Genomic DNA, 72,089 nt, shown 5'->3' on the forward strand with positions numbered 1-72,089 from the left:
GACCGGCTGTACCAACTTTCAAACCACCCTTGAAGTGCCTCCCGATCTCGTTGTCTTGTTTCTAATCTTTCTCTAAGTTTGGACATGGAATCCTTTATTACACCGGAGTGATCTATGTAAAAACAACATTCTTCTTTTAGTGCAGCACATAATCCACCATCCTTGAGGAATAGGAGATCTAAGCCCCGCTTATTTTGTAGTACCACCTTGGATAAAAAGGTCAGCGACTCCTCCAATTTTGTGATTGATTGCTCTACTGCTCTTAGATCTTCATTTACAGCTGCCCGTAACCCCTCGATATACTGAGGAGTCTGAACGAGCGCGGCCGTCCCTGTTCCTACTCCGGCCGCTACCCCCAGACCTAGCAGGACGGCTAAAGTGAGCGAGACCGGTTCCCTCTTCTGTCTATGGGGTCGTAGGTCGAACTCAGCCTCGAAAGAGCCTGCCTCATGGTAGATAACTCTGGGCACCAGCTGTACGAGGACACAGTAGTCTTTGGCGGTGTTGAACACCGATGAGGAAACACATGGGGTCAGCCCTGTACTGCAGGCCCACCATCCGCCTACGGCGGGGACCAGATAGTAGTTGGTAGTTGTTTGGGGGCTTCCTATGGTCCGATTGCACAGATGCTTACGGTTTGTAGGAACTGTACCTAAGCAAGTGCCATGCCCAGAGACTTCTGTAAGGGTAAGTTTACTGTTCGACCCCCAGCTACAGGAGTCATGGGAGGTGGTATTGTTAAAGGTCCCTGAGAAAGCAATCCCCTCGTAATAGGGAGGGCTTGACACTAGACATAACCAGCAAGACTCAGTCAGGTTAGGGTTGGAAGCATTGAGAGCGCTGAAAGCTCCCTGTATCAGATTAAGGAGTCTCTGCCCTGTGCTCGGTATCTCGGGTGTATTTACTAGGCCGGGGACCGAGGCAGCAGGAGGCCCCGGTGGGCGGCGGCTGCAGCCCGCAGTCCGGGGACTGGGGAGGCCAGTAACTGGGTTGAGCCGAGCTGTATTATCGGGCCTATTTGTTGTGACTCGGGGAACGGGCGGTCTGATATGGGCGGTTGGTGATCATCGTTCAGATAGTACTAGGTTAGGCCCTACCTGGACGGCGGTCGGGGTTTCAACCTTAAGCTTGATAGAGAAGGTAAATCCATTGTCATAACCTGACATATAGAAACGTACTCCCCAAGTTCTCCCTCTAATCCATTCCTGCGATTTCCTTCCTTTCTCCGTGAAGGAGATGTTTAGAGGATTGCACCACCCTTGATTGTTACAGTTGGTGGCCGTAAGATTTTTCTGTACCTTTATCAGATTCCACGAGGAGGTGGGATGCCAATAAGTATTTCCAGTAGTTTCACAGCCCCATTCTGCACAATAATAATGGTCTATTTCTCCACACCTCCTTGCCTCATTCCTTGACCTCCCATCCCGGGGGCAGACATAGAAAGGAGTCTGGCTTAAAGTGTCACGGGAGCGTGGGTAGCTACAGCCTGGGTCATACCCCTCGACAAGGCGGTATTCTGCTCCCCCAAAAGGCCTGTCTGAGGGTACCCAAGGGTTGCGGGCCTCCTCGGAGGTCACGGTGGGGATATCCCAATTGTCTAATCCAGCTACTAAGGCGCAAATGTCTGAGGTTAAGGACGGCCACCAGGCCCAAAGGGGGTTCTCCTTGGTGGTGCTCCATATTATATCTCCAGTCTGGGAGAGGACCTGCCATGTTAGTCGTTGGGGGGCATGAGGGTTAGGACTACTTATCGGCGGGAGGTGCGTCAACAGGAGCAGGAACACGGTGAATGCGGAGCTTGAGGGGGTTGTCCATTTTCTCCACTTTCCACGCTGGGTCTGGTGGTGGCGCGGGCTTGACATGTGAAGCGTGGATCCAGGCGGCGATGCCATCGACCTTCACTGCAGTCGGTGTTGTGAGCAGCACTATGTATGGTCCTTTCCACCTCGGTTCCAAGTTGGCCGCACGGTGGCGCCAAATGTACACCGAGTCTCCGACCTGGAACTGATGAGGTACTTGCAGGTCTCCAGGCTTGTATGCCTCAGCCAACCGGTACCACACTTCCCTTTGCACAGTCTCAAGGGCTTTTAATCTGGTGTACAGAGATTGAGAGGAGTAAGATTCTGGGGAAGGGAGGTGCTGGATGGTAATGAGTGGGGGGTGAGTCCCATAAAGAATTTCAAAAGGAGTTAGCTTGAGGGAGCCAGGGGTATTGCGTACCCGAAACAAAGCAAAGGGAAGGAGGACTGTCCAGTCTGTTATGCCAGTCTCTAAGGATAATTTAGTCATGACCTCTTTTAAAGTTCTATTCATTCTCTCTACCTGTCCTGAGCTTTGGGGCCTATAAGCACAATGTAATTTCCAATCAAGCCCCAGGATTTTGGCCAGTCCCTGACTTACCTGGGCAACAAACGCAGGGCCGTTGTCTGACCCGATTACCTTGGGCACCCCGAATCTCGGGAAGATGTCTTCTAGTATTTTCTTGGCCACCACCTGAGCAGTCTCCCTCTTGGTAGGGAAGGCTTCAACCCATCCTGAAAATGTATCTATGAATACCAATAAGTATCTGTATCCATACCTGGCTGGCTTTACCTCAGTGAAGTCTACCTCCCAGTAACTCCCAGGGCGGTCTCCTCGGAGCCGCTTGCCCTGAGATAGCTTGCTGGGCTGGGCGTTCACCATCTGGCAAGGCTTACATTCCTTTACAGTTGTATCTGCGAGCTCCCCTAGTTTCATGATATAATACGGTGAAGACTGGACTATAGTTTTTAAATGTTTTGGGCCCAGATGAGTTAGCTTATGAAGGTGTCTAAGAAAAATGATAGCCTGCTTTTCAGGGAGGATTCTTTTTCCTTCTGTAGTTTCCCGGATCCCCTCTGGAGTCTCCAGGCGAAATCCTAATCTGTCCATTCTCTCAAGGTCTGATTCTGAATATTCAAAGTTCCTGATAGAGGGATATACCGCATCCTCAGGGTGAGACCCCAGTTTTTCCCCAGACAAAGATAGGATGTTGAGTCCCTGAGCCACCCGCTTGGCTTCTCTGTCAGCCCTTTGGTTCCCTCCGGCAACCCTGGACCCTCTTTTCTGATGTCCAGGACAGTGAATAATGGCCACTTTTTTAGGAAGGTGAACGGCCTCTAACAGGCTTAGAATTTCTTCTTTATTTTTGATTTCCTTCCCTGCTGAGGTTAGTAGCCCCCGCCTCCGGTAGATGGCCCCGTGGACATGGGCAGTAGCAAAGGCATACCTGCTATCAGTGTAGATGTTAATCTTCTTCCCTTCTGCCAATCGCAGAGCCTGAGTCAGAGCTAGTAACTCGGCCTTCTGAGCCGACGTCCCTTCGGGTAGGCTGCTTGCCCAGATAATTTGCTCATCATCCACTACCGCCGCCCTGGCCACCCTTTTACCTTCTATTATGTAGCTGCTTCCATCAGTGAACCAGGTCAGCTGAGCGTCTGGCAAGGGCTTGTCTTGGAGGTCCCTTCGGTTCCCCGTTTCTTCTGCCAGTATCTCTTGACAGGTATGCAGCACACTCTCCTGGGTGGACGTGTCAGGTAGTAGGGTAGCTGGGTTGAGGATGGCAGGCGGCCCGAACTGGATCCTGTCTTCATTCAGTAGGAGACTCTGGTAGTGTGTCATGCGGGCGTTGGACAGCCACCGATCAGGGGGCTGTCTGATGATGCTCTCCAAGGAGTGGGGGGCAATGACCGTTAGCTTCTGTCCCATAGTTAATTTGTCAGCATCTTTCACTAATACTGCCACTGCCGCCAAGGACCTCAGACAGGCAGGCCAACCACTAGCAACGGGATCTAGCTTCTTGGAGAGGTAGGCTACCGGCCTCTTTCATGGCCCTAGAGGCTGGGTCAGCACCCCTCGGGCTACTCCCCTTCTCTCGTCCACAAATAGGACGAAGGGCTTTGCTACGTCCGGCAATGCCAGGGCCGGGGCTGACAGTAATGCCTTCTTGATGTCATCAAAGGCTTGCTGTTGGCCGTTACCCCACTCAAACGGGGCACCTTCTCTAGTCAGAGGATAGAGGGGAGCTGCCAGGGTAGCGAACCCGGGGATCCACAAGCGGCAAAACCCTGCCGTCCCTAAAAATTCTCGCACCTGGCGGGGTGAGCGAGGGACGGGTATCTGAGTCACAGTTTGTTTTCTGGCCTCCGTTAGCCATCTCTGCCCCCCTTTGAGGGCGTACCCCAGGTACGTTACCTCCTTTTGGCAGATCTGGGCCTTCTTAGTGGAGGCCCGATATCCTAAACGGGCAAGTTCTTCTAGCAGTAGTCCCGTGCCTCGTTGGCACTCTTCCTCTGTGGCCCCGGCCAGTAGTAAGTCATCTACATACTGCAGAAGTGTTACCTGGGGATGGCTGGCACGGAAGTGGGCTAAATCTTGGTGAAGAGCTTCATCGAAGAGGGTCGGAGAATTCTTGAACCCCTGGGGTAACCGGGTCCAAGTCAGTTGTCCTGTAGTCCCAGAGTCAGGGTCCCTCCACTGGAATGCAAAGATGTTCTGGCTGGAAGGGTGTAGTTGTAGGCAGAAGAAAGCGTCCTTTAAATCCAAGACAGTATACCAAATATGATCTGGGGGGAGAGAGCTCAACAAGCTGTAAGGGTTAGGTACAGTGGGGTGGATGTCCTGTACCCACTTGTTCACTTCCCTTAAGTCCTGTACTGGGCGATAGTCTCCTGTGCCAGGCTTCTTAACAGGTAACAGAGGAGTGTTCCATGGCGACTGACACTTCACTAGGATGCCCTGCTGAAGGAGGCGCTGGATATGGGGCCTAATTCCTTCCCGGGCCTCCTTAGTCATGGGGTATTGGCGTACAGCCACAGGAGTTGAAGTGGCCTTCAGCTCTATGACTACGGGCGGCCTTTCTGCAGCTAGTCCTGTTCCAGCTGTCTCGGCCCACACTCCCGGATACCTGTTCAACCAGTCATTTATGTGACTTTTCTCTGCTCCCTGTTCCTCAAAAAGTCTGTGTTCATCATCTAGGCGTATGGTCAGGGTGGTAGTCATTCTCTTGCTTTGGGTCACCTCCGGGCCATCAGGGGTGAAGGTAATCTGGGCTCCCATTTTGGTTAGGAGATCTCTCCCAAGTAGGGGTGCAGGGCACTCGGGGATGACTAGAAACGAGTGGGTTACCCGTCCCGTTCCTAAGTCTACCGTTCTTCGGGTAGTCCCTGAGTACTGTTGGTGCCCTGTGGCTCCTATGACCCACGATTTCCTGTGGGAGAATGGTCCAGACGGTTCGAGTAGGACCGAGTGTTGAGCCCCAGTGTCTACTAGGAACTCAACTGGCTTCCCCTCCACCTTTAGTGTTACCCTAGGCTCGGGGAGGGGTTCCGAGCCCCGTCCCCGCTAGTCTTCTTCTTCCTCCAGAGCTAACACTTTCTTGGAGGACCCGTTCTTCTTCTTCTTAGGGCACTCTCTAGCCCAGTGACCTTTTTCTTTGCAGTAGGCACACTGGTCTTTGTCTAATGGGGTGCGGTTGCCCAGGTTACCTGACTTTTTAGCCCTGCCCTGGGTTTGTTCCTGGCCTCACTCACCTACTACTGCGGCCAAAATCCGTGTCAGGTTCTTCTCCTGCCTGCGATCCCTTTTGCTTTCTCTTTCTTCTCTTTCCTTTGTTCTTTTTCCTCCTCAGTTTCCCTCTTATGATATACTTTCTCTGCCTCCTTAACTAAATCCTGCAGGGTATAGTCTTGTAACCCTTCTATTCTCTGCAACTTTCTTTTAATATCTATTGCTGACTGCCCTAAGAAAGCCATGGCCACGGAAGCCCTTTGCCCCTCAGAGGTAGGGTCAAACGGGGTGTAGCGCCTGAAAGCTTCCATTAAGCGTTCAAGAAATACTGACGGGGGTTCCATGGCCCCCTGGATAACCTCTCTTACCTTAGCCAAATTAGTGGGGCGTCTTGCTGCCCCACGGAGGCCTGCCACTAGAGTCTGGCGTTAGACTGTCAGTCGCTCCCTACCTTCTGCCGTTTTGAAATCCCAGTCAGATCTGGAGAGGGGGAAGGCAATCTCGATGATGTTGGGGAGCTGGGTGGGTCGTCCATCTGCTCCTGGTACATTCTTCCTTGCCTCCAATAAAATCCTCTCCCTCTCCTCAGTTGTGAAAAGGGTCTGTAGTAGCTGCTGGCAATCATGCCAGGTGGGCTGATGAGAGAACATCAAAGACTCCACCAGCCCGGTTAAACGCTGGGGGTCCTCTGAAAAGGGAGGATGATTAGTCTTCCAATTATACAGATCTGCGGAGGAAAAAGGCCAGTACTGGAGGGGCTGAAGAGGAGCCGGTCCACCATCCAACTCCGCCGGCGGGGGCCCGTAAGCCCTCAGGGGGAGGGCGACGGTGGTGTCGGGAGTCATTCCGCGGCGGATCCTGGTGCCCTGCGCAGACCCCGGCAGAGACTCGTTAGGGGGAGCAGAGGGGGCAGCTGCAGGAGCCGGCGGTGCTTCTGGCTCTTCCCGACCCCCTACAGGAACCGGGGCAGGAGGATACGGGGGAGGTGAGTCAAGGAGAAGGAGGTCAGACTGGATTTCTGGATAAATCTTCTTGGGGGGGTCTGAGTGACTGGATTTCTCCCCAGAACTGGGAGATTGGACGGCTAGAACTTGAGTGGCCAGCCAGGGCTTGGGTTTTACAACCCAAGGTTGAACCCAGGGGGGTGGATTTTGCACCAGGTCCTGCCAGACCACGATGTAGGGCTGCTGATCCGGATGGGCTCCAGGTTCCTTCTGAAAAACAATCTCCTTAACAGCAAAAATAACAGATAGGTCAAAGGTTCCTTCTGTTGGCCATCCTATATTAAAAGCAGGCCATTCTGAGGAGCCGAAGGTCCGCCATGGACCTTTCTTGATCTCAACTGATAGGTCGCGACCTCTTCCCTTAACTTCAGTCCAATGGTCTAAGGTCAGACTAAGAGGGGTTGTCACAGTCTGTCCCATCGTCAGTTCGTACGTCGTCAGAAACACAAATAACAAAAATATTACAGACACGAGGACCCACTTACTCCACCTTGTCCGCCACAAACACCCAACAGAATCAGATGGGCGCGATTTTGACAATCTCTGATCCAACAGTAGAACCCGATCAGCGCCCTTACAGTAGGAGACTACCAGGAGTCCCTGGCTCTCCTCCACCCTTGGGGTGTCCCCCAGGGCTGCAACCTGTGGCCCTCCAGGCACGTCTACCAACCACTGTTCGGCCACTCTCACGAGTCGCCGAACAGCTGCAAAACCGAAAGCGCGCATACAGGACCAGACTCACTAGCAAAACACAAGACACTCGGGGTACCCCTTCTTACCTCCAAGGTCGACTCCGCGGATGAGGGGGGGGTCGTCAGATCCTGGACGGGCCCCCCAAAATGTAAGACCCCCAGAGGGAGACCCTTACTCTATCCCACGGATCGACGGCAACCCCAATCATCCGGGAGCAGAGGAGTCGAACCCCGAGCAGAAAGTCTTACAAGTATATATAGGCAAAAACCATACATCGGGGGGTTACACATGTGAGGGGGGAAGAGAGGACAAAGTCGCCAGGAAATTCCAACAGGGCTCGTTAATAACATGTTTAATGACAGGGCCTAAGTTTTCAGTTAACAGTCCCATCCGGTAATCTCATGTCCTGCTTTTCTTATCTGTCAGAGTACTATTTGCTCTGTCTGCTCTTAGCTCGGGGCTGTTTCCTGGGACAGGTTTAAGGGTCTTGTTCCCATCACTGGCGAAGGGGGAAGACCTTGGAGATTTAAGATAAAACGGACAGCTGTAAAAAAAAACTTTACTCTTTCAGTTAGGGTTTGCTTTTTATCCTGAAGCTCCATTTTCTATTGTTGCTTTTTAATCTCTGGAGTTAAGAAGTTCAGGATTTGCCCAGATAAGATAAAGTAAACAAAATTCTTTACCTTTCAATAGTTGTCTTGGGATTTTAATATTTCAGCTTCAGAAATAAAGTAGCAATATTGAGTGCTTCTTTAAAAAAATACACTATGTTAAAATACCAAAATAATTTGTTTCTGGAAATCTGCCTGTATTAATCTGGGTTCACCAGAGAAACAGATACAATAAGAGCTATACATGTCTCTATATATGTTGAGAGAGACAAAGAAAGAGAGTGATTTTAAGTAATTGGCTTACATGATTGTGGAGGTTGGCAAGTCCAAAATCTTCAGGGTGGGCTGAAAGGCTGGAGACTTAGGGAAGAGTTCATGTTGCAGTTCTAAGCCATAGGCCATCTGATAGTGGAATCCCTCTTATTCTGGGGAGGTCAGTCTTTTTCTCCTAAGGCCATCAACTGATTGGATGAGGCCCACCCTCAAATTATGAAGGGCAATCTGCTTAACTCAAAGTCTACTGCTTTAAATGTTAAATTCATCTACAAAATACCTTCACAGTATTTTTAGAATAATGTTTGACCAAATAACTGGGTACCAGGGCCTAGACAAATTGACACATGAAATTAATCATCATATTGCTCCAATCCTTTATAATCCTGTTAAGTATTTTATTCCTTTTATTCTCAAATATTCGTATGATTTCTTCTATTTTGAGCCCTGTGCATTTATTCACCATTTTATTCCTATTCTTAAATCTTCCTGTTCCTTCAGAGTATTTCACATATCAATTACTTCCACCCTTAAATTAGTTGAAAAGTAAAATTAAATACTTTTCTCCCTCACCCCCTATAGTTGAAACATAGCTATTCAGTGAATTGTGTTTCAAGAATGCTGAGGTTAAGATCATAGCAATGAAAAACAATGAATGAGGAATCATTCTTTTCATCTGACAATGCAAATAAATGATTCACAGGCTAAAGCTCACACCACACATTACCACACACCACTAGACAGGGGAACGATTCAGAAATTTATTTGGTATGTAATTTCAATGTTTTCCCCATTCCAAGAGTTTCATTTGAGTGTGTTGCATTGGTTTAGATGTTTGAGGGTCTTTTTAAAACTATAATACATAGAAAATAAAAGATGTTCATCCCAGTCTGAGTCTGAAGGCCTGATAAATAGGAGAGCCAATGGTGTAGTTCTAGTACAAAGGCTGGCAGGCTTGAGACTCAAGAAGAACCAATATTTCAGTTTGAGTCTGAAAGTCAGGAACAAGCCAGTGTCCTGGGTTGAAGGTCACAGGAAGAACTCCCTTTTACTCAATGGAGGATCAACCTTTTAGTTGTATGCAGCCTTCAACTGATTAGATGAGGCACAGTGCATTCAGGAGGTCAGTCTGCTTTACTCAGTTAAATGTTTACCAATTTAAATGTCAATCTCATCCAAATATCCTCATATAAACACCCAGACTAATGTTTAACCAAATGTCTAGACACCCTGTTGCCCAGGCAAACTGACACATAAAATTAACCATGACAGTATCATAGCTCTACTAAACTAAATGAACACAGACAATAGTGCAGTGAAGGCCTGGGGTGGTGGGAGCAAATGAAGAGGAGCAAAGGAGGGAAAATGGGGGACATCTGTAATACTCTCAAGGATAAAAATAAATTTTAAAAAAGAAAAAAGAATGAAGATACACATAAACATATTAGGATGAAAAAGGAAACTTAAGTATACACTGAGTGGCCAGATTATTATGATCTCTGAATGTATAATAATCTGGCCACTCAGTATATATATATTAGAGGCCCGGTGCATGAATTCATGCATGGGTGGAGTCCAGCCAGCCTGGCCAGGGGAAGGGGACATGGGCGGTTGGCCAGCCTACCTGCTGGTCGAAATCCTGATCGAGGGGACAATTTGACTTCTATTATATAGGATATACACTGAGTGGCCAGATAATTATGCGTTCAAGGATCATAATAATCTGGCCACTCAGTGTAGATGCAGTGGAGATATTAACAGTAAGCATATATTATAATTGTTTTAATAAAGTCTTACAAATTTGGGAAAAAAAAGAGCATATGACCTCAACAATAGATGGATGCATATGAAATTCACAAAATGTCAATATTAAATGGCAGCTTCGACTCCAAATGGGGTATATAAAATAGGATATACATATGATTCATATATACATAAAAATTTTTATATGATTTTAAGTATAATTTACTTATCCGTAATTATTTAAGGACTAGTGGCCCAATGCATGAAATTCGTGCATGGGGGGCGGGGGATGTCCCTCAGCCCAGCCTGCACCGTCTCTAATCTGGGACCCCTTGAGGGATGTCCAAATGCCCGTTTAGGCCCAATCCCGGTTGGCTCCCAACTGCTCACTCCCAACTGTTCGCCTGCCTGCCTTCCTGATTGTCCCTAACAGCTTCTGCCTGTCAGCCTGATCACCCCCTAACCACTCCCCTGCCAACCTGATTGATGCCTAACTGCTCCCCTGCCAGCCTGTTTGCCCCTAACTGCCCTCCCCTGCCAGCCTGTTTGCCCCTAACTGCCCTCCCCTGCAGACCTGGTCACCCCTAACTGCCCTCTCCTGCAGGCCTGGTCCCCCCCAACTGCCCTTCCCTGCAGTGCAGGCACGGTCGCCCCCAACTTCTCTCCTCTGCCAGCCTGGTGACCCCTAACTGCTCTCCTCTGCAGGCTTGATCGCCCCAACTGCCCTCCCTTGCAGGCCTGGTCCCTCCCAACTGCCCTCCCCTGCTGGCCTGATTGCCCACAACTGCCCTCCCTTGCAGGCCTGGTTCCTCCCAACTTCCCTCCCCTGCTAGCCATCTTGTGGTGGCCATCTTGTGTCCACATGAGGGCAGTCATCTTTGACCACATGGGGGCAGCCATCTTGTGTGTTGGAGTGACAGTCAATTGCATATTATTCTTTTATTAGATAGGATTAGATAGAATAGAGGCCTGGTGCATAGGTGGGGGCCAGCTGGTTTGACCTAACAGGTGTCCCAGATCATGGTGGGGGTTCACTTTGGGGTATGGGGCTGCCTGGGAGAGGAGCCTGTGGTGGTTTGCAGGCCGGCCACATCCCCTGGTGACCCAAGCGGAGGCCCTGTTATCTGGGATTTATTTATCTTCTATAATTGAAACTTTGTAGCCTTAAGTGGAGGCCAAGGCTGGCCAGGGCTGCAGAAGCTTGGCTTCCTCCATCTCCAGGGGCAACCCTAGCCTCCTGCTCTCTCCAGCTCTGTGGCTGCCGCCATTTTTGTTGGGATTTATTTATCTTCTATAATTGAAACTTTGTAGCATTGAGTGGAGGCCTGGGCTGGCAAGAGCAGGCGGAAAGCTTGGCTTCCTCCATTGCTGGGGAAACCCAAGCCTTCCTCCTGCTCTCTCTGTGGCTGCAGCCATCTTGGTTGGGTTTATTTGCATATTTGCTCCTGATTGGCTGGTGGGCGTGGCTGGTGGGCATGGCTGGTAGTGTAGTGGAGGTATGGTCAATTTGCATATTAGCAGATAGGATATGTTAGAAACCTTATCTCTCAAAAAATGTTAAGCCATATATATGATTGGAAACTGGAATGGTGCTTTGAGTATTTATAAATTGGTAGCAATATTATATAAACCTCTATGAAAGCAATGACAATAATTAATGTCTTCATTATCCATATATTGTAAGCATAATGATTAATATTCTTAGTATTAGTGGATATGATCCATTAATAAAAATTTATCATAGCTGGCCCAAAATTTAGTAAAAGTTGGTCAAACTTTCATTTACTTTCTAATTTGCATCACTGGAATACTATGGGTATGTGGTTGAGCTGGGTGTAATGAACCACTTCAAAGAGGGCCTGAGGTCAGCTCCATTGGTATTCCAAGGGTATTTTTATTTTTACAGAGAGGAAGGGAGAGGGATAGAGAGTTAGAAACATCAATGAGAGAGAATCATTGATCGGATGCCTCCTGCACACCCCCTACTGGGGATGTGCCTGTAACCAATGTACATGACCAGAATCGAACCTCAGACCCTTCAGTCCACAGGCCGATGCTCTATCCACTGAGCCAAACCGGTTATGGCTCCAAGGGTATTTTTACTAATAAAGGTGATGGACACTGAAAAGTCATATCATTATTAATAAAAGAGTCAAGACCAGGCTTCTATATTTATAGGTATAAAATAGCATTTTCAGCACCTAGCTTCAGATTAAGCTATATTAACTCATTTATTTTAAATTATGGGAAAATCCCTTTTGTGAGGACTTTGAGGACTTTAAGTGGTATGGCAATAATGACAGAATAATACATTTAGTCTGTATACATTTAAAATTGTTTGGGAGTAAAAATACAACCTATCCTATATAAAAAATGCCTAATATGCAAAATTTCCCCTCTACTGGGAGGTCGACCTCTTGCTATGACATGTGCTGACCACCAGGGGGCAACACGGAACATGGAGGGTGTTGGCAATGCGGTGCTGGCAGCAAGCGGCAGTGGATGCGCTGCCGGCCCTGATGGGACCCGATGAGAGTGGGACTGTGGCTGCATGGTGGAGCAGGTGAGTGGGCGGCACCAGGCCAAGGCGGGTACGATCACCCTGCAGACCGTGACATGGGGGCACCTGGCTCCATCTGGCTTCCAGGTGCTGAGGGAGGTGGGTGGTGGGCCAATGACTCAGGCTGAGGGGGGCGCATGGGGGCCCCCAGGCCCAGGTGCTACCCAGGGCCCAGAAGTCAGCTGGGACCTGCACTTCCACAACAGATGCTGCACTTTGATCGCTGGCCAGACCTAGGAACTGCACCCGTTCATTAATTTCATGCACCAGGCCTCTAGCTAAATCAGAAAAAAATTAATGATGAAATTTGAATATTTGCCATAGAGAAGTATTATATTAAATACTTATATAACTCCCTAAGATTATTAAGTTCTACCAACAGTTGTCATATTTGGGATATAAATTTTAATATTAGAGTGTCAGGAAAATGTATCTTATTATGCCTTTTATTTTTAACTAGAGGCCCGGTGCACGAATTCATGCACAGGTGGGGTCCAGCCGGCCTGCCCTGATTGGGGCCAATTGGGGCCAGGCCGGCCAGGGAGAGGGGATGTGGGAGGTTGGCCAGCCGGCCCCGCCCCTGATTGGGGTGTAGCAGGGCGATTGGGGCTTGGGTCGGCCAGGGGGAGGGACTGCAGGAGGTCGGCCAGCCGGTCCTGCCCCTGATCAGGCTGGTTGGCTGGCCCCAGCACACATCATAGTGACTGGTCGTTCCAGTCATTCCAGTAGTTCCAATTACTTGGCATATATATATATATATATATATATATATATATATATATACATATATATATATATATATATATATATATGAATGCTATCTTAGATTGACAAGATCAAAAATATCCAGATAAAGGTAAATAAATTTTAAATATTAATTTATATTTAAAATATTCTAATATTTCAATTTATAATTTTATACTTTTTTCTTATTACTCTGAGTGGCCAGATTATTATGATCTCTGAATGCATAATAATCTGGCCACTCAGTGTGTATATATATATGAGGCCCAGTGCATGAATTTATGCATGGGTGGGGTTCGGCCAGCCTGGCCAGGGGGAGGGGACATGGGTGGTTGGCTGGTCTGTCGGCTGGTCAAGCTCCTGATCAAGGGGACAATTTGCATATTAGCCTTTTATTATATAGGATATACACTGAGTGGCCAGATTATTATGCATTCAGAGATTGTAATCTGGCCACTTAGTGTATATGTGGATGTATATATTTATGAGTGTATATGTGTATTACATGTGCAGTTGAGCACATATGTGCGTTACATGTGTGTGTGTAGGTGTAACATTCAGCAAACTCTTATATCCAAAATGATGACATGTGTGTTTATGTATGCATGTGTATTACAAATGTACATGAACAGTGGTATGTGTATGTGTATCATTAGATGAAACATGTATAAAAATGTTGTGTCCATTAAGCATTAATTAACATCTTACAGTAAATGTTGCTGGTAAAACATGTTTAATTAACATGTTTAATTAAAGTCTAGATATAAATGTTTAACTGTGATAAGACCTTTGACAGCCATGGCTGAGATTGCCCACACTATTTTATTTATTTATTTGTTATTGTTGGTTTAAAATGAAAATTTTATTTGCTCAGTATACCAAATAGGATGCAAGCACTATTATGACAAATATACAGAAATACTCAGGTCAAAGTAAAACAGTAATTTAGTTTAAATGAAGGGAAATCTCTTTATATGTTATGACAACCTACTTCCAAGAAGAATCTTTTCTTTAGTTAATTGTGCATTTCAATAAAATAAAGAGTAATGGATTAAGTGGAAGTTACTGTGTAAATTTTTCTTAAAAATAAAACTCCAACTCTATTAATCCATGCCAGTTAAACACTATAATTGTTAAATAAGAGCAAAAGGAGATGAAGGAGTTCGTTATATTTTTTGTTTGAACAGTGCAGAGGAAAATGGTCTCTTACAATAAACAGGCAAACTGTTAAGACTGATCTAGAACTGTACTAAATTTCAGTCTCAGTGCTGTCATTTTGCTACCAGGTAAATGCTCATTAGTATAGCACATTTTGTTCCATGATATAGTTTAATGCTAAGACAGATCCCAATTTGTTACAGATACACATAGATTGCCATTGCTTGTTTTGTGTGTGTGTGTGTGTGTGTGTGTATATATATATATATATATATATATATATATATATATATATATATATATATATTTAAAAAGGCAGTATACATCCGCATACAAAGGCAGGTTTTCCCAGGAGGAATTTATAGGAAGCAGTCTGGGGTGTGCCAGGTAGCAAGAGGCTCTGCAGGAGGGAGTGCTGAGTCAGACTGAAGGAAGTAATACTTTAAAGTGTCATCTAATTCCATAATAGCCGCCTGGTTCCCACAAGATAATAGTAATTGAGTGCACTGAAAATGAAAACCACATTCCGATCATGACCCCAGTTGTATCCCTCCATTACAAGTTGGTGAGTGCGAGAAACCTGTGTGAGACCATTGGCATGATTAAAAAAAATAGATCTGTAAAATATTTCCAAACATTGGCATTTCCATACATTCGTAGGCATTCATCTTAAAAGCCATATGCGTGGGTAATTTGCCGGCTTTCGTGGTTCCCTCTCAGTATTGTAATGCTGGATAAGGCATCTTGAATTGCTACAAGAAGAGTCAAGTCTCCACTGAATAATAACCTCCGTCTACATAGTGGCTCATGAACATAGTTTATGTCTGGTGATTTTCCTCCAATTCTAAAGAGTTCCGTAAGATCATGGAATTGATCATGCACATCTCCACAGGTGGTAACAGGACAAAGAACCTCTTGCACGTTTGAATCTTTTGTTAACATTTCCTCAGCCTTTTCGCACAGCGTCCGCTCTTGAATCTCCTTCACCTGTTCACACTCATTCACTGCTCAACCAACTCGTCAGCTCCCTGGTAAACACCCGGTCCTCCATGGCAACCGATCCCCATCCCTGCAGCGGCTCTCCCCCCTTACTTTTCCTCTCTCCCCTCCCCTTCTACCGCCCCCCTCCCAGCCACACACACACACACACACACACACATACACACACACACACACACACACACACACACACACATGCCATAGCTGCAGGAGCCCTTGAGCCACCCCTCCCCACCGCCAGTCCCACGCCCTGCCCAAGATCAGCGGACAACCTGGGAGCAGGGCGTCCAGGAAACCCCCCTGAACTCGCCCACAGGCACCGGTATCGCTGAAGGGGTGGGGAGTGTGGGGCCCTCTCCTGCCCCACGATGGCCACCACCGCCCGCAGCCTCCTGCTGGTGGGCCTCTCCCGGGTTCCTCCCACTTCTCTCTGTGTTTTTCTTTCCATACCAAATGAAATCCACTACAGTTGTGTTATCCTTCACCAATTGTCATTAGTCCGTAGTTATGTCATAGTCAAGAGAAAAAAAAAGGGGGGGGGGGATTGTAAATGAGAAGTCCCAGAAGAAAAAACCAGATTCCACTTTTTGTTATAAATTGGGGAAAAGGTGTCTTATGTGAATGGGTTGCTGGTTTTGTGATGCTTGGTTATTAAAGAATTACATTGGAAATAATATGCAAAATGATGAGGACTTTATAAAGGTATATGATGTGTACAATGAAAGGTTTATATCATAAGCAGTATTTTTAAAGAAAACTTTATTCTAACTACATAGAATTTAGAAATCTTAAACAACAAAGAATGTCAGAAACGAAAATGCAAAGATCAAATAGAAATTATAAAACAAGAAACAAAATTGTTCCAAAATCTCAACGTTCGTAATCTATGAGTGTAATGCTAAGCTAATAAAAGCATTAATAGATTAACTAATAAAAATGCTAATAAGTTGTGGCAGTGATGTTTTTAGTTTTTCATTTGTGTGTGAGTTATTTTTAAAGCCAATCAAATTTACTTAAGTACATATTAAATTACTTTTAATAATTCATAGCTTAGATTAATGGTCTTTATTGTTTCCAAATACCTTCACCTGGCTATGTCAAACTTTAATTATGATTTAAGTAACAGTGGACTGATTAATTCAATCAGAATATAGTAATTATAGTATCCAATTCTAGCAGATGCAATGTCAAGGAGACAAATTCATAAGAATTATATTTAAACTAGACCAGTGCACTCAGTGGGGGAGGGTGTCCCTCAGCCTGGCCTGTGACCTCTCGTAGTCTGGCTCCCTGGGGGATCAGGCCTAATGATCCCCCAGGGAGGGATGTCTGCCTCAGAGCAAAGGGCAGTCCTGTTTACTACATAGTAAAAAAGCTCAATTTGCCTAATTTTGGAATTCCTCTCCTATAACGCAGTCAGACATCCCTCTGGCAGCCTGGGAGCCCTCGGGGATGTCCGACTAATGGCTTAGGGGAGCGGGCCTAAGCCGTAGTTGGACATCCTTAGCACTGCTTAGGAGATGGGAGAGGCTCCCGCCACCGCTGCTGTGCTTGCAGCCCATCATCCTGACTTGTGACTGAGTGGAGCTCCCCCTGTGGGAGCACACTGACCACCATGGGGCAGCTCCTGTGTTGAGCGTCTGACCCCTGGTGGTCAGTGTGTGTCATAGTGACCAGTCGTTCCGCAGTTAGAGTCAATTTGCATATTACCCTTTTATTATATAGGGTCATCTGTATTCAAAAACACTACTTTAGGAAATATAATTCTATCAAAATTCATTAAGAGCAGTTGTAGAATCAATTAAATAAATGCAGTTAAACTCAAAAGATATAAATCAAATTTACTCTGAAAGACAGGTAACACAGGCAAATGTCCTGATGTGATTTTGGGTGCTTAGGGTTTGGCTGCTTTGAAAGCTGAATGAGACCTGTTGTGATTCTGGATCCGTGAGACCTCACAGCTTAACCCTCCTATTCCTTTGAGACCCAAAGATCCAGGGGATCATCTTGATGCTCTAGGGCAGTGGTCGGCAAACCGCGGCTCGCAAGCCACATGTGGCTCTTTGGCCCTTGAGTGTGGCTCTTCCACAAAATACCATGTGCGGGCGTGCATGTACAGTGCGATTGAAACTTCGTGGCCCATGCACAGAAGTTGGTTTTCGGCCTGGGCGAGTCTATTTTGGAGACGTGGTGTTAGAACACTCAAGGGGCCAAAGAGCCGCATGTGGCTTGTGAGCCGCGGTTTGCCGACCACTGCTCTAGGGCCTGTGTTCAGGGCTGTGTGGGAAAGAACAGAGCCAAAGGGCCACTACAGAAAAGATGGAATTTAAACTCTACTTCAGTCATTTATGTTTGTTGCGACCATTTTCTTTTCTTGGCCCATTGAGATTTTTCTCAGTCAATAGAGCTGCCAAAAAAAACAAACAAAACCAACACACACACACACACACACACACACACACACACATGCAAGCAAAGCAACAACAAACCCCTCTAAAGCCTTTTCTCTCATGGGAGTTCAGTTTTAATAAAATAAAAAAAAGTGAATTTTTCTAATTCTTTTCAAGGTCTTGTATTTCATACCATCTTTCCCAGAAACTTTACATAGCAATAAGCCTTGAAAATAGAGGTAATGTCTGCCTCAGAACAAAAGGGCAGTCCTGTTTACTACACAGTAAAAAAGCTCAATTTGCCTAATTTTGGAATTCCTCTCCTATAACGCAAGTTACCATTTGGGCAGGCATCAATCTGGGCTCATCCTCATCACTCCAGTGGCACTTGAGGGGCAGGGGAAAGTAACACAAACATGCCCATGCTCACGCTGTTTGCTTTACCATCTATACTAAAAAGAGAGAAATATGATAATTGACCGTCACTCTGGAACACACACAGCCAGTCAGGAGGGGATATATGCAAATTAGCAGGACAAAGATGGCGGTGGCCACAGACTCAGCCAGAGTGGGAGAGAGGCTTGGGTCTTCCCTGGTGACAGAGGAAGCCAAGCTTCCCGCCTACCTGGGCTGGCTGCCGAAGGAGAGGCCTGTGGGTGGCAGCCACAGAGCAGGCTTGAGCGTGTGGGAGGCTTGGGTCCCCATGCCAGCCACGAAGGAAGGGGCCTGCAAATGGCCCTCAGCCCCATACCCAGGCTGGCCATGCCCCCCCCCAGAGAGAACCCTCACCCCATGGGGGCGTGGCTGGCCTGCAAACTGCCCCAGCCCCTTGCCCAGGCCAGCACTGTCCCCAGTGGGGACCTCCCACCCCAATGGGGGCATGGCTGGCCTGTAAACCACCACAGACCCCTTGCCCAGGCCGCCCCACCCCCCAAGGGAACCCCTACCCTGATCCAGGAAACCCTTCAGAGCAAACCAGCCGGCCCCCACCCATGCACCAGGCCTCTATCTATACTAATAAAAGGGTAATATGCTAATTAGACTGGGAGACCTTCCAGAAGACCTTTTGGACGTTCTTTTTGACAAAGCCATGGTGGCAGTGCTGAGGTAGAGGCGGTTAAGGGCCAAGAGGGGAGGGCAGTTGTGGGTGATCAGGCCGGTGGGGGGAGGCAGTTGGGGGTGAGCAAGCCAGCAGGCAGTGTGGTTAGGGGCAATCAGGCAGGCAGGCAGGTGAGCAGTTAGAAGCCAGCAGTCCCAGATTGAGAGAGGGATGTCTGACTGCCGGTTTAGGCCTGGGCCTAAACCGGCAGTCAGACATCCCCCAAGAGGTCCCAGATTGGAGAGGGTGCAGGCTGGGCTGAGGGACCACCTCCCGCCCCCCTGTGCACAAATTTTGTGCACCGGGCCACTAGTCTACACTAATAAAAGGATAATATGCTAATTAGCCTGGACATCTTCCAGACATCCTTCTGGACAAAGCCATGGTGGCAGTGGCCGAGGCAGAGGCGGTTAGGGGTAATCAGGCCGGCAGTGGGGAGAAGTTAGGGGGCGATCAGGCCGGCAGGGGAGGGCAGTTAGGGGGCAATTAGGCCAGCAGGGAAGCAGTTAGGGAGTGATCAGGCCAGTAGGCAGAGGCAGTTAGGGGCAATCAGGCAGGCATGCAGGTGAGGGTTAGGAGCCAGCGGTCCCAGATTGCGAGAGGGATGTCCCGGATTGGAGAGGTTGCAGGCCAGGCTGAGGGACCCCCTCCATGCACGAATTTCATGCACTGGGCCTCTAGTACATAAATAAAATCCTTTGTCTCTGATCTAGGAATCTCATGTCTTCTCCCAACATCCATGGCAGCTAACTTGTCAGCTTGCAAGTAAGGTATAATATCAAGACTTTTACAGTTCTCAACATTGAACTAAATTTGCTTACAGTTCTTGACATTAAATTAAATTAGGGAAGCTCCTGGTGTGGTGGTCATGTTTGTCTCTTGGTCTGAAAGGGTGCTGATTACATAAGGTATTCAATTCAGTTTCAACAATTTTTGCACTTATTTGTGTGTTTTTCCTCTATAACTGTTTTACTTCTATAAAATTTCTACTTAAAAATTTTAAAAACCAGCAGAGGTCAGAGGTAGTGATTAGAATATGTCAGATTGCCAAATCAATAAAATATATTTGGAACTAATTATTTATAACTCAGATAAAAAGAAAAAATAATTGAACATTATTAGCCAAAAGATAAGGGAAATGGAAGAGAGATCCAAGAGTTGCTTCACATATTTTGTCCAGTTATAATTTTTTTAATATTTAAGTGCTAGTCTGGTATAACGTTTTTCATCATGACTTTAGCAATGTTTTTAGTTTTTTGTGTGTGTGTTTTTCTATACATTTAAGAATATCCAATAAGATATGTACCAGGATATTTTAGTTATATATTTATTACTAAAAAGTGGACCTGCCTTAAATTTTATTTCCTGGAGCCCGGCCATCATGGCTCAGTGGTTGAGTGTCTACCTAGGAACCAGGAGGTCATAGTTTGATTCCTGCTTGGGGCATATGTTCCCGTTTGCTGGCTCTGTCCCCAGAGTGAGGCATACAGTAGGCAGCTGATCAATGATTCTCTCTCATTATTGATGTTTCTATCTCTCCCTCTTCCTTCCTCTCTGAAATCAATAAAATTACATTAAAAAATTTTATTTTCTAACATTTTAATTTGTTTATAACAGATAGAAATTGGTCAACCATAGCACAAATCTAGTCTGCTGTTATGCTCTAGTTGGCTTTCACAATTTAAAAAAATTTGCTTTTAAGATTTAAAAATTAGATGTTTCCACATAGAAACTGGGCTTATTTCTTCTCTTGAAAACTTTGGAAAATAGACAACTATTATATGGCAGCGATAGAGCTATCAGGTATCTGATTTAGAGAAAGCAGGTGTTAATTAGCTTGCTGCAGTTGTCTATCTGGTCTTTACTAGTATAATCTATTTGATCCCTTGGTATTTGAGAAGCTATCATTTCATATTTATGGTTCTGCAATGTATAAATGAAGTTATTTTTGTATGTTTTATAACATTTCACCTTAATTTTTAAGAATAAATTTCCAGTTAACTTCCGGAGTTTATCAGGCTAACAATTATATAATCTAGCCCTAGCCGGTTTTGCTCAGTGGATAGAGCATTAGCCTGTGGTCTGAAGGGTCCTAGGTTTTATTCCTGTCAAGGGCACATGCCCGGGGTTGCGGGCTCCATCCCCAGTAGGGGATGTGCAGGAGGCAGCTGGTCAATGATTCTCTTTTATCATTGATGTTTCTATATCTCTTTCCCTCTCCCTTCCTCTCTGAAATCAATAAAAATATATTTTAAAAATTATATAATCTATGAATATTTATTATTTTGCTTCTTTTAATTTGTTTAGATTTGATAGCATTAAAATGGTTTTTAACAGGGAAAATCAAGAGTTTATGCTTATATTTCCAATTTGAAGCTTGGATTGCAGGATTCTTAACATTTTTAATTTTATACTTGAGTTAAATTTTGTTATGTAAGAAAGTTTTATTTCTAAATATATTAGTTATATATTTGCTTTATCCTTTATTAAACTCAAATTATTTTTTAAAAAACAATATCAATATAACTGTGAAAAATGCCAAGTAGAGATTAAAATATCATTATAGTTCTTTTTTGTTCTTATATTTCTACATGGATATATAGTTAAAACACAGACTAAAGTTACTTAATGCAATTATTATATATACATGGTTAATAACCTGATAGTTAAGCTTGTTTTTGATTTGGGGGGATTACTTTTTTTATAAATTATTACTATTGAATTATGCAAATAATTTTCATGGTTCCAGTTAAAACTATACCAAGATACATTCATTAAAATCTAATTTCTATCCTGAGTTTTCCACACTATCTTTCCTCTCACCAAAAGGTAGCCATTTGGTTTAAGTTAATGAATAATAACATTAAATACATTAATTTTAGCTTTTATTTTTAATTAAGATGATATATATAAATTTACATTTACATGTATGTGTGCAAATATATCTTCTGGTAATATCATTTTTAAGGTGTCCCAGGATCACAAATTCTAATACAGTGAATATAACATGGTCCTTACAGACAAAGAAAAATATAGTTATGGTGTTTCCATAGGACTTTGTACCCACCTTCATGATAAAATTCAACTATCAGATTGTAATTTTTGTTTAGTTTCTACCTCTTCACCTATACTGTAAGCAATGATAGGCAGGAATGGAATCTTACTCAAACCTGTCACCTCAGAATTTAGCAAAGTGTTAGGTGCCTAGTATGTGGTCTTAGGTTGCTTGCAGATAAAGTGATTCCCATGGAATGTTTACCCTGATTAACTTCAGAATAGGCCCAATTTAAAGATCAATCCCTAGAACTTGGTTTTTGAACCTGCACCTTGATTTCTAGCACAGAATTTTCAGTTCCTATTATCTCAATTTCAGCATAAACTTTCTGTAAACTGGTAATGTTTCCTTTCTCACTTACCATTTTTACTCTCTGGGTTGGGTGGTGAAACCCTCCCTGTTGCTGCATAAAATAGAACTTTCCAAATGAGTGACTAGCTTCTACCACACTTAACTACTGTGGGGCAATGTGGGTTCATAAAGGCTAAGTGGATCACAGCTTTACAAATCACTTAGGGGATCTTGTGAAAATGCAGATTCTTATGTAGTAAGTAAAGCCTGAGATTCTACATTTCTAAGAACTGCCAGCGGAGGACCATGCTACTGATTTGAAGGCCATCCTTTGAGTAGCAAGGTATTAGATGACTCATTTTATACACACAATCATCCATTCCTTAAAGTAAACATTATTTCATTCTACCATGTGCCAAACACCGAGCTAAGAAGCTAAAGAGCAATGTGACATAATTCTTGCCCATGAGAAGCCCCAGTCTAGTGTGGCAGCAAACACAATAACAAATAAGTGCTATAAATGATATGACCATTCACAAAATGAGAAGACTAGCCTTAGACTGGGAGAAAATATTTGCAAAAGACATATTTGATAAAAGATTGCTATCCAAATTAGACAAAGAAATCTTAAAATTCAATTACATGAAAACAACTGGATTAAAATGTAGGCCAAAGAACTTAACAGATACCTCACTAAGAAGATACACAGGTGGCCAATAAACAGATGAAAAGATGTCAACATCATATATCATTAGGAAATTGCAAATTAAGACAACAGGAAACCACTACACATATCAGAATGGACAGAATTCGGAACACTGTCACCATCAGTTGCTGGTGAGGCTGTGGAGTAGCAGGAACCCTCATTTACTGCTGATGGGAAATAACATGGTGCAGCACTTTGGAAGGCGGTCTGACAGTTTCTTACAAAACTAAGCATATTGTCCTCATATGATCCAACAATCACCTTCCTTGGTACTTGCCTGAGTTGACACTGATGTCTGTACAAAAAACTGGACACAGATGATTATAGCAGCTTTATTCACAATTGTCAACATTAGGAAACAACCAAGGATATGAAAACTGTGGCACATCCAGACAGTGGAATACTATTCAGTGCTAAAAAGAATTTTAAAAGGCTACATACAGTATGATTTTCCAACTATATGACATTCTGGAAAAGACAAAAACGTGGAGACAGGGAAAGGATCAGTATTTGCCAGGTGTTTGAGGTGAGGGAAGGATGAGTAATAGGTGGAACACAGAAGACTTTTAGGGGAGTGAAACTTTCTGTACATTATTATAATAAAGGATACATGTCACTATACATTTGTCAAAACCTAGCAGGCTGGAAGAGGTTAATGGGGAAAAAAGGAGCACCTATGCAATACTTTCAACAATAAAGAAAAAAATAAAAGAATACAGCAAGGGTACATCTTAATGTAAACTATGGACTCACTGATTGTAACAAATGTACCACTCTGGCACAGGATGTTGATGACAGGGGAGGCTGTGCATGTGTGGGGGCAGGGAGTATATGGAAATTCTATGTACTTCCTCTTCAGCTTTGCTGAACCTAAAACAGCTCTTTTAAAAAATGTGTATGTGCTTTTATAGATTGATAGATATGATCAATCTAGAGAATCAATTCTGGGACCTAGAAAGGCTTCATTGATGGGCAAAAAACATTAATATGCTTTTTTAAAAACAGTGTTTGAGTGTAAGGACAGGCAGTTGTCTGGACAGCCAATCCAACTCTTGAAGGAAATGCACCAGCAAGTACCCCCCCTCTCTGGCAATTAGGACCATCTCCACAATTAATTAATTAAGCGCTAATGGGAGAGAATGAGCAACTGAGCAACAGGGGTCCCTTTCTGAGGCTCTTCTTGCTCTTCCCTTCAAAGTCTTTTATTGGGACCTTTACTGTAGATAGGGTCCTGCATCACCAGCACCTTGCCCTCGTCCCATGTCCCTGCCAGACTAGCCGCTCTGCACTGAGAAACCCATATCAAAATTATCTGGGGTGTCCTGGCGGGTGGCTCAGTTGGTTGAAGCATCGCCTCATATAACAAAGGGTTATGAGTTCTATTCAGGGCACATACCTGGGTTGCTGGTTTGATCCCCCCCCCCCTCTCTCTCTCTCTCTCTCTCTCTCTGGGGGGTAGGGGAGGGGAAGACAAGTGATAGATGTCTCTCTCTCTCTCTCTCTCTCTCTCTCTCTCTCTCCCTTTCCACCACCCTTCTCCCTTCCACTCTCTCTAAAAATCAATGGAAAAAACATCCTCAATCCACAGGTGAGGATTAACAAAATCAATAAAAACATATCCTAAGGTGAGGATTAAAAAAAAATTATCTGCCCTTATCGGTTTGGCTCAGTGGATAGAGCGTCGGCCTGTGGACTGAAAGGTCCCAGGTTCGATTCTGGTCAAGAGCATGTACCTTGGTTACGGGCACATCCCCAGTAGGAGGTGTGCAGGAGGCAGCTGCTCGATGTTTCTCTCTCATCGATGTTTCTAACTCTCTATCCCTCTCCCTTCCTCTCTGTAAAAAAAAAAAAAATCAATAAAATATATTTTTTAAAAAATTATCTGGGGTGATTTTTAATGTGAGGATTCTAGAGCCATATGCTGAATCTCCTGAAGCAGAATTTCTTAGTGCTGGGAATTGGTCATCTGCAGTTTAGCAAGTTATTCAAGTTGTTTTTATGTGCCATAAGATTTGAGAATCACTCAAAGTTCATGTCCATGCACTTTTTGGTACAAAAATCAACATTATATTTATTCCAAATAAGTTTTAATAACTTTACCTTCTTATTGGGAATAGTCAACAATCTTAAAATCATGAAAAATCGTTAAATTATCTATATATTCTTTTTCTCATATTTCATTAATGAAATAAGCCATGTAAGTAATACTGAAATAAATTTATTTACAAAATACATGTATAACTCTGACACCTTTTATTAAGAAGGAATAAAAACATAAATGATTTGTGATTTTGGCAGCATCATACAAATATAAGTATAAATCATTAACAGAGGTGAAATCATTATCAACATTACTATAAGACATGTTAAGAATATTGTTAACTGCCCTAGCCAGTTTGGTTCAGTGGAAAGAGCGTCAGCCTGCGGACTGAAGGGTCCCAGGTTCGATTCCGGTCAAAGGCACATGCCTGGGTTGCGGGCTCAGTCCCCATTGTGGGGCGTGCAGGAGGCAGCCAATCAATGATACTCTCTCATCATTGATGTTTCTATCTCTCTCTTCTCCCTTCCTCTCTGAAATCAATAAAAATATATTAAAAAAGAATATTGTTAACCATATTCAAAAATATATATATTTATATATGTATATTTATTTAAACTCATTATGAAGGAACTGTTCAGCTTTGTGTGTTTATCTGATAAGGACAGCTAAGTGTATCCTCCCTGTTCTTCCTGTTTCTATTTTTAAGAATACCGAGAGCAGCTATTCTAATTTATCTTTTGTACATAAGTTTCCTGTAAATGCAGCTTGGCTGAAAAAAAAACCTACACAAAATTGGTTGCTCAGATTTCTAGGAGTAATGATATTATACTAGGTGGATAACAATGAGTCTAAAACAATACTCACTACCCCAATCTAAGGATTAAAATTTTAACACCAGTTACATAAGAAATGCTCCACCACAAAATCTGTTTAGTCTTTTTGGGACAAAAACTTTTATGGGATGTCATACGCCTATCCCCACAATTTCATACATTATTTTCATACATTTTCTATAATGACTCATTTGCTCTAGTTTCTGAGTTTCTTTAGCAAACTGAAATGGTATGTTACTTTTGTCAGCTTCTCTTTTACCATTTCTCTAAGTCACCCACCTTTCTTTCTAGACACTAACACACACACACACACACACACACACACACACACGCCCCTTCACATTCATTTATGCAGCAGCTCATGTATTTGTTCAAATGGATTTTAACCTCTGCTGTCCATGCTGTATGAGGTCTGTTGCATTATTTAATAGCAGCACCCGAGAACTCTGATAGCCTGAAACCGCTGAATGAAGTTGCAGGCTATTTTTGAAATAATTAGACTCAAGTACTCTGGAAATTCAGACAACTGAAATCATATATGCTTGTTATACTTTTAAGTGGCTGCAACCTCAATATTTAAAACAAATGGTTATCAAACTGAACTACTTCACTATGTATGATCTGCCCTGATTCCTTACTAAGAAGAACAGTAAGATACAGATGTGGTGACTGAAAATATCTTAACCCATACTGGCCAACTAAATATTCTGGACTTTTCTCCATTCCATTAATTGTGTTTTAAGTTTGACATCAGGTCAACCATAAAGCAGTTTAAGCCATCAATATTCACTTGCCTGATGATAACTATTCTCACTGATTTTTATGTTTATTCAGACACCCAACAAGTACATTAATTCAGCAGCAGCATAATGTCAATTCATATATACTAGACTTTGTAACCCAGACAGTGAGTCACCATGTTGTTTATTAATGCACCATACATTAAATGCTCCATCACCACAGATATTTGCTTTGCAATCTAACAGGGTGGATAAAAGCATTTGTTTCTCCGGTGTGGGGAACATCGACCCACATCTAATTGGTATATTCCACATCTTTATTGCACGATTTATTCTTTTCATTATTTTCTTATATCATCAAGTCTAAAATTATTTCTCCTTTACATATAAGAAACCTCAACATTAGCTTGACAGAGGAAAATTTCTTATTATCAAAGATTGACTGGAAAGAAACATACTATTATTTCCATATTTATGGTTAAATTGGACATTCTTTCTCAAGAGTGTGTAGTGAACTGATGTAGATAACACATATCTCTCTTCCCTACATGTGTTTCTGATAGCTCCAAAAAATATTGACTTTATATATTGGGTAAAATGTAGCTAAGTTTAAATGTTCTACTGCTCTGCTATTCATGATAACACTCAGTTTTGGAGAGGAGATGTTGTTCATGGCAATAATATAAAATGCGCCAAAAGAATTTTCTGGCAGAACTATTAGTCATTTGTCCTACTGACCGTTAAGATCCAAGCTCCAAAATGACCCCCCTGAAAGTGAATCTTCTCAGGTCAAGGAATATTATTTGACATTCTGTAGGTCTCAGGTAATGGTATGTACATGCTGATCATTCATGACCACTGGTGGGAAAGAGGGACGATAATTAACTCCTCACACATATGGCTGCATATTCTGTAGGTGCTTCTTTCACATTTCTTGCCTGCCTTGGGTTCATTTCAATGATGGCGTGGTTCAGCGAAGCATAAACAATGCCCTGTTTGTTTTCCTCCAGACTTGGGTTAGAATAAACCCCAGACTCTTCCTGGGTGCTGACCCAGGGGTCATTATCATAAACATCAGTTTCTGATGGCAGTGTTTGGGGATTTTGTCTGGTGCCCACTTCAATTTGCTCACTTCTAAAGGGCCAAGGAACATCAACCTACAAGAGAAAAAAAATGCTTTAATTATAATTTTAAGATGTGATGGTGCATATTTATTAGCAAACTATAAGTGCAGGCTAAATTGAGTCCTTATACATGGGGAGAAATAATGGACTTTTCCTCACATATGCTGTTGACATTTATTTTTTTAACAGATTCTCCCTTATTAAAGGATAAAAGCTTAAGGACCACTATGTTCGTCCCAAATAGTTACTTTGTGCTATATTATTGGTCACTTTTGAGAATTCAGAACACTTTTAAATCACTCTTCAAAATGAAAAGCAGAGCCTAAATTTATGAAAAAAGCACCAAATATTTCTCAGGGACTTCAGACAACCTACAACATAATGGATAGTATTTATATGGTTTATCATTAAAGATAAAGCAGAACAGATACTCTCTAAGGTGCAGAAAAAAATAATTAGTATTTATCTGATATATACTATTATGATTTAATACCTGGAATTGGAACCTTGCTGGGGTTTTATTTTGGGGGGAACAAAGCTTAGAAAAAGTTTAAAATATTTCAATTGTTATTTATATCACAAAAAAATTCTTACACTTCAAAATAGAGTCAAATATCTTACAGAAAGCTGTAAAAGAGGTGAACCTATGGAAACAGAGAGTAAATGGATCCCAATGCTTTTCACTCTTTCCAATTATTTGTTTGTAATTCCTAGTTATACAAGGGGACTCAACTGGTAAAAATGAAGATGTCGTCTTATTTTAATTTTTTATATCCCAATTTTGTCAATCATGTTCTTGAACTTTGGCCTAGCTGCTTTAAGGTACCAGGTCCACAGTTTCTGATAGTCTACATGCTTTGTATGGCCCTGTGTTGTTTTCACTGCTGTGTGTGCAGTGGCCCATCCACTTCTCCTCAGCAGAGTTCTACCACACAAGCATGTCTGGGCCTATTCTGAAAAACCAGGTGGTAACTGCTGAATACACTGCCTCCCTCTGATGAGGGGTCTTCCCAGGAAATAACACGAAGGCTGGATGATTGAGAGAGTTAGGGATTGTTTTCAATGTCCCTGTGTCCCTGTCTCTTAGCTCAGATGGAAAGTGCTCTAACCTTCCCACAAAGGAGCCTGGTTAAAGTCTACAGAGGAGAGGTGAAGAAAACTCCATGTGACCTAATAGACATAAATATTCAATATATCAAGTTTTCTGTCGAATTTTTCAACCTGTGTCTGTTGACTGTTACCTGGCTTCTTCCCAAAAGATTTCTCATTTCCATGGAAACTGTTAGAATGAACGGGGTAAAGAAAACGTGGTGCGACTGAACTTATCCTGTGGGCACCTCATCGAAGGGTGGGTGCACAAGGTGGGTGCCCCCTACGGTGGTGGGCAGAGATGGCAAATGATGAAGCAGCTCTCCTACTCTGTATTTGTATGGCAATGTCCAGTTTACAACACACTTTTAAAAATGTTGTTGAGACATAATTTGTGTACCTTAAAATTCATTTTTTTAAGTGTACAATTTAGTGGTTTTTAGTATACCAGCACTTTTATACCCTTTAAGGACCATTCTGGAATAAGATGAGAACTCTGGCTTTTATATGTGTCTGCCATGTGTGTACTACTTTCTTTCTCTACTTTTGGGTTCTATTCCATGGTTCCAATACAGGTTCCTTTTAAAGAAATTTGTTGTCAGTCTCAAAGATCTAATATGGTACCCTTTCTACTATTTTTTTTGAAATGTTTGACAAATCAAAGGGGGCAAAACCGAATGCCTGTGAAAGATATAAACACCTTAAAACAAAATTCCCATAGAGGGAATCTTGACTTTGGGTACTGAGTAGACAATACAATATACAGATGATGTATTATAGAAATGTATCCCTGAAACCTATATAATTTTATTAACCAATGTCACCCCAATAAACTCAATTAAAAAAAACCCCACAAATAATTGCACACACAGAAAAACCCCTCTTGAATTCCAGTTCAAATCATAAACAATTTGTCCAGCTTACACAGGAAGCAATATGGCTAGCCCTGGCTGGTGTGGCTCATTTGGTTGGAGCGTTGTCCCACACACCAAAAGGGGGCAGGTTCAATTTCTAGTTTGTGGGTTTGATCCCTAGTTGGAGCACATGAGGGAGGCAACTTATCAATGTTTAACTCTCATATTGATGTTTCTCTCTCCCTCTAAAAAGTCAATGAAAAGCATGTTTTTGGGTGAGGATTAAAAAAATATATATATAACTACATTTTGACCAACTTGGCCTTTACTTGTATGATAAATTATTTAGATTATTGTTTTAAATTGTTTCATAGTTCTCAGGCCTGAATGTAACAAAATGTAGTTTGTTGTTGTTCGCTATAGAAAGAAAGGAAATAATTCTATCTAATAAAAGAATAATATGCCAATTGACAGTCACTCCAACACACAAGATGGCCGTCCCCATGTGGTCAAAGATGGCTGCCCCCATGTGGACACAAGATGGCCACCACAAGATGGCCTGCAGGGGAGGTCAGTTGTGGGCAATCAGGTCAGCAGGGGAAGGCAGTTGGGGGGGGACCAGGCCTGCAGAGGAGGGCAGTTGGGGGTACCAGGCTTGTAGGGGAGGGCAGTTGAGGGGGACCAGGCCTGCAGAGGAGAGCAGTTGGGGGGAACCAGGCTTGTAGGGGAGGGCAGTTGGGGGGGGACCAGGCCTGCAAGGGAGGGCAGTTGGGGGGAACCAGGCCACAGGGGAGAGCAGTTGGGGGGGACCAGGTCTGCAAGGGAGAGCAGTTAGGGATGACCAGGCTGGCAGGAGAGGGCAGTTAGGGGTGACCAGGCTGGCAGGGAAGGGCAGTTAGGGGCAATTGGGCCAACAGGGGAGCAGTTAGGTGTCAATCAGGCTGGCAGAGGAGTGGTTAGGGGGTGATCAGGCTGGCAGGCAGAAGCAGTTAGGGGCAATCAGGCAGTCAGGCAGGTGAGTAGTTGGAGCCAGTAGTCCTGGACTAAACGGGCAGACATCCCTCGAGGGGTCACAGATTGGAGAGGGTGCAGGCTGGGCTGAGAGACATCCTCCCTCCCCACCCCCATGCATGAATTTCGTGCACCGGGCCTTTAGTATTTAATAAAAGTTTCTTACTCAAGGACACAAAATCTTAGCACCCATCACAATGATGTCTACTGATACTTACTAGAAACTTAATAAAAGTTTTAAAAGTTGAATGTATTTGGATTGATTTAAAATTAGGCAACTGGTAGTGAATGCTGAGTGCCCTTTAATATTATGTATAGAATTATTGGCTATATCTGCCGCTCACATTTCTGGGACTTTCTAGGTTACTACATCTTTATCTCTATTTTAATTTACTAACACACACACACACACACACACACACACACCAAGTTCCTTTGCAGTACCTCATTCATGACTACAGTGTTTGTTTGTTTTATAGTTACTATCTTTTTTAAAAATCCTCACACAAGGATATGTTTATTAATTTTAGAGTGAGAGGATGAGGGGGGAGAGAGAGATCTATGTGAGAAATATCTTTAGTATGCACACCATCTAGGAATCCAACCTGTAACCTTTTGGTGTCCAGGACAGTGCTGCAACCCACCGAACCACCCAGCCAGGACAGTATTTCTTTTTAACAAAGAGTTTCATAAAATTTTTTTTTCAGAAATATATCACCTCATCTTATATTCTTTTTTGAGTTCCAATATTTATACAATATTGAACTCAAAAGGAAGGCCCAAGTTTCTATTCCAAGAACTTGTTGGAAAACTTGGCGTTTCCTCCAAAACATTCTTTGTTTTGTTTGGGAGGTCTCCTCCTTGACGAGCCCACACACACATGAGAGACTTTTGCATAGTAGCTCCAACTTCCGCCATGCTTCTTATGCTTCTTTAGCTGCTGGTGTGATTTATGAAGCAATCACATTTCATTGTATGAGGTTATTTCTGGTTCGTTCTTTCATTAACTCTCAACTCTCTTCCAGAAAGACTTTAAGGTATTTGTGAGAATAAATGAATAGCGTGAAGTCATATAACAGGCCAAGAGCAGAGCCACGATCTTTGGTTCAGTCTCTGTCTTTTCTGTTTTGAGTCTGTACTGCCACCATGCTCTTAAAAAAAAATGACTTAGTCTGAGACTTGTTAATCCTGAGGAATTTCTGCTGCAAACAGAGGTGAATTTAAAATAAATAAATGCTTTAAGTAAATCAATATATAAAGCACTTAGGACATGTCTGGCACATGGTAAGTATTATAGAGATTCAAATAAAAAATATAAATAATAACATGAAATAATATAGATTGCATTTGTTTTAACAGATACAGTGAACGTACCAGGTTAATTCCCCTTTCTGTTGTATCAGAAGGCTCCTTTTGTTTCCCTGGAATTCAAAAAAAAAAATAATAAGAAGAAGAAACTAAAAAGAGTAAAGGACAACACAAAATTCTTCCCCAAGTCCCTGTAAATTAGGGTTGTGGTAAGAATGTGGGTTCTGGAATCAGACCGCTAACTTGAAATTCAGTCCCTAGAGCTGAGGTGGAATGCCCCTCCACCCATTCCCACCCACGTGCATACCAGGGAGAGCGTTATTGTTAGTTTGGCTTGTTTATTTGCTGTGACTAGCACGGCGCACACTACTCCTTTTTGTGAATTCATGCTGCCCCATTTTCTTCACTTCTCACTCCAGAGAGCCCTCTGACATATTTATTCAGAGGCAGAGATAGCATCTAGGACATCACTTTCGAAAGGCTGGAAATCTTAGTTTGGGGACAAACTGTACTCAGTGCCAGATACACGGCTGTCCCATCACCTGCATAGCCAGGATTTCCTACCACCAAGTTCACTTTGGATGTGGGAAGTCAAAGGATTTACTCCTGACTCTTTCTGAAGATCTGAAAGAGGTCCCAATAGCCTCAGAAAACATAGTGAAGCTTAGAGAGGGACCATGGAAAGATCCTGGGAGTTGTGGATATGGAATTGGGGTTACAGAAGACTCAGGATTCAGAGGAGGTTCTGCGCTCCAGCAGTCCTCACTGGAAAATACCAGGAACCCTTCTGCCCAGATTTCTCTTATGGTAGAAATAAGGTTTTCTTTGTCCGACTTAGTTTCTATAGCTACACTGTGGCTGCTATTGTCGGAAAAGAGATGGGAGTAGATGGCAGAGAGGAACAAAGGAGAGAGAAAGAATGGAGTTGGTTCAGACCAGAGCTAGATCAGAATTCTCTATACATCTGTCTCTTATGTGCTTAAGTGTTCCCTCATGACATTGAGGGAATTCTTACAAAAGCAGAAAGGCATGGTTCAAAATATATCACACTTCCTCCATCATGCAAAATCCACATTTTTATTATTATTGTTGAGTGAGGGCTCAGTTCAAGCATGTATTTGTAATAGCAACAGAAAGTGCAAGCAGATGAATTTTCTCTGAGGACAGTGGGCCTTCAAATAGACAAGGGCATGTGTGACTGGCAGGGTGTGGTGTGGCTGTGAAAAAGAGAATGAGACAAACTAATTCAATCAGACATGTTGATCCCTTTCAACACCCTGAAAATTTAAAAGAGCTTCTCACACAGACCGAAGATTGACTCAAGTAGAATGAGTAAATTTCAGCAATGTTCCCTCCTTACCACAAGGCTTGGCTGTGCTGTGGTGAGCATGCCTCTCCGTGGCTAGAGGGAACCTAAATTAATCCATTAGGCTTTTGGTGGGAGGATGAGTAGTCCCCCAGGAAAGCACTACCCATGGTTTATTGCAAAATGTTGGCAAAGAAAACAACAGAAACCAACTACAAGTATGTCAGTCCTAGTAGGTGAACCCTAAATGTGTGGCACAGAGCAGTAGAGGAAGATAGAACCCACCTTGGTGCCTTTTCAAGCAGCAGAATAGGTAGAAACAGGTAATGAGCAGAAGCAATCCTCCCAAAGGAAGCAAACAATAAAGGATCAGTGGTCTGTCCTCCATCTCATTCTTGAAGGGTGGTCCTGCAGCACTGGTTGTATCTGAAATGTCAGTCAATGCTAAAGGCAGTTAGGAAATCTGAAATATATTAGGATCGGCAACACCCTCTGCATTGTTAGAACTTGAAGAAAGAAGATGCCTGCATTTCCCTTCCAGCAAACCTTCCCCAAGAATCCCAAGCATTAGTACTCTCTCACTTCTTGCTTTATTGCTGAGCATATGTTGGTGGTTCTGGGTTACAATTTATTTATTTTTTGCAACGATTGTTCTTCATTCTGCTCAGATTACTCCCCTGTAAAACAACATCCATAAAGCTCTCAGAAACACGTCACCAAGCCCTTTCCTTTATATTGTCTTATTTAACTCATATTTATATCTTAAGAAAAGTAATAAAGCCATTATTTTTATCTAGCTCCATGCCTTGAGAAAAGTATTATTGTTCCAAGACTTGCCCAAGGTCAGACAGATACTGGGCACACTTAGGACTCAAGTCAACATCTTTCTGATACTTAATTCAGGTTCCTCTAACACAATGCCTTTTCATTGTCTCATAACTCTTTATTACCTCCAAATACCAAATACTTTTGGTATCTCCAGATATTTTTGACATCTTCAAATATGGTTTGCTGGGCATATAGCTGGTGCTCATTATTTTTGATCAATGTTAACATGCATTAAGGCCATGTTTGTCCGTGATAGGGTGCAGCTTATTTTTGGTTCATGAAATAATTTAATTGATCACAAATAAAACTTTAAAATTAAACATTACAGAATAAAAATGTCAGAATGCATCATACATCTTTAATTTTGTACTTGTGTTAATTTTTATGCAGAAAAGCTTTATTTCTAAATGTATTAATATAGTTACATTTTTGCTTCCCCTTATGCTTGTTGGGGGATGTAGGAGCTACTGGAACTGGGTATAAAGTGGTTTGAAAATTCAGAGTGATAACAAATGTTGTATTATTCATACTGCAGCTGCAGACACAGCTGTCTGGGAGAGGGGTGTGGATAGGAATAAAAACGAAGGTTCCCACAACAGATAATCTAATACAAACAAATCCATTCAATTAAGAAAATGCAACTTTTATTATTTCTCCAGCCATCAAACAATCTAGTTCCCTTAATTTTATTTAACTAGATTGATACTTACTTATTAGAGGATGTTCTGAATTATTTTGAGTCCATTCTGAAATAGAAAAACAAGGTAAGTTTTGAATTTGGTTATGAAAAGAATGCAGGTATATATCAGGTATGTCTAAAATCAGGGCTAGTATCTGAGATGACTCCTGCATTTGCACACTAACAGAGAATCCAATAATCCAGAAAAAGGCAGTTTGTGTAATTTGTGAGTAACTCTGACAGCATAGACACAAAGAAAATTACTGGGTGGATTTTGAGGCTCAAAGAAAGACTGAATAAATATGTAACAACCTTCATCTGTCTGCTCTGATTCCCTCTTCCTCATTCCTTAAGGATAAGGACACAATACAGCCTGTATGATATCTTCTGGTACCGAGAATAACAACACAGTACACACACTCAGCAGGTGTTCCAAGTGAGTGTGGAAAGCCACAAGGAAAGAACGCTTTTGATGACACGTTGAGCACTCATTCTCAAACATAGATAGTCCCTCTCACTTGCTGCTTACTCATATCACCCACACTTTCCTGCTAAGACAATGATCATTTGTCTTTGCAAACTTCCTAATCAGGAACTGAGCAAGGGCAGATTGGGAAGGATGGAGTTGCAGGCCATTGTATGTTCCAGTGACTGTTCCCCAGCTCTGTCAACTTTTCCTCTGGGACTTTGCTATGAAACGTGCATTGGTTCATTCTGGAAGAATTGTTCCCAACAGTGTCCAAGCCCTTGCTTTTCTTCATCCCTGTTATCACATAGACCAATTCTTAACTTGAACATAAAAAGCAAGTGAGAATCAATAAATCAACAAACAATAATGTTAGCGAGGATGTGGAAGAAAGGGAACTCTTGTGCACTGTTGGTGGGAATGCAAATTGGTGCAGCCACTGTGGAAAGCAGTATGGAGTTACCTCAAAAAATTATGACCCAGCTTCCACTTCTGGGAATATATCCAAAGAAACACAAAACACTAATTCAAAAGAATATATGCACCCCTATGTTTATTGCACTGTCATTTGCCTACATAATTTTATTAACCACTGTCATCCCAATAAATTAAACAAATTTTAAAAAAGCAAATGGGAATCAGATAGAAAAATTTCCAATATCTCCTAAGAAAGATATTTCAAAGGGAGAAAAGGAAAATTTTTTTCATAATACATCTAAAATGTATTTACAAGAAGCATGATTCTTAAATATAATTTCAAAGTATAGTTTTCTCCTCATCTTGTACTTAGTTTACTGAATACTTCCAGGTATAGAAGAAAAGGAATTTTTCCTTGACCCTTTCTTGTTGTTTGCTTTTATAACTTCATAAAAGGAAAATTCCACTCAGTTAAAAGCCAGTTATTGGATAATTTATTTGACTTTGCGAGTTAGCAGAGATGACCCAAAGAATTATGATACAGTTCCTGCTTCCCAGGACAGTATAATCCTTGATGGGATAAAAGATATATCCACCCATTATTTTAGTACCAGGGGATGTGTGATAATTGACAGGCACAGAGCTTCAATAGCATAAAAGTGGCTAGAAAAAAGAAACCACTCCCTCAAGGATGAACATGAAAGTTTTCATTAAGAATTTGGGAAATAAGCTGGTCTTGACAGGAGAGGAGAATTTGATAGATGGAGGCAGATGCATGGGGGTCACACGAGTGGTGACAGTGGCATTGGAAGGACCGTGGTGAAGATATGGCAATGGCAAGTAGGGCTGAAAGTCTGGAGTTGAGAGTTTCTTTATGGAATCTAGAAACAACCCAGAAAGATAGGTGGGGATGGACTGTGGAAGGATTTGAATGCTGGTTAACAGCCTTAAGCCCAATATTATAAGTGCTGGGGATGCTCTGGAGGAGACACAATAAAAGATTGGGATTATGAACAAAGTTTATTTAAAAAATTAAGTGTATCAGTAAGATTTTAGGCTGAAATGGACAAAAATTGGAAAACACTGAAGACGAGGAGGTCATACAATAAATTGAAATCATTTAGGAGGAAGATAATGAAAATATGAGATGATCATAGAAGCTGTAGGAGGCTACATATGGGAGAGTGGAAGGTTGTTGATAGACAAAAATAGAAGGCCAAAGAAAAGTCCTGGGGAATTCCCAATGGGGGTCAAGAGTATTAATTAACAGAGTGATAATAAAACAAGTGAGACTGGCCCAGTGGTTTAGCATTGACCCAGGAACCAAGAGGTCACTGGTTTGATTTGGGTCAGGGCACATGCCTGGGTTGTGGACTCCATCTCCAGTACAGGGCGTACAGGAGGCAGCCAATTGACAATGTTTCTCTCTCGTCAATGCTTCCATCTCTCTATCCCTCCCCCTTCTTATCGCTTTAAAAAATCAATACAAAATAGTTTTTAAAAAATAAAGGAAATGAAAAGAAAGGAAGGAGAATAGGAAATTAGGAGAGTAGAAGTCTTCAAAGAGAAATTTAAAAGGCCTTTAATGTCTCCTACTTAGCTCTTAGACCACTTCATCCTTCATATTCTTTGTCCCAATCTGATCCTAATAATAAGCACATCCCCTCAGGGCACAGGGTATAAGAGGGACTACTGCCTCCCTTTTCCTCTGAAGTTAAGCTCCCTCCTCCACAGGAGAGACAGATTATTATAGAGACAGATTATTAATCCTAATTTTAGCTTTGACTTGATTCCCTAGTACAGGCACTTTACCAACTGTACAACCATCTGGAGTGGTCAAGGAAAAACCCAAATATGGGAGACATTTGGCTAAATTCCTCTCTCTTATACAGAAGTGGATTGGTCTCACAAGGAAAGACTAAATTGCACAAGGCTCTGTTCCAAAGGAGGTGGACTTGATGTCACTATATTTAATTTTCTTGTATATTACATTAATATACATTATATAAATTATCTAGTAATGCTTATTTTATATTTAACAATATAATTAATATCATCCAGGAAGTAACATATTTGCAAGTTTTTCTTTTTGTTGTTGTTATTGTTAATCCTCACCCAAGGCTGTTTTTTTCCATTGACATTTTAGAGAGAGTGGAAGGGAAAGAGAGAGAGAGAGATAGAGAGAGAGGGAGACATCAATTGGCTGCAACCCAGGTATGTGCCTTTGACCAGAATTGAACCTGTGCTTCTGGGCTGATGCTCTAACCACTGAATACACTGGCTAGGGCAAGTTTTTTGTTTGTTTTCTTTTTTGTTGTTTTTTTGTTTGTTTGTTTTGTTTTGCTTTTTTAGAGAGAGAGAGTGGAAGGGAAGGGAGGAGACAGAGAAAGAAACATCAATGTGAGAGAGACACATCGATTGGTTGCCTCCTGCACGGGCCCTGACTGGAGCTGGGATCAAGGCTGCAACCAAGGTACATGCCCTTGGCCAGAATCAAACCCAGGACCTTTCAGTCTGAGGGTCAACGCTCTAGTCACTGAGCCAAACCAGGTAGGGGAAGTTTTGCTTATTTTTAGCATTCATTTTGCCAGTTAAAAAAAATATTACTTCTTTAAAATTTTAGTATTTTATCTTATTATGTGAATTAGTAGTAGTACAATTCTCCCCAGAAAGCATTAATTCCATACATCCTCAATATGGGTTTCTCCAGGTTGTTAAAGGCATTTTTTTTTCACTTACCATAGATTATGTTTTTTAATTCATTTACAAAGTAATCTTTATTGAGTCATCCACTATGTGGCAGACACTATGCCATCTATTTATAGAGAAGCAAAGATGTTTGAGACACAGCCTCCATTCTAAAGAGGTTTATAAATCAGTGCACGGATGGTTACAGGCAACTAGCATTGAGTTTGACCCCAAATTTGCAAAAGTAGAGTCTTAGGGTTGCAGCTAGCACCAAAATATTGTATATTTCCTCACTGCCTGCTTTAAAATATTTTTAAGTGATTAAAAAAATTTCATTGGAATTTAAGTGGATTCCTTCATTGGACCACTTTAAGGGAATTTAAAGATTAACTCCAAAATGTGCATATAAAGAAATAAATTAATTAAACACACACAAAAAATATAAGCAGTTAAGTGAATGACATCCTTTGAAGTAACTGTACGAGACTACATGTAGATTTCAGACATGCTATTACTATACCACATCTTTTAAATTTCTATCTTTTGCAATAATCTTCAAGGTCAATTTATGGCTACAAAAGAAACTCCATCTAATTTCTTATAATAAAGGGAGATCTTCTTTGATCCAAATATATTTTATGTGGTAATGTAGAAATTACTATTTTAATCGTTTAAAGTGTATAATTCAGTGTTATTAAAATATTCACAAAGTTTATTGACTGAAATCATCACCACTATCAAATTTTAGAACAGTTGCATCACCCAAAAAGAAACCTCATACCCATTAAATTGTCATTCCCTATTCTCCCTTTCTCCCAGTCCCTGGCACACCATTAATCACTTTCTAGTCTATGGATTTACCTATTCTGGGTAGTTCATATAAACAGAATCATACAATATGTGATCTTTTGTATCTGGCTTCTGTTACCTAACATAATGTTTTTGAGGTTCATCTGTGTTGTAGAATGTATTAGTACATTATTATTTTTTATGGCTGAATAATATTCTGCTATATGATTTATCACATTTCCTTTATTCATGTATCAGTTGATAGACATTTGGGTTGTTTCAATTTTTTTGGCTGTTGTGAATAGTGCTACTATAAACATTCATGTACAAGTTTATGTGTGGACATATTTTTCTGTTTGACTTGGGTATTTACATAACAATGGAATTGTTGGGTCTGTGGCAACTATTTTTAACATTGTGAAGATCTGCCAGACTGTTTTCCAAAGCAGCTGCACCATTTTCCATCCCCACTGGCAATGTATAAGGGTTTCAATTTGTCCACATCCTTGCCAGCATTTATTTTTCTTTAAAAAAATCTAGTCATTCCAGTAGTTGTAAATGGTATCATCATATTATTGATTTGCATTTCTCTGCTGATGGCTGACACTGAGAATTTTTTCATGTGTTTATTGGCCATTTACATACCTTCTTTGAAGAAATATATATTCAAATGATTTGCCCATTTTATTTATTTATAAATATATTTTTATTGATTTCACAGTGGAAGAAAGAGGGAGAGCGAGATAGAAACATCAATGATGTGAGAGAATCATTGATCGGCTGCCTCCTGCACACCCGCTACTGGGGATGGAGCCCCCAACCCAGGCATGTGTCCTTGATCAGAATCAAACCTGGGAACTGTCAATCCACAGACCAATGTTCTATCCACTGAGCAAAACTGGCTAGGGCTGCCCATTTTATTTTTATTGATTGCTTTTCTATTTGTGAAGTTGTAAGAATCCTTTATATATTCTGGGCACAAGTTCCTTATCAAATTTGTGATTTGCAAATATATTCTCACATTCTATATGTTGTCTTTTTACTCACTTGAGGGTGTCTTTTGATGTAGAAAGTTTTTTAATTTTGATGAAATACAAGTTACGTATTTTTTCTTTTGTTGCTTATGCTTTTGATGTCATATCTCAGAAATCATTGGCAAATCCAAGATCATGTTGAGTCCTCCAACATGGTTCTTCTTTTTCAAGATTTTTTGGCTATTCTGGGCTCATTAGAATTTTGTATAACTTTTAAAATCAATTTTTCCATTTCTGCAAATAAAAGGTTGTTGGGATTTTGGTGGGGATTGCATTGAATCTGTAAATCACTCTGGGAACTATTGCCATCTTAAAAATATTAAATCTTCTAATCCATAACACAGGATGTCTTTGTATTTATTTATACCTTCTTTAATTTCTTTCAGCTACTGGTATGTTTTATTCAGTGTATAGTCTTGTACCTTCTAGGTTAAATTTATTCCTAGATGTTTTATTCTTTTTTATTCTATTCTAAGTGGATTTTTTTCTTAATTTCTTTTTCAGATTGCTAGCTCATTGCTAAAGGATAGAAATACTACTATTTTTCTGTTGAGAATACAACTTTGTTGAATTCATTTATTAGCTCTAGTAGTTTTTGAGGATTTTAAAGGATTTTCTCTATATAATATCATGTCATCTGTGAAAAGATATTTTTACTTCTTCCTTTGCAATTTGGATGGTGTTGTTTTTTTCTTGCCTAGTTGCTATGGCTAGAAATTCCAGTTCAGTGTTGAATAGAAGCATACATCCTTGTCTTGTTCTTCTTCTTAGGGGAAAAGCTTTATCTTTCACCAGTAAATATGATATTAGTTGTGAGAGTCTTATAAACCAAAATTTTTTTTACTGTCCCCCAATCCTCTTTTTTATTTTCCATGTTTCATTCAGTTTAGTTTTGCCCAATTTAATGTCAACCTGTCTTTCCTCTGTAGTTTGAGCCTATTGAGATCCTCTGGAGAGACTCTGTGGAGACAGCTAAATCTATAACTATTCTTAAAACTTACCAGGGAGTCAGGTTATTTGTGTGCTGTTTGCCCTCTGTGCAAACATGAACTATTAACATAACTTCAAGGATTTATTAATAGATGTATAATTTTCTGACCACTACAAACATAACTTCAAGGAATTATTATCAGTGAAAGTCAAGGACAGAAATATGGAAGAAAAAATAAAAGAAAAAGTAAACAAGGACAGGGAATAGAAAACTGTCTATTACTATTGGTATTCACTTTGTAATTTTCCCCACATTTTAGAGATCTACTTTTGGACTTACCAAATAAATTTTATTCTTCCTTAAAGCAAAACAATAAATTTTATTATATTTTTCTACTCTTCTCTAATTCACTCACCTCAAAACACACATATACCTACACATACATGTGTGCATACATGTTACATAGTCTATGAGGTGTAGCACCGTTCTAATGTTTTATATAAGTTCAGTGTCTAACACAGTTACTTAAGAATCTGGGTTCTCCATTTCCTTGAAACATAATAAGAAAAATATTAGATAGCCTCATTGTGTAGAACTTACCTATCACATTAATAGCTATTGAATGACTTTCAATGAGTCCAGACGAAACATTCAAAGAACAGCGGTATGATCCATTGTCACTAGCCAATGCTTGATCAAAATGTAGAATAAAGACGAAAATATTCTGTCTGTTTTCCCACTTCATGTGTTCCCGATGGCTAGCCCCCAGAGGCAAACACTGGTTTTCTTTCAACTTGCACCAGGTCACATTAGGTCTGTTAGCGCAGTATACCACAGGACATTCCAGTTGAAATGGATTCCCTGCAAAGACGTTCTGTATTGATTCTCTCTTAACACGAAGTTGTGCTGTACATGGTTTTTCTCCTGAAAGATGAAAACAAAATTAAAATCAAATCTGTCCTCGAAGGACCAGACCTTTGCCACTTCAACAGTTTCTGCCAAAGATTTCTCAAGCACCATGCTATAATTTTTTGAGATAATATTTTCCAGTAATTAACCCTCACTAGCAGAGTGTCTGGCATGTGGTAAGCACATAATAAATGTTTGTTGAAAAAAAAAAACACAAGTAAATAATTTCATCAATTATTCAATAATTTCCTAAATTTCCACAATATTTTTATTATAAAAGTATATTTTCTTTTATTGTTACTTATTTTTATTATTATATACCTTCTTTAATAGGAAGCAAATAATAACAGCATTTTTGGGTCAATTACTTATTATATTCCAGGGGCTGTTTAAAACCCATAAGTATTTTTACTCATTTACTTCTTATAACAAAAACAATACACATCAGCAATTTTCAACTGGTATGCCATGGTAGGTACACTGGTGTGCTGCAAGAATTTTTAAAACATGCAATACCTGACTATTTAGTCAGAAGCATTGATCTTTTTTCCCTTAGGTTGTACGAAAAAATGATGACAGCCAACACAACAATAGGCATCTGGTGTGAATGAATCAAAATTACAGTATACCTATTTTTTGTCAAATCAGCAAAAAATATATTTTAGCTGTGCCACAGAATTTATGTAGTTTATGTGTATCATGAGATGAAAAAGGTTGAAAATCACTGATGTATGGTATTATGGCCCCACATTTCCCATACTGCTCTACCTAGCATAATTTTTCACTTTTTTCTATACCCTTGGCAGTATGGTATAAAAATATGCTCTTTTTTAGCTATTTCTTAACACCTGACAAACCTGTCACCATTGTAGAGAGCGTCTGGGAAAGGCCCCTGAGCTGATTGTCATCTGAATCCCGTGGCGCCTGGCAGAACCATGCCCTGGAAATATACCTTGCCAGAGGCAGGTGTGTTGTCAGTCTGACCTTTAGCTAAATCCAGCCAGGCACCAGGAACAAACACAATTATCCGGGCCCACCAGAAGTGACAATTACAAAGAAGCCACAAGAATGCACATATTTTCTGTATCTTAAACTGTAGTAAAACTTCCTGGTATCTTACTGTATAAAATAAATGTGCTGTATCGGCTCTGGGTCCCTGTCTCTCCATCAGAGGACAGCTGTCCCACCTGGTTTCAGCTTTCCCTACTGTCTTTGTTTCTGTCTCTTCCATTTTCTCAATCCCCTGTCGCCCCTGCTCGGGACTCCTGTCTGCTCTCTAGCCGTGCTGGACGTGGAAAAGAGAGAAATAGTTATACACCATAATTTCTGCTTGCATATCATCAATCCTTGCTCAGAATAAGTATTACCTGATTGAGTTTTCAGGAATCAGATTGAGACAAGAGACTTGTAAAGAACTTTTAGAACCTCTGAATATTTATAATTAGGGTGTCCCAAAAATATGTATACACACTTTAACAGCAGATAACTCACTGAAAATGAATTTTGAAAATGAACTGTATATTAATAAACACTGACTTTATAATCATTCAAAGTGTGTATACATTTTTTGGGGACACCCTATATTTATCACTGCTCTGATCTCAAATAAGTGCACAATAAGGCTTCCCAATTCAGTTGCTTCCAAAAATTCAGAATAAAAATGAAAGCAAACTAAAAGTGAAGTTTTGAGAATGAGGTTTTCAAAAAATTGAAGAGAAAGGGTAAGATAATTTACCAAAAGGAAGTACCGACCTAAATGTGGTTAGACTTATGACAAAAAAGCGAGGAGGCAGAGGCAGAAAGACCAAGTGAAACTTTTGTTTCCAGAAGTTCAATGCTCCCCCTAAAGTTAATAGGCTTTCTCAGCCTTCTAAGTTCCCTTTTCATTTACTTGGATAAGTCAATCATAGTTTATGGAGCCTATAACTCTGTGCCAGCATTGTGAAAAACGACATGATAGTTATAGACAGAGGCTTTCTTTTTTCAAAAATTTCTTTTTTTAATCCTCATTGGAGGATTTTTAAAATTATTATTATTGTTTTTAGAGAAAAGGGAATGGAGAGAGAGAGAGAGAGAGAGAGAGAGAGAGAGAGAGAGAGAGAGAGAGAGAGAGAGACATCCATTGGTTGCGTCTCATATGTGCCCGGACCGCGGATTAAACCGGAAACCTAGGTATGTGTTCTGACCAGGAATAGAAACCAAAAGCTATTGGTATAGGGGATGACACCCCAACCAACTGAGCCACCCAGTCAGAGTGACACAGACTTTCCTCCCTCAAGGAACTTACCATTCCATTTGTAAGACAAGATTAATTAACAACAGGGTATCTTTTCTGAAATAATTTTACTATCTACCACTCTTTTTTCTTCAAGCTCACCTGGGCTGAAAGGAGGGCTCAGAAGGATCTCTTAGAAATAAATTAGACATGGTATCTGCCAGCATGGGGCTTGCCTTCCAGTGGAAAATCAAAACACTTGACCAATGGGAGAACAAAATAACACTGGTAAAGATGTGCAAACTTTGAGTGGGTGTGTAGGAGATTCACTTCTGCTGGGGCTATTGGAACAAGGCTTATGGAAAGGTTGTGTTTGAGCTGAACCTTATGAGGTGAACGAGGAGCTTTTTGATATTAGAGCAGTGAGTGGGCATGGGAGGTCATGGAAGGGCAAAGGTAGAGAGGGCAGGGATCTCATGGCAGATTCATAAACTGATATGCACTTGGGTCATGGTTTTCTGAAACAGTGACATGGAGACCCCTAGCTGCTTCAGAATAAATGGAATAGCATTAGGTGGGAGAAGTTTACATTTTGCTTATCAACCATGAGAAAATACAGAGCTTGATTCTTTTGAGATACTTATAAAAGTCATGGAGATAGCTAAAAATTAGAATATTCATTTGAACATGGTTATTCAGATGCTAAAACATTGTGTGATATTGAGAGAGCCACCCAGTCTCCCTGGCATTTCGTTTCTTTAAAATAAAAATAAAAGGATTGGATGGCAAAAAGAAGAAAATTATCACTTACCACATTCTCCCACACAAAAATACATACACAACTACACCTCCCTCAGTGTGTGACTGACACTACAAAATTACTTGTAAGACTCACTTTCTGTTATATTGCATTTAGCCATCGAACTGTCACCCAATGCTAGTAGTACAGTTGTTCATCCCTTGTAGTTCCAGCGTTCTCTGACTATATGCTTGGAAGGAGTGTACAGAGTGGACAAGAGACCAAGCTGACCACATCGCTGACTTGCAGTGGGATTATGGGAACACTCCTGCAGTTCCTGGATATTCTTATCAGCAGGATGGGGATCATTGACTGCACATTGTCTAGCATGGGAATTTTTCTTGAATGGAGGAATGAATAAATACAGGCTTGCCATACGCTCTAAAAGTCATCAAGAATACTCCTCTTTGTACAAAGAAGGTATTATATTCCCCATGTCTCCGAAACAAAAACTAATGTTTGTAGTGCAGGAATGATGCACTGAGCTCAATGGCACCATTTTAATTTTCCAGCTGACAAGCATTTTGACATTTCTTTGCTGCTTGTCCTGAATTGTGCATATCCCTCTTATGACACTCAGGACATCCAAACCTGTCCCCAATGAGTTTGTCTTGTCAAAACAAAACATTTTCTGAAGAGAGATGAAGATCACATTTTGGCTGGGGTTTATAGGCCAATGTTAGTTATGGTTGTTCCTGCAATTATTGCTCCTGTTGTTTTTCTCAAACATTCACATTTAATAGTAGGAAATTCTCAATGCTAAAAATAATTTAAATACATGCAGTAAAGGAATGAAACCTCAACCAACCTTTTCCAAGTTTAGGAAGCTTCTCATTTTAAAAATTCTTATGGAGGCTAGAAGGGGTTAATAGGGGAAAAGGAGGGCATATGTAATATTTTCAATAATAAAGATTTAATTTTTAAAAATTATCATGGAGGCTGACAGCAGCTGCCCTATATCTAAATCCAGCCTAGCACCAGGAATGCTCAGGGTCTACTCAAGAATGCAAATAATCCTTTCCACTAATATTTACAGGGTAAACTAAGATTGTTGGTAGAGTATTAAATTTGACGGTAAAATAATAATCAAGTTTTCAGATTAATTTAAATAGGCTAATTGAAATAAGTGAATATTCAAGAAAATTTAATTGTACGGGACAAAAACCTGTTCCTAAAGTAGTAACTAAGATTTCTATTGGTAGTTCATCTCATGGTAAAATTCCTGAACATGCAATGAACCTAAAGCAGTCATATTTTTGTGCAAAAAATTAAAATTTAATGTTATCAAGACTGCATTATAAAATTTACAAAAGCCTCCATTAATCAAAAAAAAGGGGGGGATAGTAGGGTAATATCATGTAAGGAAAAATATTCTATAAGTAAATTACATCTAGAAAATTTTTACTTTACAAAATTAATTTTCATTTGTAATGCTAACAGCAAGACACCCATGAAAAACACACATGGTGTCTAAATAAGACAAAGGAAAATCGTTTGGGCAAAAATAAAAAGGATCCCAAATCAATTATATAGAAAAGATTCCTTTATTAACTTGTGGTAGAGAATATGTTTGTATATTTTTAGAAAACAACTCCAAGACCATGTGGATTCCTGCAACAGAGGAATTGACAGGTCTGCTCCAACCACGAAGACAAGAGGAGAAACAGTCCAGAGATGGAAGACGCTGACAACGCCTTGCCACGCTAGCAGTCAGCAGCTGTGTGACGCAGCAGGTTGCCTAAGACCAAACTAGAGAGGGTCGGACCTGCATTGCCACCATGTGCCCACCATCCAGATATCATTGCTGACATGTACACATAAAGAACTGTTTGACATTGAAACGGGGACTCAGAACTGTTGAACGTTGAAATTGGGACTCAAACATTTTTTTGTTATTATATGTTTATTTCTAGTCTGCAGAGGCAAGATTTTTTAAAGGAAAGAAAAGGGGGAAAAATAGATACAGAAGCAAAGAAGCATTGAACAGATTGTCAAACTACAGCTGGAAGGCAGGGGAGGTGGGGGGGGGGGCCTGTAAGAGATCAACCAAAGGACTTGTACGCATGCATATAAGCATAACCAATGGATACAAGACACTGGGGGTTGGGGGGCAGGTAAAGGCATGTACTGGGGGAAGGGGAGGCCGGGGGGAGGTCAATGGGGAAAAAAAAAGGAGACATATGTACTACTATTTGTAATACTTCAAACAATAAAAAAAATAAAATAAAATAAAAATGATCATGGAAACCCTGTTGTATTATCACAATGTGCATTGCCCATGACTAGGCTGTACCTGGCATATTTGATGCTCAGAGAACATTTTTAACAATCTCCTCTTCTATATGGAAACATATTCTCAGAAATAATTTTGAAATGAAACAAATAATAAAATGAAAAGAAAAGACACATAGGCAGTGAATAATTTTTACTGAACTTTGTATATATAACCATGCAAATTAAAAGATATTTGAAAAAAATGTTAGAATTCAAGAAAGTAAAAATGTACTATTTACTTAATAATTTTTATATCTACCTAGTATGAACTTTAATTCTTTAGTTATAGCCTGATATGTTAGTTTATATAAATAATTTTCTAGTAACTAATAAGTGAATTATATTAAAAACTGAAATGCTAAAAAAGATAAAATGTAGGTAATTACTAAATATGAAGTTTTTTTCTTGATTCATTTTTTAATTTAAAAATAATTAACACTTTAAAGAAAAGAATATATTTCAATTGTAAAGATATTAATCAACCAAACATTTCATGTATGTATGCACTTTAGTTCATACATGAAATTATACTTCACAGTCTGTACAGTTTTACTGTTTCAAATTTTAAACAAATAAATATTCAAAATGGTTGCATAGAATGAAAGAAATAAAACCTCTCACATTCTGTTTGTCTCTATAATCATTGTGGTATTATTGTGTTTTTAAAATCTGTTTAAATGCAGGAATGTGGAGAACCACAGGGCTGGAGATACACACTGTGCCTGGAGAATTATGAATTTACTCTTGAAATGTAGCTGAATTTGTATATGTCCAGGGCCAACTTTATAAGTGGGAAGTTCTCTAAGTTAATTTTCTTTTTTTAATTTTTAAAAAATTATCTTTATTGTTGAGAGGATTACAGATGACCCAGTTTTTTCCCCACTACCCCCCTCTACCTAGATCCTGCCCCACCTCAGGCCTTCACCACATTATTGTCTGTGTAGAATGTAATGGTTATCAAAAAGGAAGTACTAAAAATATGCTAATTGAAACTTCCATACATATTATTAAAACTCAGCTGTAATCATAGTAATTATTTAGAACTTTAAACCAAAATTATTTTTAAGGGGAGGAATATTCTACCACTAATGCTATTTACAATTGCTGGTACATGGTGATAATTAAAAATAGACCAACTTTTATTTGTTTTTAAATTCTGTACAGACAATGTACCCCTTACTGCCCACACCAGGGATGTGAATATCGCATGGTTCATGTGACAGTTTATTTAGTAATGTGACTCTTTCTAGTGCAAAGGGGATGCAGAAAGAAGCTTACATTGCTCCTTAATTTTCCCATTAGATTTTTCTTCGATTATCTTGATTATACAGTCTCTCAGAGCTTTCAAATCTCAAAGAGGGAGAGAACCCTTGTGGCTGGATCAATCAAGAAAGGCTTCAAGGAGGAGATTGAACTCCCTCCTGCCCCATACTCCATCCTGGGGCAAATCTGGTCTTCCTCCCATTATCATAGTATAATACCATCATCTACATAGCAGCATGGGAGTCATCTTGATATCTTTTACCTTTACTGTTTCATTCTATCAGTCCCCAAGTAACTTGACTCAGCATGCAAAATTTGTTTTCATGCCACTACTTTAATTTGTGTCTTATTCTGCTCCATGTGGGTTATTGTCACAGCTTACCAACTAATCTTCTACATTCCAAACTTGGCCTTGCTCCCCTCCCCCTACTTTAATCCATTCTCCACATTACTGTCAGTTTGTATTCTTAAAATGAAAATCCAATCACAAGATTTTTTGCCTAAAACCCTCCAGAGACTCTTTAATACTTGCAGGGACATGTTCAGATGTCAACAAATAAAATTTACCCCCTGCCTCCTTATGCAAACTCAACCCACCCCCATATTCCAGCAACCCAAGTTTACTTGATATTCTCCCTGGCGAATGTCCCGTGTTATTTTGTGTGATATACAGCATCTACACTAATAAAAGAGAAACATGCAAATTGACCATCACTCCACTATGCCCACCAGCCAATCAGGAGGGAATATGCAAATTAGAAGGCTAAAGATGGTGGCCGCCCAGCTGCTCCAGGTGCAGAGTGGCCAGGCAGGGCAGAACACCTGCTATGAGAGGGAGGGCAGGGGGCGGAGGGATCTACAGGAGCAGCACCCTGGCCATAGCAAAGACGAAGACTGCAGACTCCGGATTCTGCAATGAAGATGAATAAGGCAGACTCCGGCCTGAGTCTGCAGCGAAGATGGCAGACTCTGGCTGGAGTGAAGGTCTGGGTCCTGGGTGCCGGAGGAAAACCAGTGCTGGAAGCCAAGGGAAGGAAGGCCTATTGCACTAATCTCTTTGTGCAACAGGCCTCTAGTTCTATTATAATTAAACTAGAGGCCCAATGCATGAAATTCGTGCAAGGGGCTTGGCCCTCCCAGAAGCCCCTGCTGCCTTGCGGCCCCGCCCCCCACCCACTGGTCGTTCTGGAAGGTCGTTCTGCCGTATGGTCTAATTAGCATATTAGCTCTTTATTATATAGTATATGTGTTTATGTATCTGTCTTCCTATCTGCTCTACAACCTTTTTGGTGGGATGGTACCTGCCTCTACCCAGGAGATGGCCTTAAAAAGGTACGAAAGTGAGATGGCATGATATACCCTGAGATTTAACAGAGACAGCTTCATGGAGAGAAAAATATGACCACAACTCTGACTAATGCTCTCTGTGTACTAAGGACACAGAGCAGACACAGCTGAACTCCCTTAGAGAGGCCAGTCAAAGGCATTGAGGTGGAGAATGTTTGCACCTCAACATGCCCTGCAGTGGTTAAGCTTTAACCACTAAAGAAAAACTAGACCTCATGAGTATGCAGTGTGGAAAGGCCTGATTTATGTTGACTCAGATTGATATTCAAAATATTTAATAAGTGATCACTCTGTGATCATCCAGATACCCACATCAACCAATCAGGAAGGCATGCCAGCCCCAAACAACTGCCTGGTCCAGTACCTCCCAGCTGAGCAAGTGTAGCTACAGGTATAAATGCCATCAGGAGCCAAGAAGGATAGATAGATAATTTGTGAAACTTAGCTCTTTTTAAAAAAAGTTTGTAATTAAAATTTTATATGAAATACAATTTTTTCTTATTTTTAAAGTCCATATGCCTTGATTATTATTGTGAGGAAAATTCCAACCAAGCTTTCCATTGGAAAAAAAATCTTTCCATTGAAAAATTTTTACATATTTATGGAAAGTTCAAAATGATTATATTCATTGAAAGAAAGGAGAACCTGTAATAAATGCAGAATGTCTGACTGGAGCTAAGACAACATTAGAGCTGAACATAAAAAATGTAAACAAACAATTTTTGAAAAACTGAAATGATTATGAAGGGTATTATATGCTAATTTTCTGTGACATTAACTAGGATTTTAGCTTCTTTCAGAAGATACTATGATAAATCACCAACCAACTAACTTCAGACACATGGTAGGAAGGCTATGGAAAGATAATTCTTCAGCCTCAGGAGGAAAATAGGTCTTCAGAGGATGCAGGTGGGCTGATCTGCTTACCTTTAGAGGACTGGAGTTTGGATAGGAGAGGAGCTATGATGACCACCAGGGAAGAGAAACCAGTGCTGCTTCCCTTATAGATTGGTGTGAATTTAGTGATCCCTTGAGGCAGTGGCTTGAGCGTAGCCAAGGCCGATCCATGTACAGCAATAGCAGCCATGTAATCATCCATCAAAGATCCTGGGAGAGCATCCACCTGGACAGTCTCAGAGAATTACATGGACAACATCAGAAAGCCCATTGGGCATTCTTCCCCTCATAAACTAGCTGCCATTGACTCACAAATCAGAAATGTGGTGACATGAGATGAGGGTGAGGAGTTCCACCTCATACAGAACCACTAATATTATGTTGTATTGTGTAATGTTGATTAAACTTATTACTTTAACTCTGTGGTAAACAAACCCACTCCATAAATCAGATATTGGAAGAAATGCTAGAAATACCTGGGGAAATTTGAATAAGAAAGATGCACACATACATATGTCAAAATCAGGGTTTCTATTGTAAAGAGTGATCATTGTTAGTTTAAGAAAATTCTATAAATTAATCTTAAGGTGTATAATAAACACTGACTGAGTCAGCCCTTATTGTCAGATGGAAGATATTCACCCACATCTACCTGAGAAACACATAATGTAACATAGATAAAAGACATAGAACTATTATGCAATAATAGTTTAAGTTTTTCTTTCCTGTGCATATTGTCTGATACTATTCTTTTTAGAGAAGTAGGCATCTCTTCACAGTCTAAACACATACACTGAGAGAGAGAGAGAGAGAAAGAGAGAGAGAGAGAGAGAGAGAGCAGAAAGAGAAGACAGAGAGACTTACATAATATGAAGGTTTGTTTTTTGTTGTTTTTTTGGCTAAAGTGGAACTGGAAATAATTAACTTCACACCAAGAATACACATGGTGTAATTCCATATTTATTCCCTTTATTTAAAAGACCATGAAACAAGAAAATTAAGAGAACTGTCATAGTCATCTTTTATTGTTATTTCCTCTTTAAAACCTTCTTTTAGGTTTGCTTTATAAGGTATTTATTTAGCATATTTTGAAGCAATTTTTTTGTAGGGCTAGAGTTTCTCATCTTGTGATATAACTACTTGAGGAAAATGTGAAGACTATCTTTTCAATGTAGTTGTACTGAGCAATTTAAGACCAAGCCATGTATCTCTTGGCTTTATCTAGTTTGTGATTATTCTGAAGTTGTTTTGTTTTGAAACAGTCATTCTAGTATAGCTTTGCCTAAAAGTTAGCAAAGTGCCCTAGCTGGTTTTGCTCTTGGATAGAGCATTGGCCTGCAGACTGAAGGGTCCCAGGTTTGATTCCAGTCAAGGGCAGATGCCTGGGTTACCGGCTTGATTCCCAATCTGGGGCATGCAGGAGGCAGCCAACCAATGATTCTTATCATTGATGTTTCTATCTCTCCCTCTCCTTTCCTTTCTGAAATCAATTTTAAAAAAAAGTTAGCAAAGTTACAAAATACCTGTGCCATGTCTCTTTTGAGATATTAAAGAATAGGACAAGCAGAGAGCTTTAGTGATCATTAGGTCAGATAGCACATGGATGGTTTGTCACTTTGGGAGCTCACCTCCAGAATCACTGCTTTGCATTCATTGCCACTAGCCCACAAGCACATTGCATCTCACATTATCTGAGTGCTGCAGATTCATCCTTGATCCTCCAGACAGAAGAAACAGGGATATGACTAATTTTTTTGAGTTCTTATTATGTCCTATGCACTATTAGGTACTATATGTGTATGTGTGCGCATGTGTGTGCGTGTGTGTGTGAGTGTGTGTGTGTGTTGTTTCATTTGATCCTCACAACAATTTTACGAGGTAGTTACTATTTCTATCTTTATTTTAAGTTTTGGAAATGAAGTGTTAGAGAAACTAACAGGTCAAGATAACTACTTGGTAGGAGGCAGAGCCAGGACCAGGACTTGAACCCAGGCCCAGCTAACTCTAAAGTACAAGCTTTTCTCTTGCAGGGGGATAGTTGTGAAAGTAAATGAGAACCTATAGGAAGGGTTCTTAGGACTCTGCTTGCTCTTAATAAACAATAAATGCCAGGTATTACATATTTTGAATAAAATTAATGTGGAGAGGTTGAGTTATTGTTCAAGGTCACAAGGCATGTAGGTAGCAGAAAGAAGAACTGGAAACCCAGAAGATCTGCTTCAAGTGCCTCTGCTCTGAATAGTTGTTCCCTGCAGGAAACCCATCATTGTCCCACTAATAGAGAGATGTGGAAAGGGAATCCGGAAGGCTGGTCAACCTTAATTGCTCTAAAAGGTCGGATCTAATCACTCATTGTTTAGTTGAGATGTTGGTAGTTGAAGCAGCCTCCACCTGTTACTCTTATGTAAATTCTTGCTGATTGGCTATTATTGGAATTTCCTGCCTAAAGGATATGGGTGTATCCCATAACCTTAATAAAAGGGATAACAAAGCCAGAGCGGGTGGTAGTCCTCCCCCTAGAGGTGGACTCCCGCCTGGCCCCAATATTCCCAAATTAATGCTTTTCTAGTCTCTTTTCATTTGTGTGTGGCCTTCTCCAGAACCTGAACCCTGAACCTGGAACCTTGAACCACACGGGACGTGAAAAGGATTTCCACAGTTCCCAACTGCTTTCATAGGAATCAGCAGTGATGTATAAAAATGGGTATACTCACCAGGCAAACAAATATAATACAGAAAAGGAAGTATATCCCAGAGAAAAATGTTCTTTTATCTGAGAGATGAAATCCTACAGAAATACACTAACCAGCAAGGCCGGCCTTGGTCAAGTAAAAAATATTTGTCTTTGGGTACTTTTCCAAGTACTTCCCTACCAGATAACAAATGTCCCCTTGTGATTCTACCCTACTGGCACCGTGTTTGCCTTCCCATGACAGAGGATTCAGAGTCATGCCCACCCTATGTGACAAGTTTGAGTATCTGGTGGAAAGTTTGTTGGCCAATGTGTAATTATCTCTCTGGCATAGCAAAATTTTTTAGCCAATACCATGAGACCTAAAAAACAATGTTTTATGTTGTCAATTTAGAGACTAGCTCAGCCTGGGAAGGCACTAATTACCTGACACAGGTGGGCCTGTCTTTCAGAGGTGATAGGCCCTTCACCTTGGTCATAGTGACTTCAGGAAGAAAAGTAGGGCAGAAAAAGCTAAGAGAATATCTTAGAAGCTGGAGATAGCAGCATCAAAGAAAGTCTTCAGCATTTTATCAGAAATAATAAATTACATAAAAGATAACATTTGGTACTACACTTATGGACTTTGGTCATGGAGAACATTTTATGAATTTGACCCCAAAAGCTAGGGAAAAAAATAAAGAAAAAAATAAATGGTTGGGAATATATCAAACTAAAAGGCTTCTGCACAACAAAAACCAAAAACAAAACAAAAAAGCATCCAACCGAATGGGAGATATTTACAAATGACAGTTGCAACAAGGGGTTAATATCCAAAATATATAAAAAACACATACAACTCAGCACCAAACAATCCAATTTAAAAATGGGCAAAGAACCTGAACAGACACCTCCCCAAAGAAGACATACAAATGACCAACAGATATATGAAAAGAAATGTTCAACCTCACTAGTGATTAGGGAAATGCAAATCAAACCTACAATGAGATACCACCTCACATCTGTTAGAATGGCTATTATCATCAAGGCACGTAATAACAAGTGTTGGAGAGATTTTGTAGTAAAAGAAAACCTCATTTGCTGGGAATGTAGATTGGTACAGCCACTATGAAAAACAGTATGGCAGTTCTTTAAAAAATTAAGAATAGAGTTACCATATAACCCAGCAATCCCACTCCTAGGTATCTACCCCCCAAAAAACTTCAAAACATTTATTTGCAAAAATATATGCACCCCTATGTTCATTACAGCATTATTCACAGTGGTCAAGACATGGAGACAACCAAAGTGTGTTTCAGTAGAGGATTGGATAAAGTAGTATGGAATACTACTCAGCCATAAAAAAGATGAACCTTGATATTATTATACTAATAAAAAAAATAAGCGAGTCAGAAAAATCTAAGAACCATATAATTTCACTTATATGTGGGATATAAAATTGAAACTATTTGACACAAGCAACAGTATGGTGGTTACCAGAGGGAAGGGGATTGGGGCTAGTAAAGGTAAAGGGGGCCAAATATTTGGTCACAGAAGGTGATTTGACTTTGGGTGGTGGGCACACAATGTAATATACAGATCATGTATTATAGAGATGTATACATAAAACCTATATGATCTTATTATTCAATATCACCCCAAAAATTTAGTTAAAAAGAGAAACCAACATGCGTATTTTTAAATATTGCCTTCAGTGATAGAATGGTTAAGTGTGGTGCTCAGAGTAAGTTTAGGTTTTTGTGTTATCGGAAAGACACAGGAAAAGTTCATTTTCATTTCTTTCCCAGATACTTCCTGGGCTTCCTAATACATTCTGCTACACTGAGATTCACTGGCATTTTCAAAGCCCTAGAAGATACTTAGCAATATCTATGCGGGCAGAAACTGCCAATTGTCCCCTCCCCCCCCCCAAAAAAAAAATTAATTCTCCTCTTCTAATATCAGAGAAGTAAGTGAAATGGAGCCATGACCATCCAGCTAGAACCTAAAATGCCCCAACCTTCCTTATAGCCACTTCTGGACAATGGATTGTTTGTAATATATTCAAATTCCAGGTTGTACTCATAAGATAAGTGTGGCTATCAGAAAGGAGGAGAGGAGTTATAGAGCTCTACCAGCTAAACCTAATGCTTCCCTACTACTGGCCAAGATGGCACCTCTAACACTCTCCTGGCCTGTGTTCAAAAGTGAACCTCAAAATGTACATATTTACATTCTGAGCAAACTAAAATGATACCCCTGCTTGTGTACACACAGAAACATGCATGTAAGTAATTTCTTCTATGAGATAAACACGGAAGTAAGAATCCATGAGAGTATACCATAAAGGTGGATAATACTGAGCTTATTTTAAGGTGAGAGAATGGAGGATATTAGAAAAGTGAAGCAAATTGCTTATGATATAATGTGATGACAGAATATAACGAAAATCTCGTGACTCCCAAATTCTATTATCATTTCTTGGTGACTGGGTATGATAGCAGGTAATGATATCAACAGTTACTTATAGATGACTTTGTCAACCCAAATAGGTTAATGTCATTATTGTCCCCATTGTTTAGATGAAGAAAGAGAACCAGAGAGATTATAGTCACAGAACCAGTGAATGGCACAGATGGGATAGTAATCCAGTCCTAGCTCTAGAGTCCCACCACTGCCTCTCCAAAGAACAAAGCAAAAAGTTGATTTCATTTTTAGACCTGATTACAGATACCTGTGAACATTTTCTTTCAACAACTCTGAACTCTCAGTAAAGGTGAAATTCACAAATAATAGAAAGTAATTATGAGAGTCCCAGTGAAGCAAGATAAACAGCACTTGACTTCAACCTTACAATAGAGGAAATTTTGATAGTGGGAGAGAGGAAGCAACAATTAATTAAAGAGCTTTTCAGTGTTTGGAAAGTCTCTTCAAGGCTGTAATCAGCATAGGGGTTAACCTATTCATACCTTAATTCAGGAAATCCTGCAGGTGCAGAAAGTATTCCTAGACATTTACGTCCAAGGTAGTCATATTTAGTGGCAGGCATTCATATAATAACAATACACAGGCATTTGGCAGAAGGCAGAGCTCCACCTCCTGTGCCCATTTCAATAGGAACAAATAGATACCGTCTTAGAAATAAGCCTGATAAAGACCCTGAAACTTCAAGGAATGAGAAACACATGCAGAGCACTTTCTGCCCTAATGTTTCTGTTCTGACCTAACAATATGGCCAGTTTACGGTGAAGCAACACCATCTTTGTGGGTGGGATGTGGAGTGTGGATCCATGGTTCATACCGAAGTATCACAACACAGGCTAAAGAGGACACAGGCAAGACCCAAAGGAGACTTGGCCATAACCACTTTGTTCTCAAAGGAGCCAAACTATGAGTGTTCTCTGCTACTAGACCAGATTAGTATTTTTTTTCTCACAATAAGCCGTGATCAAACAAAGATTTCCTACAGCCTTCATTCAGGATCATATATAGTGCCAAGTGGTGTAGTCAGGCATTAACTGCAGTGCTTCTGCCTGCTTGAAGGTGGAATCCTAGGTAGACCCTCAACTGAACAAGTGGCCCAAGGCCTCACAACTAGAGCTGCTCACGGGCAATGAGTCAGGTGACTGACAGGGGCTTCTACACTGCAGCCTAGTCCCTGCCAGCATGTTCTGCCCATATACTTTTCATCGGAATAGAAATTCTACACCAGATACCAAGGGGCAGAGTGCCCCCCTGATGTATTTTTGAGAAACACTTAAGCAACCATGATTTCATTACAGAGAAGGAAGTTTATAGTGAATGTTACATTTTTCACAACCGTATTCTCAGTGCAACCGTATTCCTGGGAAGAGGCACACCCATCTCACATTGCATTGAAGTGGAGGATGAAAAATATCTTTTTAAATTATTTTTAAACACTTTGAAACTGTGCCAGTGTAAAGAATTCCATGATTAACTAAATCAAAGGAAATCTCCAAGATATAAAGGTTGTGTGATTTTTAAGAAATAGTCATAAGCTCTGTCTGGGAGAACAAATCTCGCCAAACATTCCCTTATCTCAACCTGTGTCCTAATTTAATGCAAGAAATGCTGTAATCCATCAACTGTTATGTAAGATACCTGGCCAGGACTTCATCCAAGGCTTTCCCTTTCATTTTCCAAAGAATTTGGTTCACTATGTGGGCCAAATATATTCGTTCTATTTTAGCTTTAAAAACTCAACTATTTTAAATAATAATGTTAAAACTTGCTGCCCATTTAACTGAATTTTGTGGGGGTTGCTTGTGAAAATAATATTAGCAAAAATGCCATTAATATTTAGCAAGCTTCTATTGTGTGCACTTGTTGTGCCAGTTACTTTATCCATATTACTGCATATGTAGTGTCCAGAATAGGCCCATAATTTAGGTACAATTATTATCTCTATTTTACAAAGGAAGAAACTAAGGATAAGAGAAGATAAGAAACTTAATCAAAGGCACACCGTAAGTGGCAAAGCCAGTAAATTAACCCCATTCTAACACTCAAGTTCTTTTTTGTAAGCATGTTGGGAGGGGGAATAGAAGTTGTAGCCCAATCCCAGTCTGATACAGCACTAAAAATTCTTTTATTTCATTTTACAGGGAATTGTCTATATATTCTTCAAATTGGTACAATTATTTTTAATAATATTTATGATAGTTGACTCCAGTTGTAGCTATGTGATTGAAGGCATCTTATGGAAAGTGAAAAATCCAGTCATCTAACTAAACCCCCTTGTCAACCTAATACCAAATATACACACATAAAAATATACAATCATGAAAATACTTAGATGACTAACGGGAAGTTTTATTTTGCTCCTGGAGACAAATTCCAAACCACCCCATTCTAGAGTTATAGATGCCATTTTATAGGTTTTCAGGGGCCATATTTTCGGATTTAAAACTGGAAAGAGTATATGTGCTTGTGGGTATTATAAAGTAGGATATTTGAAACCAGACATGAGAAAAATCTAAAACCGCTGCTAGCTATTTATAGCCCATCCCCCTTTACAATGTGTCAAAGTTAGGGAGCAAGTGAACTCACATAAAATCTTTGCAAAAGTGGCCGAACATCATTTATGCAGAACCCAAGCTGTTTTCTATGTCAAATGACACCCGAATCAGAAACATTTTCTTAGACGCAATGACAGAATGTTCCAGTCCTATCTTTCTCAGCATTTTCTCAATCAGTATTCTCCAGGCACACACTCCATGGAAGCAAGGAGTGTGATTTTATTTAGCAACATTATTCCAGAGTAGCCATGGATTGAGGTATCTGATACCTTTCCTACCCAACCGAGTAATACAACACTCACTCTGCCAAGCTTCGGTTTGGAAAGAACAAGCCATTCACCATCAGTATGACATTCAGAGCCGTTTTGCTAGTAGTAGTGCTAAATTTGTCCCTAACTGTTTATAACATCTACCCAATTCCTTTTCTTACTATTAGAACATGTTTTTAAGAAAATCAGCCAAAGTGACTTGAATACCATGTTCTAATGTGGTTAATGTCTTAGAATGTCTTCAGTGAGCAAATCTAACTACTTCGTTTTATCTACCATTGTCTTCCACATAAACACCACATCCTAGTAAGATCAACAAGGAAAAACATTACCTCCAACACGCCCCTGAGGAAAAAAAAATAATAATCTAAGTAGGTGTTTTACCATCGATACTCCGGATGCCCAGAGGTGCGATTAAGAAGAGGACCCAAAACAATCTCTCAATTCCAAGCATGGCAGGCAATGTCTTCATTTCCTGTGCCCATCGGGAGCAAAATCTTCTCAAGTAGAAGGCTTCCGTTCCTCCCCTGAGCTCTTCAGGGTTGGGATCAGGTTCACTACCCCAGCGACATCTGTGAAATAAAGATAGAGGATGTAGGTACAGACACTAGGAAGAGCATGAGTAGTTTGAGAAGCAAAATGAACAGAAAGAGTACGTGGTATCCTGTGGTTTTTGCTTCTTGTCACATTGGGTGTTCACTTTCAAATGCTCTGATCTGCAAAGCAGCTCAGTCCCTAACTTCTCCTTCCATTTATCACCCTTTGTGTCTCACATTGAAGTTTTTCTCAATCAAATTTCAATGAAATGAACAAACTCTAAAGAAATCTATATTGTTGCAATGTTTAGGTTGAGACTTTAAGGAAACCAAGGTCAAGAAATTCATGGTAAAAAGTACCTGTGGTAAGTGTATATTTTCCCCCTTTTCATAGCGTGTGATTATGAAACTTCTTTTATGTAAAAGATTTTAGATTTTTCTTCCCAAACATCTTGTCACGGTAAAATAAGAATGCTTATTGTCATTAAACCAATGGAGGTTTACTTGAGGTTATGGAGAAAATGAGTGGCAGGAAGCACTTCCTCAACAGGTGAGGGAAGGGCAACTGTCTTTAATCTGTAGATAAATATCAGTGGAACAAGATCATCGTTAGTATTAGCTACTTGTTCTCTCCAAATAATAAAGTTTTGAGCTGAATGACATCTTGAATACCAATTAAAGGAAACTTCCATTTTCAACATTCTTCATGTGGTTATTGTCTGGATTAAATAGAATTGAAACAATAAGGGAATAAATGGAAAAGTTCAAGATCAGATAGCTCAGGGTCGATGTGGGACTGTTTGCTCCAAGGCCACTTCTAGTAATTAGCTTCTAATTATAGCAGTTAATTAAATTCACCCACTTGAGATTCCAAATGAGAAATCTAGATTTGTGACATCTCTGGTCATTGTCAGAAGTTGGTTTTGTGAGTCTTTCTCTCAGAGGCTGGTGATTTTCTTCCAAGGCCAAATTTCAATGGTTTTAAGTGCATAAGGTTAAAAAAACAGTTTTCATGTACTTACTGATCCAAATAAACAATTGTGCACAGGTTGTAGGCACAAAGATGAATGAGTCACAGTTCCTGATTTTAAAGAGCTCAGTAACCAATACTGTAATTTTCTCATATGAACCTTTAGTGTTGAAACTTAGGTATTCATGCATTTCAACCACCATAGTGTAACCCACAGCAATTATATATAACTTCTTAGAGCTTCCAATACTTATGCAGTAAACACCCTGTGAAATATTCATGCAGCATTTACACAACTCTCCATGCTCAAGGTGGAGTGCAAACTGTCTATGGCAGCTGAGGCAAGGCTCATTATCCCTTTAAAATGGCCCCAGGAGTCAAAAGCCATGAACCATAAACCACAGATCTCAGGATATTGTCACAAACTGGAGAGAAGTTATATAAACTTTGTTTATCAAAAACTTTATGATTCACTATTTAGAGTTTTTCTTCACATAAAAAGCCTATGCTAATTAGGTAGAATTTATAAAAAAATATCTTTTGCAATATGTATTTTTAAAATATATCTATTTTGTTACTTTTGTCAGCATGATTGGTCCTTTATCCTTCCATAGCTGGAGTCCCAAGAGCTCCACTGGAGACAGAGCCCTCCCTCAGAATCAGACTTCTTGTTTCATTTTAGTAAAGAAGAGTTCAAAGAAGCCTGTCTCAGGAATGTGTTAGCACAGCAACAAGCCAATTTTGCTTTACATTTATAGCTCCTCTAGTACTTAAACTTCAATCTTGACCCTTGTCTTATTATAATCATGTATTGTTTGATCATAAAATTATACATTTATCTAAATGTGCAAATTTAAAGAATTTACTACAATCTTAAAGGTCATTGCGCTGTATTTAAAACCCAGTTTAAAACTATCTCCAATTTTATGATGAAAGACAAAAGGCAAAATAGAATCTGGCATGTTCAAATTCATTTTGCAGACATTTGTAGGCACTACTTAGAAGGCAAATTCTTTAGTTCACTTACAGACTCGCTTGCTTTCATGAATTGTGAAACAGCTATACCTTCTCCAATACTTTTGCACCAGGGTGATCAGAGACCAGCAATCACAAAGCAAGATGCAGAGTCCTGGCTTATTAATACAGGGCTTCCTGGTATCCATCTTGTCCAAATGAAAGCCCATCTTTGGTTCAAGATTTTAAGCCAATCTTTAAAATTTTGCCACTGACATTAGACATCAGCCCATAGGGATGAATCCTGGATCTGAATTTTTAACACCCCCAAAACATTGTATAGCTTTTACCATAAATGTAGCCCAGTATTTAAAATGTTTCCCTTTCTTTGGTGTCAGTGATTTCTGTATATAACTGTACTTTAGAATGAGCCTGGACACTTTTATAAACTGGGTTTGATTCCAGGATCTCATCCACATCCATTGAACATAAATCTCACAGGATTAAGGCCAAATATCCCTATTTTAAAGAACTCTCCTAAGGTGATTCTGATTCAGTTGGTTTGAGTAGACATTTGGAAACCAATTATGAACTGGTGAGGTGCATAGATTTTTGAGTCACAAAAGACTTGATATCAAATCTTTGTCACTTACTAGCTATAGACTCTTTCTTAGATTCCCCAGATTCTTGGAATCTCAGTAGTCACAGAAATGTACCACTCAGATCCCCCTTCAAGGACAGATTTGCTCTTAGCTTTGGAGAATGCAGTCAGCAGACAGCTTCCAGGTGTAAACTTCTTCAGGCTGTACTCAGTTAAGACTCACCTTGTCCAAGGTCATGCTTTCCCATGACAGCCTTCATGCAGCAATGGAGCTAGGAAAGTGTATAAAGGGCTGGCCATCTCAGCCTTACATGGGATGTGAACGGGTAATACTTGACCCAGAGCTCCTGGTTGAGTCAGCCAAGATTACATTAGGCCTCTGTCACGGTTTGATTTCTTCCTCTTCCCCCTTCCTTTCAGAGGTATTGATCCCTAATCTATTTCAATGTCTGCTTTTAGGGCACCAAATGTGCTCCACATCTCAATTTTCTATTCTCCACATCTCAATTTTCCTGAACACAGATGGTGATAATATCTGTTACGTTGGTTAACTGGGGTAATGTACGAAAAGTGCTTAGTAAATTGCATCTATAATTATTCCTGGGTTTTCACTTGGACAAGATGGATACCAGGAAGCCCTGTATTAATAAGCCAAAAATAATGATGGGAGAACAAGTTAAAATGTCTATTTGCTAGTGGGAGTCATTGTTGCATAGAGATAGAGACTCTGAAGTAAGTGGCATAACAAAGCTTTGATTAGCAGACTATGTGTTATCTAAATGTAGCAGACTATGTGTTATCTAAATTCCAAAAGATTCACAAGGATGAATCTGCCGTGCAGGAAAGCCTCAGAAGTATAGGGTATAAATGATAAGAGGTCTGAAGACAAGAAGTCTAACAAAGGGCCCAGCCATTGCGACTGTCTCTCATGCAAAGAGCTCTAGCCCTCCAAAAGACTGGAAGGAGTTCAAACAATTGTGTAGTCACAGCAAGACTGGAGGAATGAACAGGTAATCAAGGAAGGACCACTTACTGAAACTGAAATACAGAAAAGGATCACAGTCATTGGCACCACACCTGAGTTGGGTAAGGATGCTGATTTGATATTAAGATCCTCCCCTTGACTCCTAAGATATACCTTTGGTGAGAGGATTGATACCATACTGTAAAGTAGATAGGGTTGATCCAAAAAGATGGTATAAAATACACTCAGCTGCAAAAGTTAGAAGATTGAAGATGCTTTGGGGGAAAAAACTTTCTCACAATAAAAAAATGTATATCAGAGAATACCCAAGAATGACCTTCTCTTATTTACCTATTGGCAGACTTGAAGAGTACTGTAGTTCTATCATTTAGTAGATATGAGAACTTAGACAAGTTCCTTAACTTTCCCCCCACCCATTGATAAAGCAGATTTATTTTTACTTATAGATCACAGTAAAAAAATTAAACATTAATTTATCAGAGTTTTTTTTTAAATCCAAAAAAAATGAAAAAAGACTATCTAATGGCTGTGGAAGCCCACCAGAGACCACTGTGAATGCACTCAAGTTCCAAATATTTTATTTACCTATTCATAACTTTTAATTTATGACCTCTTTGAATCCCATTACTTCATCTGTAGCAGGAATAACAGCACCTACTATAAGGTTGTTATGAGTATTCAGAAAGGGACATAAATAGTACTATATATTTTAAGTTAACATACGTGAAACCACCTGCCACAGTGACTGCCAAAAAACTAGAATCCTAATAAATGCATTTTCCTTTCTTTCCTCCACTCAGAAAAGTATCGGCTACCTAGGTCATGTTTTTGTTTATTTGAAGCATGGGTGGAAAGAGAGTTGGCTTCTCATATATCCCATGCACCTGTGTGTACTTGTGCTATTGTATATGTTTATCTCAATGCTTTTCTCATGAAACCAACTTATGGGTGCATCATTGTTTTGCAAATTGTTTTATCTTTTACTTTTGTGGGTGTATACGTGCTTTGAAGTGCTTGCAGCTTCACATCTCAGCAAAATGTTAGGGTCTGAAAGCATCAACTTGTTCTTCCAGGAAGAACTACAGGGGTTACATGAAAAAAAATGGGGGGGGGGTGGCATTCCTTGTAGATTTCCTACTACAAGGGGTGTCATTGACCAAGATCTCCAAGTCCTGCTTCTGAAATTCATCATCCCATTGTGCCATGAGGCCTTGCTTCCTAGCCAGTGACTGAGCACAATAGAAACATCAGGCAGGTCAACTTCTGGGAGACACAGACTGCTCCAGTGACCGACTTTTGCTTCAGGACTCCCCCACAGCCTTGTGAAGCCTTTCTTGGAGTGCAACAGCAGCCTAGGATGCTTCTACCCAACCTACTTCCTGCTCTCATCACTGGGCACCAAGCTTGTTTGGCGCATATATCCCAGCTCTCCTATATATTTTAAGTTAACATTCATAAAATATGCCATTTTTTTCTCACAGGCATTTTATTCTGTTTTGGAGTCTGCTTTTGGGAAAGCCCAATCTAACACATTAATTTTGCATAGTTGTGAAAAATTGAATATACAAACTTTTTATATTGTTTTCCCTTTATCCTTGTTCAATGGGCAATATTGTCTCATGGAGGAATCTATTTTTAGAAGGTAGGAAGGCATGAAAACTAGTTGGTAGAAATAGAAGGGTTAAATTAGTCAGTTTGGGAGAAACTATGAAGATCAACCAAATCAATGGAAAAATGGTGAAAAAAACCAGCATTATAAAATGGGCAGAAACAGGCAAAATTCGTATTTTTAACTATAAAGGTGAAAGTAACTAAGAGAGTAGAGGGAATCAGATCAAATAAGGTGAAAGGCTTTTTCAGAGCTGCATGTCACAAGCTCTACTTACATTTGTCTCAAGAGTAGAATCCTCTCCTTATTTAGATGGATCTATGAGAGAAAACAAAAATGAAATAAATAATAATAATTCAAAGCAAAACTAAATGGAGTTAGCTTTATTTTGGAGTAAGGTCAAAGAAAGAATTTGGGAGAAGTGTGTCCTGAAATGGAAAATGGATATATAGACAAATATATATACCAGTATAGTACCCGTCAGATCACACGCTTGCCACACAGCTGGAGCAGCTTCCTAGAGGCCCCAACTGTGCCAGTCATTTTATTTTATTTTATTTTTTTAATCTTTATTGTTGAAATTATTACATAGGTCCTCCTTTCCCCCCCATAAACCTCTTCCAGCCCTCTCTCTTCCTCCTCTCCCCCTCCCCCCAGCCCCTCACAACACCATTGTCTGTGTCCATGGGTTATGCATATATGCATACATGTCCATTTGTTGATCTCTTCCCACCCACCCTCCCCTACCTTCCCTCTAAGGTTCAACAGTCTGTTCATGCTTCTATGACTCTGGGTCTATTTCTAATCATCAGTTTATTTGGTTCATTAGGTTCCACATAGGAGTGAGATCATGTGATACTTACCTTTCTCTGACTGGCTTATTTCTCTCAGCATAATACTCTCTAGATCCATCCATGCTGTTGCAAATGGTAAGAGTTTTTCTTTTTATTGCTGCATAGTATTCCACTGTGTAAATGTACCACAGCTTTTTTATCCACTCATCTGCTGATGGGCACTTAAGGCTGTTTCCAAGTTGTAGCTATTGTAAATTGTGCTGCTGTGAACATAGGGGTGCATATATTCTTTCTGATGAGTATTTCAGGTTTCTTAGGATATATTCATAGAAGTGGGATGACTGGATCAAATGAGGGTTTCCTTTTTAGTTTTTTGAGGAAACTCCATACTGCTTTCCACAGTGGCTGCACCAGTCTGCATTCCCACCAGCAGTGCACGAGGGTTCCCTTTTCTCCACAACCTCCCCAACACTTGTCCTTGGTTGATTTGTTGATGATAGCCATTCTGACAGGTTTGAAGTGATGTCTCATTGTCATTTTGATTTGCATCTCTCAGATGATTAGTGACTTTGAGCATGTTTTCATGTCTCTTGGCTTTCTGTTTGTCCACTTTAGAGACATGTTTATTTAGATCATTTGCTCATTTTTAAATTGGATTGTTTGCCTTCCTTTTGTTAAGTTGTACGAGTTCCCTATATATTTTGGAGATTAACCCTTTATCAGATGTATCATTGGAAAATATGTTCTCCCATGTAGTGGGTTCTCTTTTTATTCTAATGATGCTTTCTTTTGCAATGCAAAGCTTTTTATTTTCATGCAGTTCCATTTGTTTATTTTCTCCTTAGTTTCCATTGTCCTAGGACAGTGGTCAGCAAACTCATTAGTCAACAGAGCCAAATATCAACAGTACAACCATTGAAATTTCTTTTGAGAGCCAAATTTTTTAAACTTAAACTTCTTCTAACGCCACTTCTTCAAAATAGACTCACCCAGGCCGTGGTATTTTGTGGAAGAGCCACACTCAAGGGGCCAAAGAGCCACATGTGTCTCACGAGCCGCAGTTTGCCGACCACTGTCCTAGGAGATGTATTGGTAAACATATTGCTACAAGAGATGTCTGAGATTTTGGTGCCTGTGGTTTCTTCTAGGACTTCTATGGTTTCACATCGTATACTTAAGTCTTTTATCTATTTTGAATTTATTCTCATGTATGGTGTAAGTTGGTGGTCTAGTTTCATTTTTTGCATGTACCTGTCCAATTTTCCCAATACCATTTATTGAAGAGACTGTCTCTGCTTCAATGTATGCTCTTGCCTTTTTTATCAAACACTAGAAGCCTGGTGCACAAAATTCGTGCACTCAAGGGGGTCACTCAGCCTGGCCTGCACCCTCTCACAGTCTGGGAGCCCTCGTGGGATGTCCAACTAATGGGGAGCTGGCCTAAGCCAGCAGTCAGACATCCTTAGTGCTGCCATGGAGGCAGGAGAGGCTCCTGTCACTGCCTCTGAGCTCAACAGCCAGGAGCCCAGATTCTGACTGAGTGGCACTCCCCCTGTGGGAGCGCACTGACCACCAGGGGGCAGCTCCTGCGTTGAGTGTCTGCCCCCTGGTGATCAGTGCGCATTGTAGTGACCAGTCATTCTGCTGTTCGGTCGATTTGCATATTAGCCTTTTATTATATAGGATTAATTGGGCATAGTGGTTTGGGTCAATTTCTGGGTTCTCTGGGCTGTCCTATTGATCTATAACCCTCTTCTTGTGCCAGTATCTGGCTGTTTTGAGTACAATGTCTTTGTAGTATAACTTGATATCTGGTATTGTGATTCCTCCAATTTTGTTCTTTCTCAAGATATCTGGAGCTATTTGGGGTCTTTTTTGGTTTCACATAAATTTTTGGAGTGTGTGTTCTAGGTCTGTGAAATATGCTGTTGGTATTTTAATGGTGACTGCATTGAATTTATAGTTGCTTTGGGCAGTATGGACGTTTTAATGATGTTGATTCTACCAATCCATGAACATGGTATATTCTTCCACTTGTTTATGTTTTCCTCTATCTCTTTTTTCAATGTCCTGTAGTTTTCAGAGCACAGGTCTTTTACCTCCTTGGTTAAGTTTATTCCTAAGTATCTTAATTTTTTTTGTTGCAATGGTAAATGGGATTGTTTTTTTAGTTTCTCTCTCTGGGAGTTCACTATTGGTGTATAAAAATGCTATGGATTTTGGGGTGTTAATTTTGTATCCTGCTAAGTTTCCAAATTCATTTATTAAATCTAGTAGGTTTTTTTTATAGATTCTTTAGGGTTTTCTATGTTCAATGATGAAATTGAAGCAGTAATAATAATAAATAAATAAACTCCCAGCAAACAAAAGCCATACTCCAGACGGATTCACAGGGGAATTTTACCAAATATTCAAAGAAAAACTAACACCTCTACTCCTCAATCTATTCCAAAAAATTCAAGAGGAAGGAACACTTCCAAATTCTTTCTATGAAGCCAGCATCACCCTAATTCCAAAACCAGATAAAGATACAACAAAGAAAGAGAACTACAGGCCAATATCCCTGATGAACATAGATGCTAAAATCCTCAACAAAATTTTAGCAAACCAGATCCAGCAATACATTAAAAATATCATACATCATGACCAAATGGGATTTATTCTGGGGATGCAAGACTGGTACAATATTTGAAAATCAATAAATGTGATACAGCACATAACAGATTGCAAGACAAAAATTACATGATCATATCAATAGATGCAGAAAAGCGTTCAACAAAATCCAACACCCTTTATTGATAAAAACAAAGTGGGAATAGCGGGATTATATCTTAACATAATAAAGGTCATATATGACAAACCTACAGCCAACATCATACTCAATGGGCAAAAACTAAAACCATTTCCCCTAAGAACAGGAACAAAACAGGGATGCCCTCTTTCACCACTCTTGTTCAACATATTTCTGGAAGTCCTGGCCATTCTGATCATACAAGAAGAAGAAAGAAAAAGCATCCAAATTGGAAAGGAGAAAATAAAACTCTCATTATTCTCAGACTAGAGGCCCAGTGCACGAAATTTGTGCATGGGGGAGTGTGTCCCTAAGGCCAGCCTGCACCCTCTCCAATCTGGGACCCCTCGAGGGATGTCCGACTGCCCGTTTAGGCCCAATCCAATCCAGGACTGCTGGCTCCCAACTGCTCGCCTGCCTGCCTTCCTGATTGCCCCTAACCACTTCTGCCTGCCAGCCTGATCACCCCCTAACCACTCCCCTGCCAGCCTGATTGATGCCTAACTGCTCTCCTGCCAGCCTGTTTGCCCTTAACTGCCCTCACCTGCAGGCCTGGTCTCCCCTAACTGCCCTCCCCTGTAGCCTGGTCCCCCTCAACTGCTCTCCCCTGCAGGCCTGGGTCCCCCCTAACTGCCCTTCCCTGCAGGCCCGGTTGCCCCCAACTTCCCTCCTCTGCTGGCCTGGTCACCCTAACTGCCCTCCCCTGCAGGCTTGATCACCCCCAACTGCCCTCCCTTGTAGGCCTGGTCCCTCCCAACTGCCCTCCTCTACTGGCCTGATCGCCCACAACTGCCCTCCCTTGCAGACCTGGTCTCTCCCAACTGCCCTCCCCTCCTGGCCATCTTTTGGTGGCTATCTTGTGTCCACATGGGGGCAGCCATCTTGTGTTGGAGTGACAGTCAATTTGCATATTACTCTTTTATTAGATAGGATAGAGGCCTGGTGCATGGGTGGGGGCCGGCTGGTTTGCCCTGAAGGGTGTCCCGGATCAGGGTGAGGGTTCCCTTGGGGCATGGGGTGGCCTGGGCTAGGGGCCTGTGGTGGTTTGCAGGCTGGCCATGCCCCCCGGCAACCCAAGCGGAGGTCCTGGTATCTGGGATTTATTAATCTTCTATAATTGAAACTTTGAAGCCTTGAGCAGAGGCCAGGGCAGGCCAGGGTGGGTGGAAAGCTTGGCTTCCTCCATCGCTGGGGAAACCCAAGCCTCCTGCTCTCTCCAGCTCCATGGCTGTTGCCATTTTTGTTGTGATTTATTTATCTTCTATAATTGAAACTTTATAGCCTTGAGTGGAGTCCAGGGCTGGTCAGGATGTGCGGGAAGCTTGGCTTCCTTCATTGCTGGGGAAACCCAAGCCTCCTGCTTGCTCCATGGCTGCAGCCATCTTGATTGGGTTAATTTGCATACTTGCTCCTGATTGGCTGGTGGGCATGGCTTGTGTGTGTAGCAGAGGTACAGTCAATTTGCATATTACTCTTTTATTAGATAAGATGACATGATATTGTACATTGTGCCAGTCATTTTAGTTGCTCAATAATGAGGGGTCCTGCCTGGCTGGTGTTGCTCAGTGGTTGAGCGTTGACCTATGGAACCAAGAGGTCACAGTTCAATTCCCGGTTGTGGGCTCCATCCCAGAAGGGGGAGTTCAGAAGGCAGCCAATCAATGATTCTCTCTCATTATTGACATTTCTCTTTCTATCCTTCTCCCTTGCTCTCTCTGAAATCAATAAAATCATATTTTAAAAAAAAATGAGACTAGGGAAGCAAGGAGTACCTGAGGGCTCAGGGCAGCAACCAGTTGCCATTCATCAACTGGTTCAGAAATTCATATTTCATATTTTAATATCTGGTAGAGTCGTGCCAATGGTAACTGACTGGATTTTGGTCTTATTTATCCCTTAATGCTGATTGTAATCAGTATTAATAACCCAAATAATTATATATTTAAATTGCCAAATATAATGGTTTGAAAGGAAACTCAGAAAGCCCAGGCCTGGGGAAGGCCTGTTCTCCTAAACTTAGAGCAGATTTTTAGCTGTCTGCTCAATGGCCCTGTAGGATTGCTCTCTCTGCCCTTACAGGCATTTCTCTTGGTTATTTAGAAAGAATATTCTCCAGTGACATATCCTTATATAGCAGGATAATATATCCCAGCTTATAATTATAGCACTATTTATTTAGCCATTTTCCTATTATAGGACATTTAGGTTTTTCCACTTTTTCACATAAAGTTGAACATTTTTGCTCTTCTGCATTTTGGATGATTTCCCAAAAGTGGAATTACTGGGTTGAAGATATAACATTTTTAGCATTCTGATACTTAGAGCTACATAACTTCCAGGAAAGACCAATGTGTATTCCTAGAGGCAAGTTACAAAAATATCCAGATATAGTTAACTACATCATTAGTAATACCCTGATATGATCATCATAATTTAAAAAGTGAAACATTCAATTTATTCTAGATTTTAGGGTGTTTATCATTTGTGAATTGTTATTCATGCACAATTAATTGCTTATCAAGGTATTAGAGTCTTAGTGGTTTTCTTTTTATTTTTTAAATTTTAATATTTTATATTTGAATATATTAAACTCTTGTCACCATGCCTGTTATAATTTCAGGAAATAGTGGAAGGGTTTTGCCTTTTAACATTTTAATAGTAGTTTTTGATTTATAGAAGTTGCTTTGTATAAAGCAACCATATCTAACAATTTCTGTTACTTTTAAATTAGAAAAAAACTTCCCTGGATAATTTCTCATCAAGATGTCTAGATGAGTATAGTAGGCTGAATAAAAGCCTCCCAAATATGTTTACTTTTTAAATCCTGAAAGCCCGGCTACCTTATATGGCAAAAGCTACTTTGCAGATTTGGTTACATTAAGGATTTTGAGATGGAGACATTATCCTGGATTATCGGGGAGGGGCAGCTGAACTAATGCAATGATCCCTATAAGAGGGACACAGAGGGAGTCAGAGAAAACAATTTAACAACAGAAGCAGTGATTAAAGTGATGTGGCCATAAGTCAAGGATGCCATCAACCTGTAGAAGCTGGAAGAGACAAGAAATGGATCCTTCCCTTGGAGCCACCAGAAGGAACCAGCTCTGCTGACATCTTGATTTTAGCCTTGTAAGATTCGTTTTGGTCTGATCTGAGCTGGGCGTCAGATCGGGACACAGGTGACAGACAGTGACTTGGCCCAGCTTGGATTGGGACCCAGGTAACAGACAGAGACTTGGCCGACAGCAGCTGCCCTATATCTAAATCCAGCCTAGCACCAGGAATGCTCAGGGCCTACTCAAGAATGCAAATAATCCTTTCCACTAATATTTACAAGGTAAATTAAGATTGTTGGTAGAGTATTAAATTTGACAGTAAAATAATAATCAAGTTTTCAGATTAATTTAAATAGGCTAATTGAAATAAGTGAATATTCAAGAAAATTTAATTGTACGGGACAAAAACCTGTTCCTAATGCGGTAACTAAAATTTCTATTGGTAGTTCATCTCATGGTAAAATTCCTAAACATGCAATGAACCTAAAGCAGTCATATTTTTATGCAAAAAATTAAAATTTAAAGTTATCAAGACTGCATTATAAAATTTACAAAAGCCTCCATTAATCAAAAAAGGGGGGATAGAAGGGTAATATCATGTAAGGAAAAATATCCTATAAGTAAATTACATCTAGAAAATTTTTACTTTACAAAATTAATTTTCATTTGTAATGCTAACAGCAAGACACCCATGAAAAACACACGTGGTGTCTAAATAAGACAAAGGAAAATCGTTTGGGCAAAAATAAAAAGGATCCCAAATCAATTATATAGAACAGATTCCTTTATTAACTTTTGGTCGAGAATATGTTTATATATTTTCAGAAAACAACTCCAAGACCTATGTACTACTATTTGTAATACTTCAAGCAATTTTTAAAAAAAATAACAAAAATAAAATCTTAAAAAAAAAAAGATTCGTTTTGGATTTCTGATCTCTAGAACTGTAAGAGAATAAATTGGTGTTGTTTAAAGCCACTGAGATTGTGGTAATTTGTTACAGTGGCAATAGAAAGGTAATGAATGGTGTTATTTTGCTCTCCATCACACAAATTCCCAGGAAATGTCAAAATGTTTAATGTCCAATAAATATTCTTACTATGAAAGAGGAAACCTGTAT

At 40.4% G+C, this 72,089-nt stretch overlaps 1 protein-coding gene across 1 annotated transcript; it reads right to left on the reverse strand.

Annotated features, from left to right (window-relative positions):
• Positions 1 to 27,347: 27,347 nt before the first annotated feature.
• On the reverse strand, positions 27,348 to 59,145 carry BTLA (B and T lymphocyte associated; the record flags this gene model as incomplete). The annotated part of the gene is made up of 6 exons (XM_080655522.1): positions 27,348 to 27,623; positions 31,919 to 31,965; positions 33,444 to 33,584; positions 34,697 to 34,732; positions 41,591 to 41,914; positions 59,058 to 59,145. The coding sequence occupies 6 exons, from the start codon at positions 59,143 to 59,145 to the stop codon at positions 27,348 to 27,350; spliced, it is 912 nt and encodes a 303-aa protein (XP_080511648.1).
• Between the last annotated feature and the right edge of the window lie 12,944 nt (positions 59,146 to 72,089).

The sequence above is a fragment of the Plecotus auritus genome (genome assembly GCF_963455305.1).
Source record: "Plecotus auritus genome assembly, chromosome: 2".
NCBI lineage: Eukaryota > Metazoa > Chordata > Mammalia > Chiroptera > Vespertilionidae > Plecotus > Plecotus auritus.